Source organism: Anneissia japonica, unplaced genomic scaffold (assembly GCF_011630105.1).
Source record: "Anneissia japonica isolate Jap-2015-1 unplaced genomic scaffold, ASM1163010v1 scaffold287960_len3192837_cov198, whole genome shotgun sequence".
Classification (NCBI taxonomy): Eukaryota; Metazoa; Echinodermata; class Crinoidea; order Comatulida; family Comatulidae; genus Anneissia; species Anneissia japonica.
The window spans coordinates 1843180-1915268 of record NW_022712725.1 but is presented as its reverse complement, the minus strand read 5'-3'; the positions used below and the strand labels follow the sequence as shown (position 1 = coordinate 1915268).

At 34.3% G+C, this 72089-nt stretch overlaps 4 protein-coding genes, 1 long non-coding RNA gene and 1 other non-coding gene across 7 annotated transcripts in view; 2 read left to right on the top strand and 4 right to left on the bottom strand.

Annotated features, from left to right (window-relative positions):
- LOC117108080 (methylcrotonoyl-CoA carboxylase beta chain, mitochondrial-like) overlaps nucleotides 1-9937 on the bottom strand; it is a 10091-nt gene extending 154 nt beyond the window's left edge. The window contains exons 1-15 of the mRNA XM_033249952.1: nucleotides 9741-9937; nucleotides 9208-9359; nucleotides 8326-8427; nucleotides 7723-7850; nucleotides 7169-7281; nucleotides 6211-6324; nucleotides 4766-4830; nucleotides 4539-4638; nucleotides 4113-4281; nucleotides 3506-3582; nucleotides 3168-3234; nucleotides 2655-2811; nucleotides 1247-1361; nucleotides 926-1011; nucleotides 1-507 (exon numbers count right to left, since the gene is read on the bottom strand). The exon at nucleotides 1-507 is cut by the window's left edge and continues 154 nt beyond it. Of these exons, the coding sequence (XP_033105843.1) occupies nucleotides 390-507; nucleotides 926-1011; nucleotides 1247-1361; nucleotides 2655-2811; nucleotides 3168-3234; nucleotides 3506-3582; nucleotides 4113-4281; nucleotides 4539-4638; nucleotides 4766-4830; nucleotides 6211-6324; nucleotides 7169-7281; nucleotides 7723-7850; nucleotides 8326-8427; nucleotides 9208-9359; nucleotides 9741-9866 (1689 nt within the window). The 5' untranslated portion in view covers nucleotides 9867-9937 and the 3' untranslated portion in view covers nucleotides 1-389. The remainder of the gene's footprint in view (nucleotides 508-925; nucleotides 1012-1246; nucleotides 1362-2654; nucleotides 2812-3167; nucleotides 3235-3505; nucleotides 3583-4112; nucleotides 4282-4538; nucleotides 4639-4765; nucleotides 4831-6210; nucleotides 6325-7168; nucleotides 7282-7722; nucleotides 7851-8325; nucleotides 8428-9207; nucleotides 9360-9740) is intronic.
- A 1435-nt stretch (nucleotides 9938-11372) lies between these two features.
- On the bottom strand, nucleotides 11373-30392 carry LOC117108055 (GA-binding protein subunit beta-2-like). Its single transcript, XM_033249902.1, has 10 exons — nucleotides 30245-30392; nucleotides 26612-26731; nucleotides 25984-26181; nucleotides 16723-16821; nucleotides 16538-16612; nucleotides 15596-15743; nucleotides 15001-15090; nucleotides 14582-14733; nucleotides 13955-14137; nucleotides 11373-13690 (listed from the first exon to the last, which is right to left on the bottom strand). Exons 2-10 carry the CDS (start codon nucleotides 26717-26719, stop codon nucleotides 13580-13582), a joined length of 1164 nt encoding a protein of 387 aa, XP_033105793.1. The 5' UTR covers nucleotides 26720-26731; nucleotides 30245-30392; the 3' UTR covers nucleotides 11373-13579.
- A 207-nt stretch (nucleotides 30393-30599) lies between these two features.
- On the top strand, nucleotides 30600-35055 carry LOC117107986. Its single transcript, XR_004445314.1, has 3 exons — nucleotides 30600-30737; nucleotides 34262-34389; nucleotides 34917-35055. It is a non-coding gene; the product is annotated as an uncharacterized LOC117107986 (long non-coding RNA).
- A 9936-nt stretch (nucleotides 35056-44991) lies between these two features.
- On the top strand, nucleotides 44992-57429 carry LOC117107983 (ubiquitin carboxyl-terminal hydrolase 8-like). 2 transcript variants are annotated; one of them, XM_033249797.1, is made up of 11 exons: nucleotides 44992-45324; nucleotides 45855-46008; nucleotides 48183-49446; nucleotides 49681-49753; nucleotides 50893-51023; nucleotides 51573-51789; nucleotides 52739-52972; nucleotides 53864-54006; nucleotides 54480-54640; nucleotides 55345-55433; nucleotides 56054-57429. In XM_033249797.1, the coding sequence occupies exons 1-11, from the start codon at nucleotides 45007-45009 to the stop codon at nucleotides 56099-56101; spliced, it is 2832 nt and encodes a 943-aa protein (XP_033105688.1). In that variant the 5' UTR covers nucleotides 44992-45006; the 3' UTR covers nucleotides 56102-57429. The 2 variants fall into 2 exon arrangements, with proteins under 2 accessions (XP_033105688.1, XP_033105687.1); XM_033249796.1 differs by having other exon boundaries at nucleotides 49678-49753.
- An 863-nt stretch (nucleotides 57430-58292) lies between these two features.
- On the bottom strand, nucleotides 58293-70285 carry LOC117107985 (carnitine O-palmitoyltransferase 1, liver isoform-like). Its single transcript, XM_033249798.1, has 17 exons — nucleotides 70154-70285; nucleotides 69009-69160; nucleotides 68444-68569; nucleotides 68055-68266; nucleotides 67625-67710; nucleotides 67339-67443; nucleotides 66387-66518; nucleotides 65994-66048; nucleotides 65528-65657; nucleotides 65129-65256; nucleotides 64821-65020; nucleotides 64292-64439; nucleotides 63825-63896; nucleotides 63094-63254; nucleotides 62443-62599; nucleotides 61652-61762; nucleotides 58293-60843 (listed from the first exon to the last, which is right to left on the bottom strand). The coding sequence occupies exons 1-17, from the start codon at nucleotides 70204-70206 to the stop codon at nucleotides 60655-60657; spliced, it is 2217 nt and encodes a 738-aa protein (XP_033105689.1). The 5' UTR covers nucleotides 70207-70285; the 3' UTR covers nucleotides 58293-60654.
- Nucleotides 61405-61512, bottom strand: Trnai-uau. Its single transcript has 2 exons — nucleotides 61475-61512; nucleotides 61405-61440 (listed from the first exon to the last, which is right to left on the bottom strand). It is a non-coding gene; the product is annotated as a tRNA-Ile (tRNA).
- Nucleotides 70286-72089: the final 1804 nt, after the last annotated feature.

The following is a 72089-nucleotide window of genomic DNA, read 5'->3' as shown; positions in this document are numbered from 1 at the left end:
GACTTAAGGGGAAAAAGGGTTTCAAATTAAATACCCTGTGAGTAGTTTCAGGATTCTTGAAGCTTCAAAGAAACTTCATTATTTCATCTATTTTAGAAACATTACCACACTTGTCATTCAAGATATGTTAGTAGAGCAACATTACATTTACTGTCTCTCTCAATTTATTTCAATGGATTGATATAATGTTAATATAATGCACAGAATGGTCAGGGACATGAGAATCCATTCTGGGTTACATTGTCATCTCAATCAAAAACTCCCTACTGTTTAAAATGACCATTGTCCATATTTCTTCAATAATTGAAGACTTCAAATCTGTTCAATGTCCATTGATAATGCAGATGCTATCTCTATATAGTCAATGTATTTCCTGTTGGTGGTGTTCACTACATGCGGAAGACTCCAAATCGTGTATCACTTATAGGGGCATTGAGAGCAGCACTCAGACTGAGACCAAGAACTGTTCTAGTATCAGCAGGGTCTATAACTCCATCGTCCCAAAGCCTGAAATAATTGAAGAGAAAATGTCAGTCATCAAGATTAAATAGTGTGTAGATAGATTGACATTTACACTGTAATATGGAAATATTTAAGAATTATTATTAGCTGGATCAATGCTTCTATTGGTCATTAGTTATGCCAATGCTATGCCAAGTTAATAATGGATATGTTGGGTTTTTAGATTACTAGCTGCCTTGTTGCTTGTTTGTATGATTACAATACAGTACATGGGTTAATGGCTGGATTTTTGCTACACACTTGGTGGTTCAATAGCTACAATTTAGGAAGAATATAATAAATTAGAAGTCATGTGATCCTAAAACAGATAAAGAGGTTAGCTGAGGTTCCAAGATGGGGAATTATACGTGTGTTTTTATTATTATCTAATGTTAGTATTAGAATTGATATCTTTATAACCCACCTTGCACTTGAATGATATGGGCTTCCTTCTTTGTCATACTTTTCTAGGATTGGTTTCATCAACTGTTCCTCTTCTTCTGCTGTGAACTAAACAATAAACACCACTAAACAATTTAGTTTATTTATATAGCGTCTTGCATCCTCATAATGCAAGACACTTTAAAGCCAGATATTATAATCAAAATTATGATTCTCAGGACAATATTATACATTTCCAATCAAAATAGCTGGCAATATTTAGCCACACATTCACATATTTAACAATGACAATAATGTTAAGTATCTAAAACTCTTAATATCATTAACAAAGTGTAATTTTTACCTCTTTTCCCTCCCGTTTACGCTGTGCTTTCATGACCTGTGATAGCACCAAGGCTGCTTGCTTTCCGCCCATTACCGAGATCCGTGCATTTGGCCACATGTATAGAAACCTTGGTCTAGAATAATATTAATAAAAGTAATATACATTGGTTTAGTCTCCTTGTCAAAATGATAACACTATGTATAAGACAAAACATTATTAATAAAATGGTAAAAATATTAACTGTAAATATTTGAAATGCTCAATACAATAATAATAAACAAGCACTGTAAACAGAATCGAAATATGAAAACATCAGCACTACTTAAAGTGTAAACAGTGAACAACATTTATTATTATAACAATATATATAGCATTTATAACAATTACAGTCATTTACAAACTAATAGTAATAAATTATTACACATGACCCAGCAGTCACTATGGCAACAACAATTTCATTTATTGTAAGAGAAAGATGAGTCATCAGTGAAGTGATTTATTCTTCCAAACAAGGTTAGCTCCGGTCATTGAAATAAATGCATAGAACATACTCAGTTCCCAGAGCATGGCATAATTATACAGGACAGAAATTAGGACACTGGCACAATAATCTAATTTAATCTAATCATATACTTAAAATACTTTAACATCACAGAAAGGGATTTAATTAATTAACTGACTATTTCGAATGATTTGACTGACTGAAAATCACTAATTTATAAATAACCTTGTAGTTTTTATTCTTAATTTCAAATTTATTGGCTACTGATGCCATATAGCAATAATATCTCTTAATAATACAGTACAAACGTGTATACATAAAATAATAAAACAAAACTAAATACATGTGCATGGACCATGTATTATGGGTAAGGTCATCCAAAGTTCCAAGACAAAAATTATATGCCCCATACCCAGTTATTGAGATTGTAATATACAATGTGATTTACTATAATTTAATATAGTATTATATTATATATATTATTGTATTTTATTATAGTATTAGTAGTAGTATTTATTAGTATAGTATTTAGTATAAACCGAAAGGTCCACTGATTAATCTCAGATAAGAAAGTATAATACATACTCCAAGTATTGAAATACACGCCAATATTTCGACATTAATTAATTATGTCATCATCAGGAATGATGATGACATAATTAATGTCGAAATATTGAATCCCAACACGATGGCGTGTATTTCAATACTTGGAGTATGTATTATACTTTCGTATTTAGTATAGTAGTATATTTTTGTGGAGTGTGAACTTGTAGCTACCACGAAGCACCTCTTTACGATTACTAGGTAGTCACGGACCACGCCCATATATGCAATTCAGCACAATGGCACTGCAAGTTACGGGTTATTCTCCTACCTTTACCTTTACCTATCACCTGTAATGTACTATATACTTTAAATCCTTACCCATAAGCTCTACCACACATTCCATAGTTACCAGCTCCAAATGATCCCCCTACAATCAGCGTAATCTTGGGTACTTTAGCACACGACACTGCTGTCACTAACTTAGCACCATTCTTGGCAATTCCCCCAGCTTCAGCCTCCTTCCCAACCATAAAACCTGTCAACATTCAAATAAAAATGTAACGCATATTAGTACAAGAATCTAATCTAGAAACACTGCCTACGTGTTAAGGTTTAAAATTCCCTCAGGAAAATAAAGTGTCGAGCAAGGAAAAGATGGATCAATGGGGAAAGCTTATAAATCACAATTTTTAAATAGGTAAAGCCATGTCCTGACTATCAAATTTTATTTGACAAAAACATGCAACATGTCTATATATGGTCAGGATGACATCACATCATAACCATATATAGACACATCATGACTATATATGGGCATACAACAGTTTCTTGTCAAAGAAAATTTTATAATCTGGACAGTTTAAGAAAAGATAAATAAATTACTACACACACCGGTAATGTTTTGCAAAAATAGAAGTGGAATATTGCGCTGACAGCAAAGTTCTATAAAATGAGCTGCCTGAAAATAAGGAAAAATAGAAGACATAGTATAGCCTAATTAACAAAATATTTGCATTTACTAACATGTAACAATTTTATATAATTATTATTTATCTTTATTATATTAAGTGAACCACGTAAAAATGAGAGGAAATTTAACACAACAATCAATGAGATTTTATTACTTTTGGGAGATTATCAGTCAATGTCCGGAAGATTCAGCTACTATCAAAGGACACTACTCGCAAAAAGATTTCTTTACTGAAGAATCTTGATTTGTTCTCACTTACTTTGAGTGATGAAGATGAATATAGTACACCATTATTTGCTAAAATTCCAACAGGGTAGCCAAATATACGAGCAAAACCTACGAGGCAAAGATAAAACTAATGATAATAATTGCTTGCTCTACATAATATAGGGAGCTTTCGATTTGCGCAACCACGTAAATGCTACGACGAACAATTCACTCATACATCACCATCCTACGTTCTCTGTATAAAATAGATTCAGGCCAAATTGCGTTCTATTCTTACATAGCAGCATTATTTCTTAGTAGTCGTTACATTCTAGGTCCTACCATTGTGCAATTGAAATCTCCCTAAAGCTGCATGCAGATCGGATAGGAACCAAAATTTGAGCCATATTTCTGAACGTCAGTGTTCCTATTCTTACACACTGATTCGATTTTCCGATCGATTTGGTAGGCCTTTCAACCATTAAATTCGGATTCGGTGTGAATGCAGCTTAATGCTACAAAGCATGTTGGTTAATTGGTTGATTTTGTCTGGTGTATGACACCATTGTTACCATGATTTCAAATATTGTTGTAAATAGAAAATTATTGATATTCGTTAATTTTGAGCATTTGTTTGTTAAAGAAATTTTTTCCCCTACCTGTAACTATTGTATCGCCATACATTTGTTTAAATTCATCAAACACGCTACCATCAACAATTCTGCTGATCACTTCTCGTATATCATAAACTTTGCTGAAGTCCGTTGACACAATACCATACAGTTCTTCTATAGGGAAAAGAGGTTCTTCTGGTTTCTGTATGCTTACCTGAAATTTAATTTGCATATTCTGACATTAGCACCTGTAAACAGGTTGCCAGTCAACAATTTGTGGAAACACGAATTAAATTGGAACTTGGTAGGATAGTGGAATCTTCATATATAATTGTAGCACAGCTGGAATACGTCCCAAAGGAGTGAAAATGGAAGCAGTGTGCATGCCATGAAACTAGTGACCAGGGGACTTAGGAAAGGGAAATTTCTATTGTTAAATTTATGGTACCAAGATAGCAGTACAGTACTCACATTGGATTTACTTTGTCTGTTTAGGTTTGCGACAATCCTTCTCGCCAAGTGCAATGCATGCTGGTCATTTTGGGCATAATGGTCTGTTACTCCAGATGTCCTATGAACAATAATCAAAATTTAATCAAATAGATGAAATAGGTATGAAAGCAGTATTCTTAACTGTTTGAAAAGTACGTTATTACAGACTTACCAGAAATATGTAAATTATATTTGATTAGTCTCACCTGCAATGCAAATCAGCCCCTCCAAGATCCTCTGCAGACACTTCCTCACCTGTGGCTGCTTTGACCTATGACCAACAAATAATAATTTTTAACAGTCAGTTTTCACAAGTTGAGGAGTACCGTCCCTACCCTAAGATGCATAGTTCAGTTAATAGACTGGGGTCATTAGGACCTTAGTAGATTAATGTCCCTACCCCAAGACCCATAGCCCAAAATGTTTTCAGTTTTATTGTTTCACACAATGAACATAAAAAATAAACAAGATATGAGAACATATTATAATAATTTAATGGTTTTGATTCATTAACTTAATATAACAATAGTGAGATTTAAATAGAATTTCATGGTATGGATAAAAATATATAATTAAATATTCGTTCAACAATAAGCCAGAAAGGCTTCAAGTCTGATCCTCCAAATAAAAATATACTGAATTAGTGAATGGCTAGTGATATAATATGTAATAAGAAAACAAACAAACAAACAATAATAACAAATAATAAGGGTAGTGAAATGTTTCTGGATATAACATACCAAATATATTAAGTGATAATCAGGAAGAAAAGAATAAAATGAAGAGGATGGTATTTTTAATAGTTATCCACTATTTAATAGAGGATAAACGAAAAACTGTGACACATACTTATCAATCAAATATTGTTTATATTTTCTTTTATAAGATTTTAAAGTGTGTGTTAATTTAAGTTTAAGAGGTAAACTGTTCCATAAGTATGGCCCATTATAAATAAAAGATGTCCTTCTTAGTAAAGTAGTGTGGCTTTCATAAATAAAATTCTTAACAGTAGAAGACCTGGTATCACATGAATGGTATTGGCAAAAGTTGAAAAGATGATAATGAGAGAGAAGTTGATTGTTATTTAAACTTTAGAGGTTTTGAGATTGACTGCTCATGAGGGGAACGGTGAAATCTTTTGCCCCAAGGTGATGTGGAGACTGTATTTCTTCTTCCTGAGGGCCCGAGGTAAGATAGGCTACGGTCTGCACATCACCGAGGGGCTATAGATTTCACCATTCCCCGAATCTAGAGAAGTCAATATTTGTTTTTTATACCTCATGCATAGATTCTATGAGACCTAAAAAAACTAATGAAAATAGTACACACCAAGTAGGTCTCAAAGGGCCAATCTCTCTCAGCGAGCATCTTGTAGAGGTCACGTCTCCTTTACCGTTCGTGCATGTTATAAATTACATAGCAAAACGCAGCCTACAGATTGCACATCGCGACAGGCAAAAAAGTACTATTTTTTAGGGGAATAGTACTTTCTATTGCCCACTCCTTAATAAATCAGATGCCTAGAATCTATGTATGAGGTATATAAAATGTAATATACTACGATGTAATATTTCAATTCAGTTTTTGTGTCACTTATCTATGATATTATTGTGTATATCATATCATGTAACATTGTATTATATTACAGTACCAATGGTGGCCCTGCTAGAAATATTGTGCCATGCTTCTTGACTATGATACTCTCATCTGCCATTGCTGGGACATAGGCACCACCCGCTGTACAGCTTCCCATCACAACCGCAATCTAAAAACAAACAATAAGAATTTAACATCATTGTTTTATTTAATCCAGAGATCAACTGGTATGTGCATTAACAATGTGTCTTTCCTTTTTGTTCCAAAGTGGACGTCATACAGTAGTTTCCATTTGTCAAGGAACATGAATAACATATTATTTCCCAGAAAACCCAATGTAGACAACAGCACAGTAAATATGATAGGTTAAAGAGAGCCTAATGTTAGGGGTACAGAGGTCCCAAAATGTGGGAAGCCACTTTTAGGAAGATCTGGACTAATGACCTTTCATTCATTCATTCATTTATTAGTATTTAGTGCCTTTCTTTCATTTGTTCTTTCTTCAAACATACAGTAACATCATAAACATTTCATTACATGTTAATAAACATTACAAATCAATATTAACATATTAAAATTTAAAATAAAAGAAATAAAGAAAAGGGGGAATTTCTGAAGCACAGCTTATTACCTGAAAAGCTCCCTGACACAAAAATAGTAATTTAATATAAATATACAGGCACTAAGGCACACAAAAATATAAACAGAGTATTTAAAAAAATAATTAAATTTCACTTTAAAAAAATCAAACATATTTATAATTTCTAATATATAATATTGGTTCCTTAACACCTCTTACTGTATTTTGCTACATGGAGTGGCACCCAAGACCAGCAGATTTGAGGGATGAAAATAAACAATAATACACTTGGAAACACTTGCAAACTTTCTGAATTTGGAGAGATGGGTTAGTTTGCAGAAAAAATAAATTTAATAGTGAGCACAGAGCATTATAGTTCAAAACCTTGTTAAAGCGATAGTGTCGATTTAAAAAAATACACATCTGTTCTTACCTGTGGTATTCCCATACTGGAGAGTGTTGCTTGGTTGAAGAAGATTCTGCCAAAGTTATCTCTATCTGGGAACACTTCATCCTGTCTAGGTAGATTAGCACCACCAGAATCAACTTGAAAATCAATTAAATTTAAAATCATTTAAATAATTTCATCTACATATTTTGAAATATTGACAGAAGAGGAAAAAAAAATCAAGAAAATTTGTTTTCTCATTTTGGACAATAGTTCTGCCAAAATCATTTAGTCATATGAAAAAATAAAATACCCTGTTATTAAATATGAAAAATGTATGCGATGTAAAAAAAACAGTAATAGCTCTTTAGATGCCATTGTGTGGTTGTAAAAAATGTGATGTGATGAACAGTTCAGTAATTGGATCGATAGATGCTTTATACTATTTAATTGTTAAGGAAGAAATAAAAAGCTTTCATCATTTCATATATATTATAAATAATATGTAGTAATACTAGCAAATATGAATAAAAAGTATTAGGTGAATTTTGTTAAATCATGAATAAAAAAAATTAATACAAATGAAGTTGATTACTTACCGAGGTATATACATGGTAAATTGTTTTCTCTTGCTATATCTTGTGCTCTTAGATGCTTTTTAACAGTGATAGGATAATAGGTCCCAGCCTTCACTGTAGCATCATTTGCCACTATCATACATTCAACCCTTCAATTTCAAAAATACAATTTTTAATATTATTTTGTAAATTATTGTTCAATAAAAAAAATAACTATTAGATAAATAGAAGTAGTGCAAAACTTGAATTAACAATAATAAACTAGTGATAATTCATTAATATACAAAATAATGAACAATTATAAATATAATATTTATAAAATAGCAAAAACAATATAACCAATAATGATAATAATTAAATTTCAATTATGCAATGTGTTAATGATAACAATAACAACAAATAATTAATTAAAAAATTCTGTTATGTAATGCATAAATGGTTTTTGTAGAAATAACTCTGTTGTCAGTAGAATTAAATTTATGTCTGACCTTAAATGGGGAAGATATAAAGTTGTTTATTATACAAGAAGACTGAGTCTATGATAAGGGATCACAGTAGTATGAGAGAAAATCATAATTTAATATTGATAATAATGACAATAATAATAGATATTGTATAACTTACCCGGAAACTCTGCCTATGCCAGTGATTATCCCTCCGGCTGGCACTTCCTCACTTCCATATAGTTGATAACCGGCAAGCTGAGAGAGCTCCAGAAAAGGAGAACTGAAGAAAAATATTATATATAAGGTAATCTGTTCTTAAATTTGCTGGTTAGGTACGACTTAGTTTGTCGGGTATGAGTGTAAACCTGATATTTCTTTTGTTTTACAGTATTTGCTATATGGATACCAGCATTAATTTAACCACTTAGAGAGTAGTGACTCAATTGGGCTTTGTGTCTTTTAGAAAACAGTGTAATGATGTTTGGTTTTTGGTTGGATGATTTTCTTTAGTTAGGTTACTTAAAGTTAGTAGTAAGGTGCAGTGGATTTAGATTCTATGATGTCTTTTATTACTATACAAAGGGTCACCTAGAGTGAACCCATTAAAAGCTATATAAATCCCTTTATGTATGGCTTTAATGAAGTAGCATATTGTTGTATGAACTTAAAAGAGTATGTGAGAGATCATAAACATTATTTTTTTTATTTGCATTTTGTTAAAATTTTTTTCTGCAGTATTACATTCTTTCCCTTATACAAATGATTACCTATGTGCAATACGATAACTGATGATAGTAAAAGTATTGCCGAAACGTGTCTTGTTGGGGCCGTTAAGGCCAGCACTACCCATAAATTAAATATAGGCTTTGCTACGATACAAACTGTTGTGTTGTTTTTGAAAATTATTAGCTGTCTGCTGTTAAATCATTCTTTTAGTGTTACACTTATTATAATTTGGATCAAGTATAAACAACTATGGATTAATATCTTTTTTAAATAAGTTTGTATATAAAGCATAGTGTCCGAGGTGTAAATATAAGTTTGACACTCAACAACTTACCCTGGATCCAATAAGTTTGTGATTCGATCCCTTGCCAGCATCTTCCCCTGGGAAATCTGTCTCTCAATATATTTTGCGCCGCCTCCTTGCGTAATCACGCTAACCTTCTGTTTTAATTCCTTTACTAGCTCTTGCATCTTTGCATAATTATCCTAAATGAAAACAAATCTTCTTATGAGCATAAACAATGACAGGGCACCAATTAATGAGGAGGAAATATCAAATAAATAATACCACCCTCCACTCTAAAAATTAATAAAATATTTTTAGAATGGAATATTTCAAACCAAAAATGAGCACCGATTGCACACAAGCTGCAAAACACATTGGGCGAAAAGTGCTGAATTTTCCATTAATGTCCAATTACCGCTTCTGATTCCAATCACCAAACGCCAAGCTCGCAGGCTTAGCTAACTCTTGTAAATTTGGTCATTCGGGGTGGGACTGGGACGTGCAAGCAACAATGCCAGGCTAATAATTAAAAAAGGTAGCCTACGGCCTAGGCCTAGCTAGGGAAAATTGTTGTTTCTTACCGTGTACTGTGTAGAATGTTTGTCGGGTGCAGACCCGACGGTTGCAATCCGTTCTCCATGATAATCTCTAATTGAAAATTTAAGGAATCTGATAGACGATCTACAAATTGAGCTGATTTTATTCATCTTATTTTTTTTTTCATTGATTGACACACACACACACGATACCAGTTATCCATACGGCCACCGTGTAAAGTTGCAGTAAGTATAGAGGGCGACAGACCAAAAATATTAAATGTCACAATTTTTTTTAATTTTTTTTTTTTTTTGTCCTTTGAGGAAATGATTTCCATTCCCGTGAATTTTCCTCCGTTTCTCAGAACAGTGCGAAGTGAGGGGCGCTAGCGTGTGAATGCAGTGATAGGTTGGGCAACACTCTCCCTAATAAAAAAAAAAATGCTTAATATAGTAATTAGATGCCCTGAGATATGGTCTTCTCAAATGTGACTGGGCAAAATCATGAACGAGTACATCAGCTGTCTCTTATACACATCTAGATGTCCCCTAGATAGGCCACTGGAGTACATACATACGGTAGGCCTCCTACATAATAATATAATGATGATAATGAATATTTATCTGTATAGCCTACTTTTTTTCGTATTGTTCAACACTCCAATCACATGCTCATAAATTTCTGCCTCGCATCAAACTTTTAAGCCTTTGGTCATTCATCTGTCATTTTATCTATTTTTTTGGTGATATTACCATTCTCATTAATCTATAAAACACCCACATAACAACGTCACGTTAGATCGTTCGGTGGGGATGCCGTGGTGACGCCAGTAGGGTCAATTTTCTTTGCAAAAAGAAAAAACAATTACGTTTTTACTCAGTTTTGGTCCGCAAAATACGTACCGCACTTGGAAAACTGAACAGGCAAAATTCATGTGTCATCGTAATTGTTATTCTTTCCATACACTTTTGAAAGTGGGGTTTTAATTATAGAAGATTAGTGAAAAGGGGGGGGGGGAGAGACAATCGATATGATGTCCCCCCCTACTTTGAAAAGTGGGGATGACGAGTCCCCCTGTCCCCCACCGATCGACGCCCATGCATACAGACATAATATCGGTACTGGTTTGAACGGCATGCTCGCTTGTGGTGGAACAAGTCTTCTCGGATAAGGACTTTAAAACGTAGGTCCAGTGTACAAAATTGGCTTGTGTACACTATAAAGAACCCAGTACATCATTCGAGAAGAGTAGGGGGTTACCCCGGTGTACTGGTCCATTTGCACTCCCCTGTCTGGCCACAGAAGGAGCGTGTCAGGTATCCATTCTACCTGTGAGTCCTTCTACCACACTACATAAGCAAGATCATACATACTAGTACGTAGTGACTCGATAAGAAGAAGCTCATTGTAACTAGTTCTGTGCAATGGTAGAGACATACAAGTTGAAGTTGCGTAAGTCGAATCCAAAATGCCATTGAAATATTGTTCTTACAGAAATTTGACTGTTAATTAATGGAAAACACAACAATTTGGCATGTAACATAAGATCGACTTAGGCACAGTTAAATTAGGCAAGTTTAACTGTATTTTATGGAAACAACTGAACTGCAATCTCTGCAGACCGCTCAAAACGGACTGTTAGTGATGTTTAAAAATAATTGACACATATGCATTTCTATGAATCCATATCCAACATGTTTAATTCACATGATCTGGTTCAATACATACATATTCCTATTCTTGGAAATTCAATACTTGGAATAAATATTATTTACAAACTTCATATTCGTCAACAAATCACCTTCCCTGAATTCTAAGCATCAGAATTCAGAGAACTTGTTACAGTATTTCAGAGACATTTATAGTGCCAACAAAACACTTAACCAAAAGGCATCCACCAAACGGCAAGAGAAAAACAAGGCAACATATGAAATACGGTTTGGTATGTAATAAATTTGTACAAAAGAATGGATCCAGCAAAACTGCTGTGCGGATACGAGCAGCAACTTGACACAGCAATATGACAAATGTGTGTGAAAAATTTGCTTTCTCACTTAAAGCCATAATTAAATTTTTAACTAGGTTTCTGATGGGAAACTGCTGCCTAGGTCCATACATTTGGATGACGTAATCTGTATAGGATGTGCCTGCTCTATTTCTATAACAAATTTATGTTATGAAGTAACGCCTCCAAAATGATAAAATAACATCAATTAAAATTTCATAAAAGCACAGAATCATATCAGGGGAATGGATAAAATCTATGAAAACAACTTATTTTATCATTCTCAGATACTGTATTACTGTACTGTAATACAAGTTACAGATACTAATACCAAGATGAGTTAAGTTTTTTACAATAGCGCCCTCACTTTTATTATGGTGTATTGTTTGTTTTGTTTATCAATCAATCAAACATTTCATTGTTAAATTGCCTTGTCTTTCTTACCAGTGGTCTTGATAACCTTACATTCATGCACATTTTTACATGGGAATTACTAATACTTTAGAAATATACATCATTTTATCTCCTCATGAATGTGTACATCCACATGTTTGGCTTCCACTTCATCTTGCAGGCGCTAATGCCTACAATTTTTTTTCTTCATCTTCATGTCTTTTTGCTTTGTAAATATTTTGCATCTTTGCCTTTTCAATAGCAGTTGGTATGACTAAGTTGTAAGTATAATTGATGCAAAACAAGCTTTAATATTAATAATGCATGTTTGGGATGAAAACACAAAAGTAAATGTCCATATCAATTAAGAACCCATAAAATTCAGGTCCAAAGAGGAGGGGGGGGGGGGAAAGCCATGTTTTACCAAATTTTCTTAGTAAACTACATTCCCCTGTTTCTTAGTTAAATACAATCCCCTCCCCTGTTCCCATATTTTTGAAAATCCTAGATACATCCCTGAAATGTACCATATATCTCTTACCATATTTATATGTATGGCATCATAAATTAACACTAAATTGCAATGAACTGCCAATCAATATAGGAGAAAGCACCAGTGATGTATATGACATCACTAAAGGAATAGACAGAAGCAATGTACATCATATTCATTAGGAAGAGATCAAGGTATTCATTAAAATTTCTTAATAGGATCTACATAATTGTATTACTTTATCAAATGACCGATTTGGTGATTCTACTAGGAAACAACACTGAGCTGCAATCAACTATCAGCCTCATGTGTAATGTTACTAAGTATTGTGATCAATGAATATTCAATCTTTTAAACAATGATACCGGTAAACCTTGATATTAAATATTCAGTTTTAAGCCTATAGCTGAAACGGAGTTGTATAACTAGCATTCATTTTAAGCGTAAAGTTCCATTAAATGTACAGTAGAATTTAAACATTTAGTTACAGTAATTTGTGGTATTAGCAGTGTCATCAGCAAAGATTTAGGTGTACTAGGTTGTGTGAAAAAACAATGATAGTATCGTCTCAATGAAATCAACGCCAGGTGGAATTGAACCACGCTACCTTTGTCATCCAGGTGTAATGTTACCATGCTACAACAGAAATCCAGGTGTAATGGTACCATGCTACTACCTGTACATGAATGCAGGTGTAATGTTACCATGGTACAACAGAAATCCAGGCGTAAAGGTACCATACTACCATGTGTAATGGTACCATTATGGCACCATGCTACCAGTCACACAAGTGAATTCAATGGTAGAGTCCAGTCACATGATTGAAAGTTAATGATTGTCATTCACCAACTAGAAGAAACAAACGCTTCTCCGGCACAGCTAAGCATCAAGCAGGATCCAGTTGTTTGCAATTGAGTCAAGCAACAGGTCTTCAACTGGCTCTACTTCAACATCTTTTGGCAAAGGCGGTTTATCATCATGAACTAACAAGGTCAAGTTGTCTCATTTGCTTTTTCCACCACTATTTGATTGTGTTGAATCTGTTGTTTCAGTTGTTCAGCTTGCTTTTGAACAGCTTCAATCATCGCTCGGTCGGCCTTTGACTACAAAGTAAAAATTCAAAATGCAATGTACTTATTAGATAGACAAATTAATTTAAAAAAAATTACATGTGAATGGAAAAAAACCAAGTTTACCAACCAAACTAAAGATGACACTATTCTTTTGTATAACAACCTCTGTTATTTTTCTATAAGTCTTTCAATAAATGAGGTTTCAAACTCTTTTATGTTATTGCCCTGGAAAATAGGTTCTTTAAAAATAATGCATTATTCATGCATTAATGCATAATGTGATAAAGTACATACCTGTGCATCTTGTGCTATAATTTTGATCCCCGTTCCCTGCGAGTCGTTTGGTAGGGCTAGTAGTATGGGGCTCGTACCAACACCAGCTGCTGCAGCTTTGATTGAAGATAGATCAGCAGCGGTCAACTCACTCGTTGGATCGGTCACTATTGTTATCACTTTTTGGGGGCTATTCCCCAGTAACTAAAAGACAATGTTATAGATCTGAACATCACCATACATGTTCACTTCAGCTTAAAGAGCAAATGTAAGTCATGTACCCTCAAACTGTTCCTACAAAATTAGTTATATAATTATTAATATAATTTAAAAATATTATATTATCATTATTTTTATTATTTATATTATATACTGTAATGATTACCATAAGATTAATTCATAATGATAAACAATACAATAATTATTATTAATTATTATATTATCATTACTATAACATAACACTAGTTCATAATTATTAATAAATACATTATCATTATACTAAGTCATATTAAGTTATAATCATTTTTAAAATAAATATTATTATTCTCATTTTTATTGTTATCATCATCATCATTACTATAAGTTGGTTATTGTTATTACTCAGTTAATGACAGCAAATGCAGTAATGTGCACTGGAGATGTGCTAACCTGGACATGCTGCACTGAGTTGTTGATGCTGTGTTGGTTGTCATTGGCCTTAGCCAGGTTCAAGGCCAGCTTCCCAGCCTCTGTGATAGAAAACCCCTGAGCACCATCCACTGCATTTGCTTCCAACCAGGCTAATGCATCACTAGGACTTACTACAATGAAATACATCCATCAACTTATTTAGTATTGTTACTTGTTTGATGTTATGTATTGTTATATATCTCCCTCTAGAGATGTGTTAAGATGATCTATTAATTTATCAAATCAAATTTACAGCAAAGTTTACTGTTCAATTGTAAGATACAGAAATTCTACATAAATAAAACTACTGATATATTTATTACAAAACAAACATTTACTTGTAGGTATTCAAATGTCATTGATGTAAATGCATGCTTTAATGGTTTAATCATAATCACCTGGTTTATCTAAGGGTGCCGAGGCCTCCGCTAAAGCAGCTAACGTTGCTAATACTGATGTTGAACTGGTAGAACCTCTGGAATAGCTTGCTGCACAAATTAATCAAACAAGTTCCAATTAATTTAATTATCACTAGTTTAAGGATAATTATTCTGACTACATTGGAATTTAATATTTTAATATGTTGGTCTTCATACCAAGGCATCCATGTTGTTAACATTTTTCTAGGTCGTTGAATCAAACATATATAGATTACATACTGAGCTCTCGGAGAGTATTTCATATTTTGCAGCTAGCAATCAGCATATCTAAATTTGAACCTGCAAGCTATCCATTTATACTTAAGGGTGGGGAGAGTAAACATTGATAAAATGCTTTGCCCAAGAACACAAACAAGTGTGCAGCTTCAGACTTCAACCTACAACTAAAAACTTTGCCACTGTACCACATGGTTCTGCATTTAAATATTATCATTATCATCTATTATCACTTTTATTCATTATATTAAAAGATAATAACTTGTCAACTAAATAAACAAAAATAAATCAATATAGAATTTCATATAATGAATCTTTCACATAGAATCGTACTTACATTTACAATTATTATATATTTGTGTTGATGTCGTTGGTAGGGAAGCAGCAGGCAGTTGTGTAAAGCCTGGTAGTGTGGTACAGGGGATGACAAACTGGTTAGTTTGACAGTCTTTCAACAAATTAGGACTGCAACTTCCATTCTGACCCTGTAAGATCACAAATAAATACCTTTTATTCATTACATTTTTGTATAAATTAACTAGAAATCTCAAGATATGCTACAGCTGTGGCAGATTGTTTTTTTTTTTTTTGGCACACATGTGCACCAAGTGCCAATAGTGAATACATCACTTTCTTTGTAGGTGACAATCCCTTAAACAAGAGAAACATACACACATGATGCTTTACACACACTAAATTCAGTGGCCTATCTAGGAGTCTTGAAGTGGTGGTGCTGATGGGGAGGGGGGCTTTGACTCACAAAAGGTGATTCTAGGTGTTTTTTAACAACTTGACCATGATTTTTGGGTGGTGCGAGTAATTTTTGGTAGGGACGTCCACCCCCCCCCCCAAAATACACCACTGACTAAATCTCAGTATGAGGCTTAGGAAGTGCAGTTGTTTTGGTCATGAGAAAAAATCTTGCAACACTGACAGGAATTGAACCTAGGACCCTGGGATTGGAAGGCAAGCATTTTACCCACCAAACTCCACTCCAATATGTTCAAATGAGAATATGTATAATGTAATTATAAAAATGATAATGTATCCAGAGAGAAAAGATGTACTTCATTGCCCAAGGTCTCAACACACACAGTTGCATCCTCATGTTTCATTTTTGTATGCTTTTGTTGATTAGTCTCCCTCATATTGAATGGCAATGAGGGTAGTTTCTGCCAATCTAACTTCATCAAGCTTGCATCATTTGGTCACTCCACTCATTCTAATACAGATTAAAGTATGAGTGAAAAATAAACTGATTGATTGGTTGATTACTTACTCCTGCTTGTGACAGTATTTGTATTATCTCCGTATTACAATTATCTGTTGCTATATCAATTGCAGATTTCTCAAACTATAAAAAACAAAACAAAAAACAAACAAAAAAAATTATTGAATATAGGATTACTCATTTCATTAACTGTATTTCCCCTCTTTATTTATGACTCACTATACAGTACTCACTTTGTTCAGTAACATTACATCTGCACCATGTTCAACCAACACTTTTACAACATCTTTGTAACCTCTTTCAACTGCCCAATGTAGTGGGGTCATTTTAAGCTGGAATGAAAAAAATAGTAAAGAGTATCATATATCAAAGGGTGATGAACAATGTCTGTCGTTGTAGCTGACGAAAGTATATTACATAAGTTATTTAAATAATATATAGCTTATTAAAATTTACACATAAAAAAAGATCTTTTATTTGAAAAATTGTGAATATCACATACAAAATGAATAAAGATTGATGAAAAATAGGTAAAAAGTGGATGATAGAGATTATTATTATAAAAATTTGAAAAATAGCTTGAAAACTAAAATAAAAATAAAAATAAAATGGAAAAAAAAATGTAAAATGAAGACAAAAATTATGACAAAAAAGGAAAAAAGGTCCCATATCAGCTCTTTTATGATGATGGGTACTATATGAAAAAACAAGATATCATTAAAATAGGTTCTCTTTGTAGAAATGCAACGATAGGGTATTCTTTTATAATACATTGAAAAGCATTAAAATAATATACTGTACATTGTATACATTTGGTACCCAAATGCGGACTGAGTTTCTTTTTCCACAGTTACTGTACATGTGCTGAGTTGCTAAACGCTAATTGTAATTGGCTTCTAATATCTGGCAGTAATGGTCCAAATAGGCCCCCAAGGACTATCACAGCTAACTTCCTTCTACTGAGTACCGTGACTGAAGGCAGCCCCTGAGTAACGCCAGAACACGGCCATGTACTTTCCTAGAGGTAGTATGTAATTAGACGCATATGCGACAGGGTCGAGGATCTTGAATTACTCATGACAATGCAATTGTCACACCGCTGACGTTTCCGCATGCGACGAACATATGTGTATCCAGTATCATCAATTCAAAATAGAAACATAATAGCGTGGAGCCGCTACGAGTGTTACGCTGTTTCGAAGTGCAATGAAACTGCCTGACTTTCAGAGTGATAGTTATGAGTCCAATAGGATAATCAAATTTAACCAATGTACTGAACATCTATTTTTATAAAATATAATTTTGAGAATAAGGATAACAGACTGCCAGTTATTTCAGTTACTGAGTCAATAGAGTACTTATGATGGAGGTAATTAGCTCAAGCTCTGAATACAGTATTATTGTCATTCTCATTTTACAATGGGAATCAGCTTACCATGCATATGGCACTGTAGACTACAAATTCTAATACTGCTATTATAAGTTCTATCATTTTGTTTATGTTAGACAGTGTTTATGTCTATTTGTCTAGAAAACATTTGTTATGATTAGTGAGGGCAAACCCAAACCTAAATTTAAGGATAGGCAAATCTGAGTTTTCGCCAGTAAGATATATACTTTCTTTATGTGATTTTTAGTAATTATTATAATTATGTATTATTTTTATTTTTATAAATTTCATTAGTATTTTTTTGTTGGAAAAGAGTTTCTCATTGTGTTTTTTATATTATCTCAAATGTAATAACAATTATTTATTGGTCCTCATTCTTAATTGGAAATCAGAAAGTTGGGCTGGGCATACGGATATAAACCTCCTTGTATATAAACATTTTAACTTGCCTAACTCTCAATATGAGGGTTATTCAAGACTCCAACTAAAACCTGATTCTGGCGAGGTTTAAACCGGGGCCTTTAGCACAAGAAGCAGGAACAATGTGGTAAAACAAAAATTCACATACCTGTATGGTAACCAGCAAATTTAAGAGTCTATGCAAAAGGCATTATTAATGGGTTTTTTAAGGAGGAAAACATTTTTCCGCTCAAATGTTCGAGAACTACTTATATTAATATACAAAGAACCACTTAAATATCTTGTATTTTATTTAATTTAAAGATCCAGATCTTTAAATTAAGTAGGACATTTTCATGAGAAATCCAATTAAAAGGCTTTGACTTTAGAGTAGACCTAGTTGATTAATACAATTCTACTTTCCATGAAAACCATACAAGCAGTAGAGGGCTATATGGACCAGTAAAAGAAAAGCAGATGAGAATGGTGATGATACAAGCTGTCATGGTTGAAATGATGGTTTGTATCCAGGGCAGTTATAGTTCTACTTTCCTATTTTGTAATCACGCCAACTCTTCAGTACTATTCAAAGGAAATGCTCCAATTTACTGAATTTTCATACAAATTGGTCACAAATAAATCTGTAACCTTGCCATAGTGACATGGACACTTCTCAAAACTTGCTTGAAAAAAAAATCAAATTTACCACTTTCCATTTCTATTAATATTTATAAACTGAATGCTATAATTTGTTATGATAATCCTACAATTACAACTCAAATGCTGAAAGGAAAAGTGGTTAAATTTGAAAGATATAATCTGGAGTAAAAACACCATAAAATATGTAATTAAAATGTTTAATTGCTCATTTACAAATGATCAACTTCTGTCTTATGGAATCAACCAAGTAGCATACGGTATCCCACTATGATAAATGGATTAAAAAACAAGAAACAAGATAATCCGAGATTACAAACCCTTGCCCTGTTGCGCCATATCTTCATATATTACCAGCTATACATATCAGGTGAAATGTAGCCAAGCAGCGAAAGTGTAAAGTTAATCGAATGTATGGGCTTCAAATCTCCCTCTTGTTTTTTGTTTTTTTTTAAATTTTTATTATTTGTCCATCTATAGAATACTTTTTTTTCATATTTTATTTTTTTTCACAATTATTATTATCTTTCTTTAATTGGGACAGCAGATTGTGAGATATACAGCCGGAAAATATTAAAAACAAAATCTGCATATCTTACTTCTCCAATCCAAAGATTTAAATCATGTTATACATTGGCTAATATCTAACCATTGGTAAACGCTATCTAAATTAGGCGTGATCGCCAAATTATTCTGCGTTCAGACGCGTTTTCTATTGTTCTACCAAAACGCGTCTGAAAACACCGTTTGAATAGCGCATTGTTTGGACGCCTATATTCCGCTTTGGCCTTTGCTCCTCCCCTTTAACTATAACCTATTGGATGCACCGTAAAACATATCCAGACGACTCTCTAAAATGAATCATAATACGCCTGACTGCACACCCCTATACCCAAGTACAGCCTTGTTTACCTGCTAGCGAACGTCTGTACGCTGCCTGTGCAAGAACTGACAGAAGTACGTAAACTTAGGGACGTCCCTGGTCGATGCTAAAAAAATAGTCGGTTGGGTACTGGGACGTCGTTCAGTAGGCCTAGTACTGTGCATGAAGAGACTATCATAATATTCAGTGATTTTACGAATCGATGAACAAATATAACGTTAAAAAAATCTGATTTTTTAGTTATTTCCGATGTAGTCGCAGGCCACCATCAGTTTTAAGAGGCGCGATCACCCTCCTGTGCAGCTGTGGTAACCTCTAGCACAGCAATTAATTGCTCTCCTTGCCCTTTGAAAGGGATCATGTGCTAAGACCTATGCCTCTGAAAACGTTGTCTATGATCTTTATCAACCCAGATGTTTACTTTACTTTACAATAATTTTATAGCAACAGATCAAATTTAGTTAATTGTATGTTTAAATATGATGAGAGCTAAAAAGTGTTACAATTATAGAGTATAAAGAGGGTCATTTATTAACATGTTGAGGTCTTACATTACAGTATAATGGCAAAAATGTTTAAGAATGTCAAATAAACATAAAAAAGCATAAAAACATAAGGCCAGTAGAAATTCTTAAGGCTTATCTGGAAAAAAAACCCATTTGAAAGTGAAAGAATACATTGCAATGTTCAGCACTAACTTTACTATGGAATTTAGATACACCGAGGACTAGCACTCAAAGAATGTAAATTAAATAACTATGGGAAACAGAGGCAAGTGGAAAAAAAAGAAGAAAAAAAGAAGAGATGGGATTTTAGAGTTGATGCTCCATAGGACATTGTCTTTAACACTAATACCATGACTTGATGTATATTTTTTCCTATCAAAATGAAGTTTCATCACAAGTCATACAAGAGCACCTGTTGATTGTCAGTCAGGACACTCATAAAAAAGCCCACTAGCAAAGGATACAACGATCATTTTTTTTATGATACAAGGTTTCACTCTCATGGGGTTCATGGTAGGAAATCCATCCGGAAAAATAAAATGAACGGAATTGATAATTAGATTAATGGAAAGCAGAAAAAATAATGTCCAACAATGTCTCAGACATAAATTCAAATGTTTCTTAAAACACAAAATTCTCATTTTTTTTCTCACAGACAATTAAATTTGAAGTTTCCCTCCTGAATGTAGGTCATAAATTATTTGCATTATTAATTAACATATAATTAGCATTAATAATTATTAATTGTACAAGCAAACCACTAATGTATTTTTATTGCATTAACAGTGTATAAGGCGAAACCTAGAATTTAATGTAGTAATTAACAAAGGACTTTTAACCGAATTAACCCTGTTAATTACAAAAAAAAAAAAAATTGAAATGAATGGAATCAAACAATAAACAGAGTATAGAAACGTCATAATTACCTCTACCTAACCTGTGAATCTATTATAGAGGGTGCACTATGCTTGACTCCTATTTTTGACCACATGGTCATTTGTCAATAGTAATAACAGTTCATAACCTGGAAGTTTGATGCCTGTTAAAGCTTTTCTATTAGTTAACGCTAAAATTTCAAAAATATATTTATTGGTACAAGGTACAAGGTAAACTAACTTCATCCAATGCAGGAAGTTCAAATAAGGTTTACCTTGTACCTTAAAATATTAGGATCACTGAGTAATTTTTGTATAGATCATAAAATTTGGCACCAACCTTATTGGGCCTAGACTAGTGACCTATACAATTGTCAAGAGCCATGGAAAATAAATATAACAAAAATAGGATTATTGTATTGTCAGCATTTAAAATTTTGTCCGATGCACATTTTCAATTTTTAAGACACATTTAAGCAAATTTGTTTAAAGTTTAAATTAAATTTTGAATTGAATTATTTCCTATCAGATTCCTGAGTTAAAATTATGAAACAAAAAAAAACAAAAAAAAAAACTAACCACATAAAAACTATGACTTATAATGAGAATTTATAGTGTATCATTCCATCCTGTTATTTTGCTGAAATGCGTTCACTGCTGGAAAAATATTACTGATGAATTCAAATTGTCTGCGTTATAATTTTATATCACAAAAAAGATAAAAAAAATTGTGGCACAGTAATTTGATTGAAAAGGACATTATATCATTGTCAAAAAAATGCATTCTATTACAGCCATTCCAGTTCGTCACCTTGACTTGTATACTTGCACCTTTCAAGTTCCAATCAAACTAAACTATGTAACCAATCAGAACGCATTATTTAGGAGGTGGGGCTTCTTGTAAATCAAATATTGCAAGTGACATCGAGTCATTGGTTTCTCTAACTTGATAGAAAAACTCCACGTGTTTGACATGCTTCTCGTAAAGAATCCAGATGTCTTATTTACATGAGGCATGTACGCGTGTCCGAGGAGATGAAAAACATGCGTAGAATAGATAGAGCACGTAAACACCATATGTGGCATCTGAAGTCATGCGTGACGGGACTGGCTAATGGAGAAGTCAGATGATGGGACACAGCTGACAGGAATTGGAGATACTGGACTATGGTAACCTAGAAAGTGCCGAATCAAAAACCAAATCAGAAATAATGAAAAACGTCAACATCAATGAATCAAACAAAATATAACAATACTGTTTGACTTTGTAGTAAGTTACTGAGCTGCACTTTACTTCATTCTAATTTGCATTAGTACTTAGTTAAAAAAGAGGTTCATAAAATATTGTTATAATGTTTTGTGAATTATTTGCTATTTATAAACAGGTGGGTTTTATTTTTTTAAATGTTTAAACAAAAATAAATAAAAATTTATGATAAAATTCCAAGTGAAATTAGGTCCTAAATGTAGTAAAGTTGAGGCCATGGCATAAAATATCGATTTTTCTCTACAAAATAAAAAAGTATTTTTCCTTTCTCTTGAAGACCACCTTTGGGACCTGAAAATTTGGGGTGGTCTTAAGGTTCTATCTCCAATTAGAGGGTTGGCTTTGTGTTAAATGATTTGAAAATTGTTGGTACTCAATAGATGGGTCTCACGTTGGAGAGAGAACTGTTAATAATCATATTTCATATTACACAGTACAGGATTATGGCTAGAATATTAAAATAATTAAAAAAAAAAATAATAATAATAATATAGACAACAAGGTCAATAGTTCAGATTCTTGCATGTAATAAGAATAAATATGGACTTGTGGATATCAAGGAATGTGGCATATCTAAAATTGTTAGTGAATGGATAGTAGAAAAAGGAAAATTTGAACTTGCCTTGAGGAGATATGAAAATAATAATCGTCTACGGTATATTTTCACTGATCTCTGTGTATGATCTCTATAGACTCTAAGACAGTTTTATGACATTCAGATATAAAGCAAACAAAAAGGGACATCCTAGGTCTGCCTCAATTAAGCTTAAAGAATGTTTACACTGACCACAATAAAATTAACACACACTTAAGGCGACGGGATACCCTTTTTCCTTTATCAGCTGCTACTTCACTGAAAGCACTAAAGAAATATAACACACTTATTTGCACAAAACTGCTCAACACCACTTCCTAAACTGCCTGTTAAAAGGAATAAACCAGAAAAATCCATTTAAGAAAAATAATACTGATATATGCAATGGAAAATATTTGTCAGGACAGGAACAGAGGTGCCGTAGATACGTTAGGCCAGCTAGAACAGGACGAACAACAGCCAAAATTAGCGCAAAAGCTGGTCAATGGAGGAGTAGATTGTCTGTTGAAAAAAGTAAAATGGAAGAAGATGACAGAAGTAAATTTATCTGCACCTGGTGAATGAGTGACAGTAAAGGAAATTCATTTGGTTGATGGGGGTAAGTCAGTGAAGGTTACTCAAATTTAAAAGCTAGATCGTGACTCATCAACATTCTGCCAATGTTTAATAATCACATTTTCAGACTGCACTATTGGTGTTGGTACTATTTATTACCACCATCATTATAATATTATATTAGATTCAGTAACACAAAAATATAAGTTAGTTTATATCTTATTTATTATGCTTTGATGAACTCTTTAATAGACTGGTCAGAATAAAATTAAACAATAAACTTTAAAATCATAAACTTTCTGTAATGTTTTTTGGAGTAAAACCACTGAAGTAATTGGCTGAAGTATAATTTTTTTTAGGATTATTAGAGGCTATACAAGAATGAATGACATCTAAATTGGCTGGTGTGGTAATACATTTGTAAGTATTTCCGTAGAAAAAAATCTGTAAATCATCATAAAATGTAATTATTTTGATCTGTATCTCACTGAAAGCTGATAACTTATTTGAACTTATCAACAAGCTAGTTAATATTCTACTTGAGTTTGTGAAGGTTTCCAGTTTTTACCACAAGACGTTTAAAGGCCAACTCAGACAGCGTTGGCCGACGCAGCCCGACGCGATTTGTTGTCGCGTCGGGTCTGTGCGAGTTGAACGCAGACGCGATGGTGAGCGTCGGGGGCAGAATATTAAACATGTTTAATATTTCCAAGATATTTCTCACGACGGCTTAAGACTGTCCCCGACGATAAATCGGGTCGGGCTGTGTCGGCCGACGCTGTCTGAGTTGGCCTTAAGGAAACCAAGGTTTTTAAGCAGTGAGAATAAGTTTTAAGCTAGATAACAGTGCATATATTGTACAGAAACATGTTAATGAGAATGAATGGGGGTGGGGGTTGGGAGGGAGGGCAGGAGAATGGGATGGTACTAGATTAAAATGTTCAGTTCAAGTACAACGTTTATAGACCTTTCTGTGTGTGTGTCTAATTTATCTCTCTGTCATTCAAATTTTCAAACTTGTCTCTTTAATCATGTTGAATGTAGATGAATTAAAAAGAGAGAATTGATGCACTCCACTCAACTGCTCCAAATGAACAGCTTTGATTAATCAATAAATCTCATTTCATATGGTAAAAAAAAAACTTCAACGCAATATTCTTTTCAAAAAGTATAGTTAAAACAATCATTCCCATTACAATTATACTTGATAGAGCTTGATGAAAATCTAATGCATGTACTGTAATATAGTGAGACCTTTCGTTTAATATTCGTTATCTACAGTTTTTGGCAGACATTTAAAAACCGACAATTCATTGACGAAATTCTCTGAAATTAAATATTCACAATACTTTTTTCCTTCCAAATCCGAGCGTAATTCAAACACAGTTTGTATTAATTCAGTTATAGTTTGTGGCTTCAGTCTTGGTGTCGTTCCAATAACAATGCTAGCCACATGTTGTACAAGACAGATAGGCTAGCTCATCCATACAGTATGTCTGCTTGCAAATGTCTACACATCTTGGCCGTGTTTCAAGAACGGAATATCTCTCCGATCAATCACATTTGGCCGCATGGAGCTTTCATCTCCCAGAGGATTCATGTCTACTACATTCATAGGTTAATTTTAATCCCGGGTATTTGGTTTAAACACATAGTATATGTATATTCAGAATATCAAATTTTAAGAATAATTGATTCAGCAAGTAAAGCAATAGGTTGGATTACCTTTACAGTTATAGTACTGTACCAAATATCTAGTGTTGAGAGTAACAAGTGTGGATTCAAACTTACTTCAGATAGGGAGTAGAAAGCAATACATGTTACTCTCCCCCCAAATCATAATGGGAGTACATGGTGTTCAAACAAGGATGTTTTGTCCCCATACCCTAAAAGTACATTTATTCCCATTAGACAATGCATACAGATTTTGATAACTTCGCAAGCAAATTTCTCAGTCCTTCCATTTAATTTTCAACTGATACTTTAAAATAAAATTTCCTTGTCAAATTGTTTGTATCTTTACCTAGCAGTTTTATAGATGTATTCATGTTTCCTGAGTCCGCATTATTTTATAATTTTGCTTTCAAAATGTTTATATAAAAATTGCATATATATCAAATCAAGTACCGTCAGTTCGATATAAACAAATAATAAATAATAACAACAGTGCTAAATAGGAACATGTTGTAATAATCGTATCAAGCATAGCTCAACAAAAAGTTCATTTATTTCAGTTGTATGAAGAAAGTGTCTGGTGGGATTTGAACCTGCAACCTCTCAGTATCAAGGCAAGTATCATACCCATAGAGATCTATAGGATAAAATACTGTAATTAAGTATGCAAAAAAAAATGTTAATAGAACTCACCATATCTTTTGCATCTAGATCTGCCCCTAGTCTAACAAGCAAGCTGACAATATCTGTATGACCTTCTTGTGAGGCCATGTGAAGGGGTGTTCTGTCCACTTTGGTTCTTGCATCCCTACTGACCCCAGCCCTTAATAACACCTCAGCTGTAGAGAGATGGCCATACTGGGCTGCTAGGTGTAATGGTGATGTTCCAAGCTGAATGAAAAATAAAATCAAATTTGTATGGAATAAAATAGCTGTTGTCAGATAAAGCAAGAACCATTTAGTTGTCCGTCGACATTGTTGCCTAAAAATATTGATTAATAGCCAATCCAAACATAGTTATTGATTGCGAGCATGGTCTGAAAGCACAAATTTGGGACATTCTAAGCCATAAAATGTCCCCACTTGAATCCCACCAGGGAAATTATTCCAGAACCTGACAAAGACCCTAGACGACGTCTTGGTTCCGACCATCAGACTTGTTGGACCCTCGGTCAGAAAGAACTTTTCGATCCACCACTGATTAGAATTTAAAAGGTAACATACATTATTGTAGATTTCAGATTATATTTTCCAATTCTGCGATCTGGAATTTAAGATTATTTTTATTGTCCAATACTGTATTGAGAGGATAATGACTTACCCAATCTGTTGTGAATGGTGCCCCATTGGTCATCAGCAATCGAACATCATCTTCTCGGCCATGTTTAGCTGCTTCTAATAACCTTTTGCCTAGGTCAACCAAGGACATTCTGCTACAAGCCTACAGAAAATTGTAAAAAACCCAGCATAATTACATAAAGTGTTATGTTGACAGCAGGTGCACTCATTCCATTCCATCATGGTCGCTTCTAATGCTAACAGAATCACTTACGATTTCATCACCAATGCTTTCAATTCTATAAGGATTGCTTCCGAATTCACCACAATTTCAGATTCCACTAGGATACAGGATTATGACACAAAATTAAAACCATACAAAATGCCAAACTTTTAATAAAATGACTAAGAAAGGAAATAGTACATTCACCCTGTTACTGTAACTAATGTCAGGCCATTGGCCGTTAGAGGGTGGGCAACTCAGGCACACAACAGAACTTGCTATTTTTGTTTATAATAATATAATATTAATTTGTCTCACAGTATAGTTATTTTTTTGATGAGTAACTTGTTGCTATGCAAATATCTGTTGTTATTTACACTTGGGAACAAATAAAAGTATTTCTGAAATACTTTTAAAAATGCTCGAAAATCTGTTAATTTTTAAATAGTATGTATTTTTAAAAAGTGTATATGCTATAAACATTAGTCTCATCAACAATTTGTTTTTCATTTAGAAAAGAAAGATCATGAATTGGTGGATAGTCCTGAAATTTAAAAGAAATATTTTTTTAATGAAATCAATCAAATTAAAAACACAAAATATATTAATTTTTTTGAAGGGTTTAATGAATAAAAATATTTTTTTAGATTTAGCAGTGACAGTTGCAAAAAAAATTCAACAGAGTTGAAGAGAATCATCTTTTTTTTTTTGTTGCAAGTTGTGTGAAAATGTTTGATTTGGTTGAATTGACAGGAAATTCAGGATGAATTAAGCTGACAGGTTGCATCGCTTGGTGTGATTGTAACCCGATACTCAATGCAAAACAAACAGCCAAATGTGCCATATCTTACTCATCATTTACACGCTATAAAAATGAAGGCAATTATAATCTATTACTTTATTAACGCATAAATTTGTATTTATTGAAAAAAAAAGTCTAGTCCAGGGTGGTCTGAGATTTACCAAGTGAATGTTCACGATTGCATCTTTTGTTCTTTATAGAAACTATTGTCTTGTTTTGTATTGTATTTTGCATCTTTTGCATCCTGTAGAAACTTTTGTCTTATTTTGTATTCAGACATCAACAGTGTAAACACAGAATATTTTTGTTGTGCTACACTTTAAAAGATTTTAAAAATGCCTCAAAAATTCAATTAAAACATTAAGTTGCTCAAATTTCAAGTTCCAGAAACATCAAACATACAGTGAAGTATTTTGCTGATTTGTGTTAATATGAAGAATCTTTATAACTGACAAACAGCAATTTTTTTATGCATATTGAAAAGAAAAATATTTTATTATTCTAATTTTCAATTTAAAATCAAAGTAAAGCAATACATAGGTTGACTATGAGTTTTCTGAGGTACAGAAAATAATATTAAATATTCTTATTAATTTGGAAGTGCATGATTAAAAAAATGCCTTGTAAAAATATATATAAAATATGAAAATAAATTAATAATTCTCACATTGATATTATGTCCACCAAGGAAACCATAATATGCTTATTATACTTCAATTAAGCCACTCCTGAGCAGTCTAAACAAATATTATATAGCAAATAAACAGGATTGACTGTTTTCTACTGTAAAAGTTGCCAATTATCTAAGACATGATCATACTTATAACTAGGTGAGCATTGAGATCATGATGCAATCCATATGTCTCTAAGTGTACTATATTTTTAGTAAGATAATTTGATAATACGATAGGGAGAATAAAAATCAGCGGCTGGGTTCACCACAATAGCGTAATATTTATAAAGTATCTTTCTGTTTTGTATCATAGTTTGTAGCACCTTGCCTCTCCCATGGGTTGTTTTTCCCTTTGGATACAGAATCAATCATGTATAATGTGCAATCCCCTGTGTATAGTGTATGCATATAATTCAGCACACAGCAATTTCATAGCAAATCATTCACATCCTACAGTGGTAAGCATTATACCTCTGGGTGAAGAGAGACAAACTACTGTGCATAGTCAAGATGAAAGTGCTTTTCCCAAGGACACTTGCTGCAATACAATGTGATCATGTTAAACTCAAGCTAAAAAAAAACAAAAACACTGGGAATTATGAAACTGTACAGTTCATCCTCCAATTCTAGACTACCTTTGGAAACAGAGTGAGGTGATCTGGGTTTCGGTCTCCAGGGGGACAGCTTTTGATTGAAAATTGTTATTTTGTAAGTGGTCTCGAATTATAGGGCTTTCGGAATTAGAACCAAAGGGGTCTCAAATAGGGTGAAATGTATTATCATTTACTAAAATAGTAGAAGATAGAAAACAATTTTCAAAAGACTGAGAATTATGGTCAGTGCTGCCTCAAAGTTAAATCCATCAACCATATTTGAATAAGCCATGTTTTCTTTGAAATTTTACTTTACAAAAACAAATTTCATAAAATGATAAGCGTGATACATCATCCAATTGACAGAGAAGGAGCTGGGCACATGTTTTTTCTTCTCCCATTTACTGTTTTGGCTTAAGTCTTTCAGGGCCCAGTATTCTGCTGTTTCGTATTAATAATGCAGTTTTATTCAAGGTGCAAAGCCAAGGACTAACCTCATCACTTTTTATGTGTTTTTAATGCGTATGAAAAATCATACATTTTAATACACATTTCAATTTAGACTTCAAACATCAAGAAAAATTTGTAAAGCATACAATTTTAAAAAATAAATAAATGAAAAATTTGTAGTTTGTCAACCCATTTTTCTTTTTTATTTACTGTTTACCCTATGGATTTTAATGGTTACTTAATACAACACTGGTTTGGTGGCGTCGAACAGCAGGCTTACTTTTGTTCAGTGCGGCTGTTTATGCCGAGATATTCACATTTTTTATTTGATTTGCTTAAAAAAAACATGTGGATACAAAAATACTCATATGATAGCTTAGCCTATCTTGTAACTTTTACAGCAATGACCAATGTTTGCATAAGGGAGATACAGTATCAGTAGCACTAGGAAGGAGCCTAGGCTTTGGCAGAGATACTTTTCATGGTATTGTATTGTGTAACATGCCGAGTTTTGATGCTCGAGATCCCCGGGCTCTTCCTGCATAGCATTACCTGAGGAGCCTAGGGATTCATTCATGGCTCGATCATGATGGATAGTGATAGGGAAATTGAACATCACACACAGAACTTTGTTAACAGGCCTACATTGAGTGCGATGTACAACTGAACAATGGACATTAAAACTAAACTCGAAAGTATTCAACGTTGTTGCTACATTAAATATTATATTTGGTAAACTTCTATTTTCAATTAAATGTTTTGTCAACAACTAACATCTGCCAGAAACGTGAATTCTCTCGCTGTATACAAAATAATACTCTCAGCCAGATAAACAGCAAAATACTGCCCTTGCGTTGTGCTCCGGAAGCAAAACGTTTCACCGTCTAATCTAATTTTCAACAAATAAATAAGAAAAATAACATAAAGTAACTTACCAAATACAGTATATTAGCGTCTACTCAAACATGCACAAAGCAACCTGCTCTCTGAGGACAAAATGTAGCAATAAATTAGATGAAATGCGTATGTTCGTAAAGATAGCTCACGACGGAAGTTAGAAAATGTCTTCCGGAAATACATGTCATCACCGGATCACAGGATGATAATTTTAATATCAATAACCTGATTTTTTTAAAATCATCATCATTTGTGCAAATTACTCTATTTGATAAATATTTCAAGTTTGATCATTATAAATTTTATTTCAAGTTTTTGCAACATTTAGTAGAAAGAAACCAATTTTGGCTATTCTTAAAAGGGTAGAACTATATTACTTGAGCGAATTTCGGATTGGTGTGCATAGGACGCTCAGAGAGGTCAACTCAAGCAACAACAACAATTGACCACTATCATCACAAAAAGTAACAAGAGTTTGGGTGATTTTACAATTCAATTTTCAAGGATTTAAGGTTTCTTGTTTAGCAGAAGGTAAGCATTATATACTATGTTAATTTCTTAGTTCGTCATATTTTTTTTTTGTTGACCATAAATGTGATTTTGTATGTGGAATACAGCTAGAGTTGGGTTCCTCCCATACAAGACCCATGACATGGTTGAATGTTAAATAATACTGTATTATAAATAGGCCTGCCTAACTTCGTTTGCCAAACTTCGACGACTGCCTGGCCTAGGTCCTAGCCCGGGCCTATTTAGGCCCTATGCATACATATATAGCCAAGAATATTGGAAATCTTCGTAAACATATTCAGCATTAAGATTTAGGCCTACCGTAAATTAGATCAGAATGTATATGATACAGTGTGTGTACAGTAGGCCAAAATTATTTATTTATACAAATTAAAGTAAACATTAAAACACTTAACCTAACCAGTTGTTATAGTGACTAGAGATCCAACAAACTCAGGGCTCCTTTGTACCATGTTACAGACCGGCACATAGCTAGGGCAATCATTAAGCTAATTGATTTGCACGTTGAATTCTCGTTTACATTAGGCCACGAGAATGAAAGTTGTAGGTTGTAGGTTTGCGTCCGAAAAATTTTGAAAACACATGAGGCATTTTTTCATTTTTCATTATTCATTATTTTTTTTATAAATGCTGTCCACAAGCCGCGGCATTGGTAATTTTACATTTATTCCTAAGAAACAATGCTTACTTACAGTCATAAATGTACACTAGCCTATAAAACAAGTCCTTTTCTACATTTAAGACCCCTTTATTACGAGATTTCCTATTGGTCAGAAAGATCGATTTGACCCGTAAATGACCTCAGCAGTGATCGGCGATCATGGTGCGATGTGGCCAGGCCTGCCTTCGCTCGGTGTTCGCGACGAGTGATCAGTGATGAATAGATCGTTTTTCTGTCTGTTTTACGACTTGGAAAGTCCATTTTTTAAAAACGAAGTATATTTTTTTTCAAAATAATGAACTTTTCAAAATAATGAAAATTTTCGTGCGGTAGCTTTTATAGGCATGCGGGCGGTGGACGCAAACCTACAACTTTCGTTCCCGTGGCCTTATTACTTTGGAAGGAAGAGGCTATTTGCACGGTAGACCGTGCGAATAAGACATACGTTCTTATTCACATGGTAGACCTAGCCAATCAGCATCTAAAGATCATGCAATGACGCAATCTTGAAAAAGCGCCGATAGTCTTATTATATTCACCCAATGATTGTCAATGGGCTAAATAGCGCGCATTGATCAGATAAGTGTAAATGCGATTGCTGTGGCATAACAACCCCTGTTTCGTTTCATGGTCATGGATTTTTTTTTTTTTAGTTTTATTTTCTTTTATTTATTTGAATTTATTGTTTTTTTTTTTATTTTATTAATTTCATTACCCTATTTTAATAGATAAGTGAATATAAATAAAAGAATAAGAATTATAATAAATAATTTGTGATTAAAATAAACCCATGCTGCTAATGATCATTGATATTACTATTAATACTATTGTTTTTTGGGGTTTTTTTTCAATTTACTATTTTTTTTAACCATTACTGCATTTAAAAAAATTATATTATATTATTAACAACAATATAGAATCAGACTTCTGAAATGGTTCTATTTGCAATGTGTGTTAATATACTTATTTGTCTAGTATTTTTATGCTTTGTGATTATTTCACAGGCTTATTATTTTGTTTCAATTTAGCCCTAAATAATAAAGAATTATCTTATCCTTATTACTAGAGTAATCCCTAAACCTAACTATGACCATTTGAATATATATACCATGCAAATAAGCTTATTTTTTTGCAATTCGTATCATACCATGCGGATAACCTCTTACTATTACTTTTAGTTGTACCGTTACCAACTAAATGATGTAATCCTCGTCATTCCTTATTCCACTTTGAATTTTGGTACTCCTAATAATTCGGCTGAAAATAATAAAATAAAATATTAAAACTCATTATTAATATAGGCTTAGGCACATTTTTATGCACCTATAACACCAGGTGTCATCGTTAGGAATCTTTAGGAAAGTGTTATAATTTCTTGCTTAAAAATCCTCAAAAATTATAGACACTATAAATGATAGCAATACATTCATAATGAGTACGGACAATTAAAAAATTATTAAATTTTTTTGCTTTTCTCGCTGACATATAAGCCGCGAAATCCCAATCAACAGAGCATCCAAAGAACAAAGGTTCAACTATGAAGTTTGAACTGTGCATAGGGTTTTACTATTGGAGCAACCTCGGACTCTTGGTTTGTTATTTCCTCGCCTCCCACTGCGGTGCTGCGCTGTGAAAGCCGGTCTGTATGATAGTACATCAAAGACCTCGTTATCGCTTGTAAACGGTCTTCGTAATTGGCATTTCGTTTGTTCTTAATGGGCTTATTGTGCCTTTAGGCTATGGTTGCGGTTTAGAGGACAGCGTTGGATCTCCAGTCATTATAACGACCCCTGTCCTAACTACTGTAAGCTAGGCCCTAGGCCTACATACAGTAGGGCCAATATTTTATAAAGACTGTATATTTTCACATATATTTCATAAACAGTAGACCTCATCTAGCCTAACTAGTCTATGCCTAATAGTAATAAATGCAGCAATACTAAAAATGTTATGGTTCATTGATGTACAGTTGGATCGATGAAAGAAATTGCACTTGTTCGTGTCAAAATGTGTCACAAAGTGTCACAAAAACAGATTGATATTGTCATGAATGATAAGCTATTCTTTAGTTTATAAACCTAAGAAATAAATGTGAAGAGTTTTTGTGCTGTGACCCCATGCCCTGTTGTTGATTTTTTGTTGGCCGATGATACACAACCTGTATAATTGGTGTATTTACGTCAACCTTGACTTATTTGTAAGTGGTTGGTCTCATCATAGATTTTCCATGGAAACAAACCTGACTAAATATTTTTTCCTTTGCAGTTCACACTGGAATGATATGATAACTGTGTTATTAATATAATATTTCTATGGACCCAAATATTGGATGTTGCTGTATTAAAGATATAACTCATCTGTCCACATGTGTTTAATTATAAGTTGAAAGAATCGATAATCAACACTTACCGTATAAAACATAGAATCCGTTGTTAGTGAAACAGTGTTTTTCTTCATATTTTTTGAAAAGCTTATTTTGTAATCATATTTCTTGGTTATGTAGTTCATGTACATAAATTAAGATTTATTTTGTGTATAATTATAAGTTTATACCGGGACCTCATTACAAGTTGTTTTTTTTTTTTTTTTTGCTTTCTTGGTATCCAGTACTTTCATGCTTTTCTTGTTAGTGAATAAATAATTATCATCATTATCAATTTAAATCAATCTGCATTGAACTTGCATTCTGGTACTTTTGACCAAAATAAGTCCAATGCAAATAGAGTGAAAACTATTTTGAATCCTCTTGGTACTAAATTGCTGTTTTTTGCTAGTTCTCAGTTGGTTGTACCCTACCTTTTGTTACGAAATGTTATCAATATATGGATAAGGAATATACCGAATATGTTCTATTTTTTTGTAGATGTTGTAACCTGAAGTGTGCAAGATGCCTGGTGAGATAAAATTGAAGGCTTTGTACATTGCCAACAGTCTTGAACAACTCAATGAGAAAGGAGAATGTAACATCAATGACATCAAATCAATCAAAGGGTAAAGAACAAAAAGAGAAATATCTCATATTAATATTTATAAAATTTTTTGACATGAATATTGTGTGAGTTAATGTTCTGAAAAATGTAATATGAAAACAGATGATGACATAATTGTGTTGGCTTATTAAATTTTTTTTTTGTGAATATCATAATTGTTTAATTCCATTTTTTTTTTAAATATGAATTTCTTGAATTGAAAAGAAATAAGAGACCTATAAATGTACATTTTACAATTTTGAACTATGAAGCGTACTGAAAATGTTGTATTATTTCATTAGATCAAATAGAAAGTGGTTTGTGATATTTGATAATTGTGGCTCACATGGTGATAACATTTCCATTCTTTGTGCAGAAGTAACACTCAGCATTTTCATTCTTAATCACCTTGTTCCCACTTTAATAAAATTTACAAACATGTAAATAATTTCTTTTAAATGAAAAGTAAATAGAAATAATATCAAATTCCAAAAGCAAACTGCAAGGTAGTTTTTAACTGATTTTCATCTTATTTCTGATGTACTGCAGGCTATGTAATACTGCTGAGAAAGCTTATCGTGAAGCAGTTAAAGCCAGCAACAACAGCGATGAGGAGCGTGCGTACGTCCTTTTTGTCAAATACATGAATATGTGTACGGGGCTTAAGAAGCGTAAAGAGTACAGCAAAGACAAAGTGAGTGAAAATGTTGCTGATAATTAACAATTCCAGCAGTTTTATTTTTAATACTATTGATGATTTTTGAATCAAATCAACTTTATTTTTCTATCCAATGCTATTATAACAAGATAGGCCTACAGTATAATATTGAAATAATAGATTTCATGTAAGGGGGCTACAATGTAAGAACTCACAGAGCTTTAGGACGTAACCCCCCCCCCCCCCCCCCCCGGCATTCTTATAATTGTTTTTTCTTACTTTAATCATAACACCTGTTCAGTACCAGGTAGCCATTTTTTATTTAACACATTGACTGTCAGACCTTGTTTTTAGGTTCCTTCCCATGTGCAAGACAAGTTTACATGTACAAACATACTTTTTTGGAAATTTTATCTAGTCATATATCATCAAAATGTTGTGTCTAAGGCAGGAAAATATTAGGGGGTGAGTAAACTTATCACCGGCACTGGAACAGCATTCAGGGACCCCCTCCCCCAGTTCTCCCTTTTGGAAAGCAAAAAAAAAGTAAAGAAAGAAAGAAAAAGAAAAAAAAATTATTGCCCAAGGCGCCTCAGAGATTATTTTCGGGGACGCCTAGATACCAAATGCCCCTGAACCCCTAGTGTAGTGTTATCTGGATATCGACCCCACTTTCGGGCCCCCCACCCTTTATTGGACATCCCTGGATTCTGCCCCTGGAATTTTTTTTTCTGCCAAGTGCAAGTTTCCTTGTCCACTTTTTACATGGGTTGGTATATGTTTAGAGGGCACCCCCACTCGTGCAATCGAGTGTACTGCCAGCAACATAACATAACCAACATTTATACGTTATTTGTACGTTATCAACTAGGTGTATCTTCCCCGAACTACCAGCCGTTAAGTCTGTGGTTCTACAATGTATAACAAAGAAGTAATGAATGCTAGAATGTTACTCCGATTTTGACTAGTATAGTCGTCCCTGGCGCTCTCAGTAACACCCTGTGGGACGAGTATACTCGTCTCTGGCAGCGAACGTGTTAAAGAGAAATACATATTTTCATACAGCTGTCAGGAATACTGAGACACACTAATTTTTTTGATGACAATAATTATAAATAATAATAATACTATGTTTTCATAATAATCATAGATAATTATTAATTAAGAAATTATAATCTAATTCAGCTTTGATGAAGTGTAAGGATTAATAATCGTAAAAATAATAATGATTAGTAGTAAATATCTAAAGTTGATAAGTAGCAAATACTGTATCTAAAGTAACATTCATGGCATTCTGTTCTTTATTTCCAAGATATGAAGATAAAAAGCAGGAAAACGAGATCAAGGAAAGATTTGCTAACGAGGAGGAGAAAAATGAGAAGAGTAAAACAGAAAAGGAGAGTGAAGAAAGCAGCAAAGAGGAACTCCCAGCAGTAGATGTGTGTGACAACAATATTGGTATGATATTCAATCTTTTTGACATTACAGGAAACTATAATCTAAGTCTAATAGACATGGGCCAGTCAGTGCTCCTCGCAACATTGATGACAATGTGTGCGTGCACCGTATTGTACTCTGCAGCTGAATGGTCAGAACATAACACATGCACTCAACACATGGTTTCAATCCATCACTGTAATTGGTTGGACACGCACAATCTGTCACTGACAGAAGTAGTTGCTTTTTTTTTTTGGTGTGTTTTTTTTTCCCTGTCTGCCTGTGAACTTAAGACTTTTATGTTAAAATACAATTTGTTTTGTCTGTTTAGTTAATCATTTCTGTCATGTCTATTTTATTTTGACATTTAATTTTGTAATGTTTGAAGATTTTTTAACAACTGGTAATAGTTTATCAACTAATGTAGTTTACCTATGTAACTTGTAACTATTTTTTTAACTTTAGTTGTTTTTATATTTGGTTCTCTATACAGGTCATACCGTATTGTCTCTAATAAACGACCCTCTTCTAATAAACGCCCCCTCTGAGTTTTTTTCATTTTGCAATGAGTGCTCAATCAATTAACATGGGTATGTAGTCCATAAAAAGGTTGACAAACAAGGAGTAATACCGTACTGTGTGCTGCTTTCTTTGATATGAAATGAAATAAATACTACTCAAAAAAGCTTTCCCTAAACGTTTAATGTTTACTGACTTCACGATCACTAGGCCTAGGCCTATTTTGTGTTTCTCTCGTGGTATTTCGTTAGCCTTGTAAAAACAGGGTAAGCTGCAAACTGACGGCAAACGACGGGTAATCGTGTATTGTTAGTGTGTCGCGTGTTCGACACTGATTTGATTCAAGGTGTCTGGTCAATGAAGTCTATACTGTAGTGAGAATGTTTCTTCAAGTTGAGGGCAGATGTTTTGTGTGCGGTGGTGCGGTGCTAGTTCATGAGGCCAACAATGTTTTTGACAAGCATGCGATGGCTGTTGTGAAAGGAGAAGCACCGCACTGCATCGTCGGACATTTACCCCAAGAGAACGCGAAGATATTTCATTTCTTTTTGGAACACAAGGAGTTATTGATGTTTAAATAACCAGCAACAAACAAAGGAACAGCAAAATAGCAGGAGGCCTGGAGATACCCTGCACATTAACTTGTTCCTCTACAAATAAACAACTTATTGACCGTTTAAAGCAGCTTGTTTAGGTAATTTTTGATTTTACAATTCACCGCTAATAAACGCCCCCCCCCCCATTTGAAAAAATGCAACGCCCCCGGGGGGCGTTTATTAGAGACAATACGGTATTTAATTACGATCATTCAAATTTCTGTTTCAAGAAAGGGTGTGAATATAGTTGGCAGAATCTTAACACAATTATGCACTTCTATGACAAAGTATTGTGTTTGGGGACTTCACAGTATGTTGCATTGTTTCATATTAAAATCAAAATTTAAAACTTAGAACATTATTGGGATACTAATTTTAAACGTTGTTTTCATTTAATAATAAAAGTATAAATTTTTTTTTTTAAAGTAACACAGACCTGTTATAGATGTAAACTGCAATTTCATGCTGCCATCAAAAAGGAACAACTAAAACAACAAATTTTAACTCGATATTAAGAAGTTTGCATATAATATACTTCATATAAGGCATTCATAAATATTCACCATGTTCTCTTAACTCATATAAAAGCTTTATTCAGCTGTGATCCTTTGTCCTGTTAATGGCATTAGAATTGTGATTGTCTATTTGGTATGCATGTTCACCTGTTTGGCCTAGATATACAGATGTTTTGGGGGACATTTCAGGCCATCACCTGGCAATTACTTCATTCATTTCTATATCTAGTGTCATCTCTCATTATTGACCCCAGCTTCTTCTTAAACAGGACTCGTTTGTCAGAATACATCCAATCTGTGCCCCTCATGTTTGTTAATTTGCTCCTTTGATGCGGACAGATTGTCTTCAATAATTTGATTCATGTTTTGGATTATGTCATCAAAATACATGCGATAGTGATAACATTCAAATTTCTGATGTAGTTAAAAAAAATCAGATGATGTACATTGCCAAATTGAGATAAATGTAAAAATATGATTAAAATTCAATAACTTATACCTGTACGATAGTATTACACCTGTCTCTTATACACATCTAGATGTGTATAAGAGACAGACACTGGAGAATGTATATTATTTAGTTATGCCCATAAATACATTGACTGTCGCAGCAGGGCTGGAAATTAACTTTTTTTCTTGATAGCACTGCCAAAATTTTCTGGCACCCCCCTAAAAAATTTGGTAGCACAAGTAATTTTTTTGTCCCCATGGATTATTATGCAAGAAAGAAGACATGAAAAAAAAAAGAGAAGATATTTTAAAAATTGGGGAAAAAAAAGATTTTAAAAATTGAAAAAAAAATACAAGAAAAATAATAAATAAGAAATAACAAAAGGACGGAAAGCAAAAAAAGAAAGAAGTAAAGTGGTGGAAAGAAAATGACAATGAAAAAACTAAAAGAAAGGTAAGTATCAAAAACGAAATAGGAAAAAGGATGAAACAATATTAAAAAGAAAATAGATATTAAAGGGATAATAAAGAAAAAAGGTACAAGGTTAAAAATTCAACCTAACTAACTTGAAGGAAAGGGAAAGTATTTCAAGGAAAGTTTCAATTGTTAGGAATATTTCTAAGAAAATTACAAATTTCTGTTAATTATTAACAGATATACACAATATAAAAAAGAAAAACATGAGCAGCTGAACTGTCTAGTCAATTGAGTGCAAAAATCTACAGTTAAGTGGATTGATATATTGATTATAAAATTATTAATTATTATTACTGAAACATTAATTATATTTTCTTTACACTTCCTTTAAGTTTTTCAGTATTTTTCTTCATTTGTGCAGAAAATTTCCAGAAAATAGGTCCGCAGAATCGCATTAACACTGCGAATGCCTTAGCCTGGGTTCCAGGCCCTAATTTTAGGTTACTCACTCTTTATTGCACTTAGTGTGCGCCATACCTAATTTAATTGGCGTCCCATACTCGATTTCTTTTTTTTTAGAATTAGGGCCTGGGCAAACGATTCATGCGTACGATTTCCCACATCAAATTTGATGTGGGATATCGTATGCATGACTGATTTTGTAAATCACATGATTGGCTAACTTCATGCATATTAATCAGTCTTGGTAAATTTTCAAAATTTAAGATGCGGATGTCTCGACTAGAACAAACAAGCTAACCAGCTCCCTTTTGGCTACCTATACTTGAATTAAAACAGTTAGTATATAGTTCTGGCCTGCTGAGAAGGACATGGACTGAAAACCGTAGGCTATACTTAGGAACCTTGCTCACCGCTAGCTGCTAGCTACAGGTTTCAAAATTTGCTGCGAGACCTACGTTTGTTTGTTTGTTTTTTATAACTTTCAAGATGTTGCTCATTGAGATGCATGTTGTTAAACTATATCTGCTCCATGAAGTCTGGCTGAGGTTATCATCAGCCATGTGATTGAAGGAGTGTAATCTTATTTCATAATCTATGAGGTTTAGGTAATTCGTTTAGTTTTCAAAAAAAGATGTCTGCCTTAATAGTACTTTGAATATAATCATCCAGATGATGCCTAAATGTATTTATTTACAATCTATTTAGTGTTAAATTTTGATTATTGCTTGATGCTGTCCCGTTTACATTGTATGAGTCAATATACGATTGTTTGAAATTTCGGTACATATTCTATTTTATGAACAAATATGTTAAGGAAACGTTCACAATTACGAGGAGGTACTGGTAAGAGTAACACTCAATAAAATAGTAAAAAATCTTGCAGTCCGATTTTTACCAGCCTCCTTCGCTTTGATGGAGATCGCTTATTTACCAAGAATGAAGATGAGCGCACATCGACACAGTTTTAGTGTACGACATCACACTTTAACAGTCTAGGTCGTGCTGATTGGTTGATACAGTACTGTTCATGTAAAATGAATGATAGCATGATTTGCGTACTGCCTGACTGAAAATAATCGGCTGTACAAGTTGTAAATAATTGGGATTTGGAGGAAAACCATCTTCCTACCGCTTACACAATCTACTCGCGCTATCAAATGTCGCACTGAGCGCAACAAATTTGAATTCCTTGTCGCACCTTAAAAAATCAGATCGCAAATGCGATCAAATAACCCTAATTTCCATGTGATAGACCTACCGAACTACAGGAATACGTGTGATAGGTAACATGGGAACGGGCATGCAAAGCGCCACGCCAATATTTTTTAATAAGCGCTACACTCGAATAGGTGCCCCTCTACAATAAGTGCCACACTGAAGCCTCTAAAAAGTTTTATAAGCACCACGGCGCTTATTCAAGGATTTATGGTACATCAACTTTTTTTAGTGATTGTATGGTACAGGAAATATGGTACTTGTTAGCAGTTGGTAGTATCTTTTGGTATTTGTTGTTTTAACTTTATGTAGTTGTTTGATACTGTCCATTTAACTGTGTAGTTCACGAAGGGATGTTTCTAGGGTATGCATATCAACGAGAGTTGGTTTAGTACCATTTTACTTTTTATGTGGTGGTATGACATTATGAAGTTCCAAAGCTATGTTTTTTTGCTTTTTTTTGTAGCATCTCTTCTAAAGCTAGTTTTCCACTAGGCGAATTTATTCGCGCGAATCAAAGCATCAGTTTGCTTCCTGAGCTCTGATTGGTTGCGCATGTTTTCGCTTCGCAAAAACTCTGATAGGAATGGGAATGTGCGTGCGTACGAACCAACACTTTCGATTTGCGCGAATAAATTTGCCTAGTGGAAAATAGGCTTTAGCAAAGTAATTGGTTTTGTACCATTTAATGTAACCATTAACTTAACTTCAGTTGTGGTCTGGTACAGTCCCAGGAAAGTATCTGATATTCACCTGTTGGCCTAGATACATGTTCATAGATGTTTTGGGGACATTTCAGGACATCACCTGGCTTTTACTTAATTAAATCCTATATTTAGTGTCATCTCTCATTTGATTGACCCCCAGTCTTTTCTTACATAAGTCTGACTCATCCATCAGCTTTAGTATTGACAGTATTCACCTTAATTAAATTATGTTGACAGTTTTTTTTTTTAATCAATAATTGTATTCCAGTTTTGATGTTTTTTCTCCAAATATATTATAAACACAATATATCATATAACTTAATTTAGAAATTTATAAACAGAAGACCAAATAGAACTCAACATCAACTACAGTACACATTGTGGACATAAATATTTTTTTATTTAATATTTATTAATATACAAACATATTTAACAAAGCTTGAAATTGTTCGCCATGCAACCATCGAGTTGTTCCCATGCAACTTTCAAGAGTTTCTGTTATTTAATCAGTGAGGTTGGTCCTGGCGCCCCCCCCTCCCTATTTGGAAAGTTTAAAAAAAGAAAGAAAAAGAAAAATATTATCGCCTCAGGGGTTATTTTCGGGTGTCCAGAAAAAAAAAAATTTCAAGAGGGCATGCCTCGGGCCCCTAGGGTAGTGTTGTCCAAATCTGCCCCACTTTCGGCCCCCTTTTGGACATCTCTGGATCCGCCCCTGGATCCTCCCCTGGGTCCCCCATGCAACCACTGAGAGTTATCCCCCATGCAACTATGAAGAGTTTCCGTTATTCAACCATCCTGAGTTTTTTGACATGCAACCATCCTGAGTTTTTTGACATGCAACCATCAAGAGTTGTCCCCCATGCAACCATCAAGAGTCAACCATCCTGAGTTTTTTGACATGCAACCATCAAGAGTTGTCCCCCATGCAACCATCAAGAGTTTCTGTTATTCAACCAGTGAAGGTTGTCCCCCATGCAAATATCAAAAGTTTCTGTTATTCAACCATCGAGAGTTGTTTGCCATGCTACCACTGAGGGTTGTCCTCCATGCAACCATCAAAAGCTTCCGTTATTCAACCATCGAGAGTTGTTTGCCATGCTACCACCGAGAGTTGTCCCCCATGCCATCAAGAGTTTCCGTTATTCAACCATTGAGATTTGTCCACCATTCAATCACCAAGAGTTGTTCGCCATGCAACCATCGCGAGTTGTTCCGCATGCAACCATCAAGATTTTCCGTTATTTAATCATCAAGAGTTGTCCACCATGACACCATCAACAGTTGCTATATATATGACACCAGGCTACTTACATTATATGGAGGTCGATTCCTACCTGAATCACTTGCAAATTTTTTTTGTACTGAGTATGCGGTGTGATAACCCATCAGGTAGGGCAAAACAACACTTTAAATAAAAGTTGTGCATCATTTATTATCATGAGTTGTAGGCCATGCAACCATGGACATTTGTCCACCATGCAACTATCAAGAGTTGTCCACCATACAATAATGGGTAGTTGTCAACCATGCAACCATTAAGAGTTGTCCATCTTTAACTATCAAAAGTTGTTTAACCTTGCATCCACTGATTGAAAGTTGTCCATCATGTGACTATTCAGAGATGTAACATACTGTAGTATAATATTGAAGTGGTGTAGATTTCTTTGTCTAGTAAAGGAAGTAAACAATCATTTTATTTTGCTTGGATATTTTTTGAAAATAAGTCAGATAAATGATGTCTTACTGAAACTGTCTCCAGGAAATCCAATTTATATTGAATGGCATTTACCCAGTCAGATAGGTCTACATTGTGGGCCCTGGATGTTGCTGGGATAGAATGACGTTTAATGCTTTGTCATGGATTGTACTTTACGTTGACATTTTTTACAAATTAAAAAAAGATGGTTTTATTTTACGTAAGTCATGGTAGTTACTCATCCTTCCTATTGTCCCTGGTCAGTTTTTAGTAGTTTTTGAGATTTTTTTTGTCTGATGTGATATTTTGAAATGTAGCAAACTTTATCTGTCTTTGTGGTAATGTACTGCATGACTGGTCCTCATATTCTTACCTCCTTATTTTTTTAGGAACATTTTTTTAAACATTTTATCCATGGTCAAGTGTTTTTATCAATATTATTGTCATGCTAATATTTTAATTTCCAACCAACTCTGATTTCAAACCATGTATTTTACTGCTATGAGTGAATAAACCATCATTCCCATTATTTGCAAGAATAATATGCTTCCAACCAGAATTACAATATGAAAATCTTTCAGTTTCAAGTACAGACATATTACATACGGATCAGATATTCCCCCTTTAAATAGCAGTTTTTAAGCACGCAAACCTTTTGCAAATGAAAATATAAGCATAATATAAAGAGCATTGGCAAGAATATATAGATATTGTCTTAAAATGGCGATAACCACTGTGTCATTCCATTTCACCACCAGGGAAGAGTAGGTTCACACTGCAGCTGCCCCAGGGGTCATCCTAACTGGCCTACTTTCACAACTACCAAAAGACCATTGAATTACATTACTGTACTTAATATTGTCCATTCTGATTTTTATTTTGAAATAATATGAAGCTGGATGTTGCTGTACATTTCCCACATGACAGTTACGTGACGTGACATACGGTATTTGAGGACTTGAGGTCATGTGATCCCATTCAAAGAACCCTGACATCTTGATATTATTCAGCACATAAAGAGTACCTTCTTAACAGACTCAATGTAGCTATTAATACATGTTAATCTTATGCACAGCTTTTATTAATTATTTCCTTTTCAAATACCTGTATTTGTACACCATTATGACATAATGTTAACATAGATTTTATTAACTGAAAAATATTTTATATTTAAATTGAGAAAACATGTTCATTCTCAATCATCTGTATTGCCTTCATTGCATTTATTCCATCACTCTAAAAAATTCAATGAAAACAGATTTGTCACACAAAGCAAGGCAGAAATGTCTTTAGAAAGTGGGTTGTATTGCCATTAGCGAATATAATCACTTTTTAACCTCCTTTTAAAAATGAAATATAGTTCTATATATTAATCCTGATATGCTTTGAATTAGTCCTGAATGAAGCTTGCGAGTAGCAATTGAACCTAATTTTTTATTTGTAAGAATGTAAGTCCTGGCATAGGCAACTATTTAAACCTAGGTTCCAAGTAAAAACTAAAATATACAAGAACAATGTATACCTATAGTTCAGAATATTTTCATATACATGTTTTACATTACAATGATAACTTGTTGTGCTGTAAAAACACAGTGAACATTAGAAATAATAATCACTTGGTCAATTGGGAAATAATTTTACAATATTTTTAGCCTAAAACTATCTCAGAGTTTATGACTACTATAACCATCACTCATGTATGAGTAAAGCCAATATGATTTTAATATATCTGTTTATGTTTATACTGTACCCATAATGAATGGCCAAGCAGTTCAGGAAGGGTTGCCACGTCCTATAGGTATTTTTCTGGTCGTGGAACAAGTCTTCCCAAGTAAGGGCTATAAACAGTTGCCATGTACACAATTGTCTCATAAAAACACTACATATATAGATAACCAAGTACCTCTTTCGAGATGAGTAAGGGGTTACCCCGGTGTACCAGTATAAACAGCCCTGTTGTTGGCAGATGAGAGTATCTGACTCCAGACCTTTAGGGGTGAAGGAATTTGCTGTATCAGCTACTGTAGTGCACTCATCAAGTGCTTTGGTATATAAATCTAATTACATTACATTGCTCATAAATGAAGTAAATGACATAATATGTAATGTTATGATACTTTCCATTTTTGAATTTAGGTGCACTGTTGCTGTCATTGAGAATGGTCTACCACCAGAGAGCAGACACCTATGGAGCAAGAGGGGATCTGTGGATTATATCATTCTATTAAACTGGGATGAAGCACCAAAGTCCTCTTTAGACTCCCTTAAGGATGCTCTATATAAGGTATAATACATTATATAATACAAAATGATATCTTTTCATTTATTTTCATTCTCTAAATTATTCAACTAATAACAAATCCAAAGTAGTCCCCTCCTCCACCACCTTGCTTATCTTCCTTTTACTAATTTTACTCCCCTCACATCACCCTATTTCCTCATTACTAATTTATTCAATCTTTTCTCATCTCGTCCCATTTTGTCCCTTTTTCTTCTCCATCTTTTCTCCTTGCCACCTTTCCTTTCCATTTTTCTCTTTTTTCCTTTTATTTCATCTTCTTACCCTCTTTCCTCCTTTTTTTCTGTTTTCCATTTTGATTTCTCTTCTCTTGCTCCTTTTCCTCTCTCTTATCCACTCCTTCTTTTTACTCTTCTCCCTCTCTTTACCATATTATCTTCCATGCCTTCCATATTATTGTTAAACTGTTACAGATGATATAAATATTTATTATCCTCATTGTATTGTTTTTATTGTTGGTGCTACTATCATTATTACTGTTACTATGTGTATATATATATATATCTGATTTCCAGTGGGATTCAACCGTAACACTTAAACGTGAACCGTTAAAACTAGAAGGTGGCTACGATGATTGGTTGCTCCGCTATCCAATGTTTACAACAAATGCTAAAGTCACTGCTCCAGTCATGGATGGAAGCAGCTCTCTCAAGTCCACTGCAAACCTATGTAAGATATTATTTAGTATTTTGTATTCCATGATAACTTCACTTCCCTCAGATTGGAAGAAGGACAAACTACTAAATTACCTGATATAGACATTTGAAATGAGAGATTGGGGGTGTCTGTTGTATTGGGTGGTATTTTTTCTTTTGTTGTTTTTGTATTACTGCTTTGTTTGCAGGCTGCCAAATATTTATAATATTTTATGTCAAACTCATCAGATAATGAAATACAAATTTATTTGATGCCTCTGTAGAATATGCATAAATTAATACACCGCCACTCCACAGAAGGGCATCATGCCCCCCCCCCCCATTAAAAACAATATTGGCTTAAATTATTATTATTAGGATAATACTAAAGTTGAATTCAAGCAATATCAGTATCTTGGTATTTTAAAAATATCTGATTGACTGCAGGCCTTTTGAAGCAGATAATTGTCGAATGTTTCTCAATACAGTGATTCAGCACTCTGTGTGGGGTTTGGTAACTGATTCCATATTAGTGGGAGAGCTTGACCTAGGAGTGCTCTGTCACCAAATATCTGTGTCTTTGGATCCCACACTCTAGGTTCAAGGAGATATTGACATGTTTATGATGGATGGGTCCAGCTAGTCTAGAAATGTCATCTTTGAAAATGTACATTTATCTCAATCATGAGATTATTATGGAGTGATCTGTTCCTCCAAATGGTCACAAGACAATTAGATTAATAGAGTGAAAACTCTATTATGGGAACACCCTTGAATTGAAAAAAAGTGGAATACTCTCATAACAGAGTTTAGAAATAGTGTTAAAGGAAAGGATTTTCGCTAGCAGGCACGAGAAGTGATAATTCTTTAAGGGAGGTGATTAATAGAAGTTATAGAAATTCCACGATAATCTTTTAATCATATTAATGGTCAGTATTGCATAACTTAAGTAGTGCTTACTTTTTAATATAGTATATATATTTCAAAATTTGCTCACCTCAATCTAGCCCCTATGTAAATTTCATCTCTGCTCCTAAAATATTTCATGCTATCAAGTTTCTGTACAAATATACAGTATATAAAGGTGTGATATGACATCATCATGCCAATTATATGGGTAAAACATAGATATTTGTCACAGAAAACATGATACAGTAGGTGGAAAAAGCATTAGACTAAAAGTTATGTTCTGTTCTGTAAAATTTAACTGCAAGTATATTTGACTTTGTGAAAGAAATATTATTTATTTATTTTTTTATTCAAAACACAAAAATTATAAAGTTAGCCAGCATTCGCCTGACAATATTTATTCTTATGTATTTTTTACCTATCAGCCCTTTGAAGCTTTCTTGAATTAAGGGCTATATTAATGTATTTCCTTTTTATATGTTTATCATTTACAAATTTATTTTATTTCATTTATTTTGTCTACATATATTAAAATTCACAAAAAGCAATGACAGTGTGAAACAGTTGGATTCAAACAGTGAAACCACAAAAAAGAATGAACTGTATCACTTTACATCACCTTTGATTTGATCGTCAGTACAGTATGAACAAATATTGGCACAGACGTTAATATCTATTTATTCAATAAAATCATAACAAAGATTAAGAAAAAACCTTTTGCAAAGGGTAATGTCTCAATGGTATTTAAATCAAAACCAACAGAATCATCATTGTAATATGAATCTCTTCTGCATTTTCATTTCCTTATGCTTTAAAAAATATTGGATTTTTTCTTCTTTTTCTTTAATTTTTTTTTATTTTTCCCTTTTCTTTTTTTTTTTTTTAAGCATTTGCTTGTATGAATGAAGAAAATATGATTTTTTTTCATTGTAATGATGTAAGCAATAAAACATCTTTAGTTTAGGTGTCATTCTTTCCAGTTCTTTGACATCCTTGACAAAAGTAAATACATAATTGACTGGTCATAGCATCCTACTACATTCTGACCCTTCAAAATGCAGCACTTTTTAAAGTAGGAATTAAGGCAACTTTCAGAACCACTTCAAAATCAATCAATCTTAGTTTTTTTTATTGACGGACTAAATAATCTCATCTTTTAATGTGCGAGTTAATGTCTACATGACAGTTTGATTGACAGCACAGATGTAAATATTAGGGCAGCGTTGACATTTTCCATCATTTTTTTGTTCACTAACAACTCTATTTATACTTTTATTTCTAAAAAAAATTCTTTTTCAGTGAATTTTGATTTTCCATCCCTGGAAGATGAAGAACCAAAACAACCACAGCCTTCTGTAAATGGTCAATCACACATGAATGGAGTTGATACAGTGAACAATGGACTGAACGACAGGCCTATCCCTGCTTTTGACAGGTCATCAAAGCCTAAGCCAACAAACAAATCAAAAGTAAATGGCAGTGAGCCACCTAAGCCTATTGTTAGCAGTACAGAGAGTAAACCATTACAACCCATATCGTCAAATGGAACTACAAGGTTTGATGGAAATCTACCACCTGTCTCAGGTGCCGGAGATGTTCTGGAAGGTAGTGCAGCTGAGGTCAAGAAGACAGAGTCTGCTTCCTCTCAAGAAACAAAGTCCTCCATGCCGCAATTTAATCGAGCTTTAAAGCCAAGTCTGGGAACTACAGAACCCATAGAGGATAAAAAACCAATAAGCAACTTAACAGTAGATATCACTGACATCAAACCACCAGAATACAAGGAACCTGAAACCATAGATAGAAAACCAGAGGTGGCTGAAGTTGATGAAGTAATGCAAACACAGGAAGACAAATTGAAATTGCACAAGGATAAGGAAAAGCGGGCTAGGATGGACCTTGAAAAACTACGGAATTCAAAGATAAGCTCTGAAAATATTGAGCAGAAAAAGAAATTGGAAGCCATGGAAGAGCAATTAAATGCAATGTTACAACAAATGGAGAAAGACAGAATACAGATGGAGGCCGAACGGAAACAAATTGAAGAAAAATCTAAGGCACTGGAGAATGAAAGAAAAATGTTGAAAGAAAACGAACGAAAACTACTCGAGGAAATGAAAGCCAAAGAAAATGCACAAAGGTTTATAAACCCACAACTACCACCAAATTGGGAAAAAAGATATGATGAAAAATCTAAGAAATACTATTATATTAACCATAACACTAAAACAACATGCTGGGAGCCCCCAGGCACAAAACTTAAACCAAGCAGTGTCCCTCAATATATTCCTGCAAAAGTTTCCTCTCTTGAAAAGCCTACCCCCAAAAAACCAAATGTTCAAGACCAGTTTTCCCCTAGTAAAGCACCCCTTCAGGACAAGCCCACTCTTAGTAGTTTGCCCCAGCAGGACAAACCTACTTCCACTAAAGCGCCTCTTAAAGACCAACCTAAGCCTAAACTGAGTCAATCCATGTCATCTCCAAATATTGCTCAAATGGTTCTCAATGAAGAAAGCAAATCTGTGGATGTACCAGCCTTTGATCGAAGTATAAAACCATTAAGGTAAGTGCAAAGGTTTTATTTGTAAAAGTTCAAAGTATTTAATCTGGTTTTGTTGTTTTTGTATTCTATGGTGGTTATTACCTTTGGGAAAGAGGTATTTTTGACTGATAGAAAAGCACTCCCTAGAAATGGTATTCCTTAAATATCTAATGCTATATTTTTTATTATTGCTATCTTAATTTTATTTGATTATGTAAAAAATTTCGAAAATTGTCTTTCATATAATCACAGCAGTACAACTCGTATTCAAGACTCCAATAAAATTATGAAAAGTAATCGTAACTTAGCAGCTACCTATGGGGGAATGGTAAGTAAATTTTTATTATAGAATTCAATCAAAAAGCAAGATGAAATATAGCAGTCTGTCTCAGTATACCCATTTAAATTTCAACTCAGGTTGTTCAACCCTATTTGAAAGTGAGACAACCTTAGATGTTTCTATGAAGCTGATCTATGATAGAGGGCGCTGAACACAATTACAAATCTATAATTCACTAAATTAACTCTGGGAGTAGACATTGTATAATCATAATTTGTTTACGTACTGTGCATTAAAATTCTGAAGAAAAAAATGTTTCAGAATTCAGTGACCCATTGTTAAAGCTTGGTTCTAAATGGCTTATTACAAAATTACTTGGAGGAACAGGCAAAATGTTTAATTGAACAAAGGTGAATAGGATTTGGGGGAAACAACCTTATATCCAGAATAATGGTTGAAGGTTATGTAATACTGTGCAAAATACTAGGGTCTGAATAACATCTAGAGAATAAAGTGCTTATAGACCTGCTGTACACCTTATCATCTGATGTTAATCCTGGGGCAGATGAAGGATTTGGTGGTAGGGGGTGCATGAGAGTGCACACCACCTCACCTACACCATGGTTGGGGCTGAGAAAATTTTGAGAATATGGACCTCAAGTTGTTTGGAAATTGCACTCTCATAAAATCTTACTGGTGCTATGCTCATAATAATAAAAATAATGTATCAACAATATAATACAATAATTTTTCTTAATACAATTTAGGGGGCTGTTAGATACATTGAACTGACATACAGTAATACAAAGAGTTGCTAGGTTTCACGTAATAATAGGTTTTGTTTACTAACAGAAAATTTCTTTCTTTGCACACAAACGTCAATACGTTTGGTTGACATTAGTCCTGTCTTTGGGTCTGTAAAACTAGCTAATATGAATTTGTACAGCCAATGTACCCAAACACAAATGGCCTGTTGTGTGACGCACTAGTTGAATATTAAGTGTTGAGAGTTCTACTGCAGAGCGCCCGTGCCAAAGTATAAATATACTTGCTGCACATATTGACATAATAATCTACATAAGCAAGGAGACTATACTATGGAAAAGTTTGTAGCACCACAATACATTGGTTCAATTTATTACACTAGAAGATGTTTTAATATTTACTTTGGTTTTAATTTCTTTCAGGGACCTGGCTTAACTGGTTTACGTAATCTTGGTAACACATGCTTTATGAATAGTGTCGTGCAGTGTTTGAGTAATACCAAGTACCTGACGGACTATTTTGTCTCAAATATCTATCAAAGAGACATTAATAGGTTAGTAATTTACAGTAAAAGTATACAGTAAAAGGTACATTACTGGGATGGATCAAGGGAAAGATCTGGGTAGAAACACAGAGGGGGTTAGGTGGGTGGTAATGGTGTGTGTAAGGGATGCTTCAACATAGATACATGGTACATGGAATCTAAACAGATAATTAGCTTGTTTTAGAATACCATGCTCCCTGTCTCTTTCTGTTTTTTTTTTGTTTTTTTTTTTGGGGGGGGGGAAGCTATTCAATGTATAGCTTAACTTGCTTAACTTTGTAGTATACGAGGCATGTTATCCCACAACTAGCATTCTTGTGCATGTTATATTATTGTAATATGTTTGTGAGTGTAGATGTTTATAATAATTTAGAATTCTTCTATTATTGTGTCTTTTTATGAATCCTGAGCGTGTGGTCGAAGTGGAACTTTTGTTTAAATTATTAAAACCCAGTACCATGGAATTGGAATGCAAACACCATAGCCACCAAGCTATAGCTCTGTTTTACGTATTGTCACACAGCTTATGCATTTTTATCCTGTTTATTTTTTCACTAGGGAGAATGTCTTGGGACGGAAGGGAGAAGTGGCAGAGGATTATGCAGTGGTGGTGCGGGCTCTGTGGTGTGGTCAGTACCGAGCTATTTCTCCACGGGATCTTTCCAACACGGTCATTAAGTATGTCCCACAATTCAACCAGAATATAGGCCATCACCATGACTCACAGGAGTTTCTAATCTTCTTGATGGATGGATTGCATGAAGATTTAAACCGAGTAAGTTAACATGTGGTTTACATGATTTAGCACGGTGGACTGCCAAGCCTTTTTTTAGATTATTACTTCCGGGTTCTTCCCCTGAACATCCCGGGTGAGAGGTCGTGTTCTGGAGACCAATGCCAGCAAGTTTACGTGCCATACAAAAGTGGTATGTTTGGACAGGTGTGGATGTGAACTCACATCCTTGGCGCTGAGTGAATCCTGTTGGACATGAACTCACTTCCCTAGCAGGGAACATGTTAATTTATTGTAGTTTTCAATAGATCCGTGTTATTGTTATTTATTTCTTTGGGTAACAGATCAAAAGATATAACAATAATGAACAGAAATTGGTGGTCCCTTTTCAAAAACATATATCAATTTATCTTTATTTCAGAAAATCAAAATATCATGGTAGCACAGAGCTAAATTGAAATAAAATGTACAAAGACTAAGTCAAAAATGAATAAAATAGTCTTAAATTTACAGGGGGAAAAAAAACAGATTTAACCACAGTATCCACAAAATCACACACAAACATATACAGAAGATGCTCTTCATGAACTAATTGTAATTAGTGAAATGCAGACTGAAACAATTTAATTACTGCTGATTTACAAACCTTAAATTAATTACCATCTGTGCAAAGAAAATTAGCATAATATTATTTAGGCATTTGTGTGTTAAGGAGGAAAAGATTTATTTTTGTCCTATTCTTCAAATGAATACTAATTTAGGCCCTGTACAGACTATCAATTTTTATATGATAAAAGCATGTGATGTGCCTAAATATGGTCATGATGACATCACGTCGTGACTATATATGGGCATACAACAGGATATGGGCATACAACAGGTTGGTTTTTTTTTTTCAACAAAAATTTGATGACCTGGACACAGCTTTATATTTTTATTATGCAAATATTTAGTAAATTTGTTCATTACGAACACTTTATTAATTAATAAGGTGAAGAAGAGGGAGTATATTGAAGAGAAGGACAATAAGTTACCGGATAATAAGGCTGCTCAGATAGCCTGGGACAACTACAAGCGCCTCAACCAGTCTATCTGCGTGGAACTTTTCCAGGGACAGTACAAGTCCACAGTGCAATGCGAAACATGCTTGAACATAATGGTCAAGTTTGATACGTTCATGTACCTGTCACTACCTATACCTAAGAGTAACAAGTGCTCATTAACAGTAAGATGTTATATTTTTTATTTTATTTCCCTCACATCCAACAGCAAGTACACTCGCCACTTACAGGATGGAATGATGCTTTATAAACTATTATTGAGGCCTAGGGAGTGGAGTTGATTGTGGTCATAAGAAAGAGGAAATGAACCCAGGACCCTGGGATAAAAGTTAACCATCTTAACCACTAAGCTATTTAACTCTACTCCTTAATATATGCTCCAACAACACTTAATAATGAGCACACAGCCACCTGTAATATACTGTGACTACAAGCATAGAGTGTATTGCTGTAACAAGTATACTTAAAGATCATTAAACAGTTTTATCCCGGCGGCAGTTACAGCGCTCAATGACCATTACGTGTGATTAAAGCAATTTGGAAAGCGGGGTCACCTTTGTTATGTAAAATATTTTATTGTTTATCGTTTTTCCATATGCATGTATTTGTATGCATGTATACTGGACAGAATAAAGTATTGATTTTTTTGAAAATATGGTATTGTAAACATCTGCCCTATAGTCTACACAACAATCACTCCTCTGGGAGTACAGACAAGATGTATAAGTAGATCTCTATATTATCCTGCTTTTAAGCTGCAAGTTTATAGGATAGGTTTATACACTGTAATCAATTTACATTGAAATTATAGACCTCTAGGCCCATTTAAAACTAACGTCTACACTAGGCGCATCTTGTTGGGAGATCAGGGAGTGTCAACAAATACACAAACACTGACACTTGGCTGACTCACTCAAAACAATTTTGTATGGTATTCAATTATCATGAACAGAGTAATTAAAAACAAAAATGTAACAACTTTATGGTACTCTGTTCATATTGTAGTTCCTTGACCTTTATTTGTTTTTTTGGTTTTTTTTTTCATATTTTCTTAGGATTGCCTAGATCATTTCTCCAAGCCTGAGAAGTTGACTGGTGACAATGCGGTAAAGTGTACTCGTTGCAGGGTGAAACGTAACTCAATTAAAACTATAACAATTTGGAGGACACCCCCAGTCCTTATTATCCACCTAAAGAGGTAAGTATGATATCTCCCTTGTGAGTATTCCAAATCGTAACACAGAGACTGATATTATACCTTTTTTTGGGGGTGGGGGTCGGGGTGAGTGGAGTGGTGGTGTTTTCGTGATTAATTAAATATATTGTTAAGTGTGCAGGAACTGTTGATCATTTTTTTGTGGTGAAAGTGCTCTGAGCAATTTTTTTCTGTAAGGGCCCGGCACTGTAAAGTTCCTCATATTCATTCAACATAAAAACATTCAAGTCTTACTGTACCGTTTATACTCTAATACCTTGCCTAAGGAAACAACAAACTTTTTACCAGCTTTGGATTAAGAACCACAACCCATTGATTTTGTCAATTTATCCCATAAATAGAAAAATTCTGTGTTTATATACCTAAAAGCACTCAGATTTTTTTTCCTCTCAACAACATTTTCTTTTGGGACAAATCAAGGTAATGCAATTCTCTTTCTATTCTGTCTTCTGCAGGTTTTACTTTGAAGGACGTTGGCGGCAAAAGCTTCAAACCAACATAGATTTCCCATTAACAGGCTTGGACCTTATACCTCACACTGTGGGACCCAAAGTAAATTGTAGCTATTTCTTGTACGGAGTGTCCAGCCACACCGGAGGCTTAGATGGCGGACATTGTGAGTACATTAAGCAAATTCTGATTAAAGACCATTCCCTTTAAAAAGGATTACAACTTGTCCATTGATCTTAATAATCTGTGATGAATCAAGCCATGATTAAACTTTAGATACCAATCTGTGTGGCAAAGACAAGCCAAACCAGTTACTCCTAGCAAATCGTGTTTCAGAGATAAAGGCCAAAAAATTTTGGAATGTCAACCTTTTTGAAATCTGTTTTATTGCACTAAACTAAACTTGATATATCTATACATCATGCTATGATGTTATTTTTTCCATTTCCAACATTAAAACAACATTTTTGGAACAGTTTAGTGATGGTGTCTTCCATGAGAAATGTCTGAAATTGTAAAATTCAAAGACTGATTTCTCAAATACAGTTCTTCAAACAGCTTTTGTAACTTTATAACGAAATTTCGGATTTATATGATTCTTTTACAATTTTTACGTTCATCTTAAAATACATTTTTTGCAAGCAGTGACTGGTTTGGCTTGTCTTTGCTACATATGATAGGCAAATATTAGTAATAAACTTCAAAATGTTTATATGCTGTATGTGTATGTAATAACTAGATATAAGACTATAATTCATGTATCCTCTTGGCTAGCAATAACCAGTCTATTTTAACTTTTAATATAGTGTATTTTTTCTGTTGTCAAATTCTTCACAAATATCTGATATTTTGCACATGTTTCTGTTACAGACACAGCCATGTGTAAAAATCCAAGGACGAAGAAATGGTATAAATATGATGATCATGAGGTATATGACATCTCCTCCAGTAGAGCCAAGGTAAGCCTCTCAGTAAATGATAAATTAGGAGCAGAGGTGTAACTTAGTGGTTAGAATGAACACCACCAAGCTCATGGTTCAAAATATGCCATCACTACCTCTCCTTGATAGTACTCAATCAGTCATATTAATTAGTATTGACTTAAAGAGCTGATTGGGTGAGCAATTAAATAGAAAGGAAAATTTAGCTTGGGGAATTAAATGGTTTTTATATTACTTCTGTACAGGTTTCTTACTCAGCAATATTTAGTAGGGGTGCATCCCTACACCCCCTCTCCCCTTCTGAGACATGCTGCTGTGCAGCAGAGGCAGTATTAAATCCAAATCATTGGTATCCTATTAGTACCTATTATTACTCTTGGGTAAATATAGATAAATGTAGATAATGTGGTATTTCCAAGAAACTTTAGAAACAGTATGACCACCCATGGATTTGAACCTATGATTTTTTTATTGTATGCCAAATGCTTTACATTTCTGTCACTTGCTTCCTTTGTATTTCCATATGAACAGTTCAGAGGAAGAAATAGGGTTGAGAAAAAAAAAATGTAGTTATTAATAAAAACATTAATGAAAAATAATAATAATAATAAGTTAATAATTTCAATTTGTTTTTCCAGCAAGGATCAGCGGCTTACATCTTGTTCTATTCATCCAAAAACTGGTAAAACTGGAAATCTTTCCTGACAGCTTGTCATTCAGTTTGATTGACAGTTGATCAGTTACACCAGCCAAGTGAAGCACTTTGAATCAGTCAGCATAATCATTCCTGTTCCAAGACCACCTGGTTGTACATATTGTCACATGACCCAATGTTGCGTATCCTACTTTCCGCTGGACTGTTTGATTGATTGACAGCAATGTGATTGACAGAACCTGCTCATAACTTCCTGTTATAAAGACCAGTGCTACCAAGCTTTAAAAAAAATCATATGATAATGGTGTGTCTGCTTTTCTAGTCAAATAGTGCGGTACTTTAGATCATCATGTCCACCTTGGTCACTTCTTGTCCAATGAACTGACCACATCAAGTAAACTTGATGTGTATGTGTGTTGGCATTGTTGTACCTGTGCATTACCTAGTAGACTACTGTATTTGTTGGCTTTTTTGCTGCATGTATATCTTTTACTAATAATCACAAATATTTATATTGTACCTACGTTAACACCTCAAAGTGCTTAACAACATAAATGTAAAAATAAAGTAAGTAGAAACAACAATTATAAAATACAACCCTAAATGTGGGTTTCAGTAAGCAGCAGTGCTGGAGATGGTGACATTCAAATAGTTACACCTGTCAATGTCAAAATAACGTCACTGTCTGAATTTGACAATATATATTGTATACGCAGATAATCCACTAAAGAAAAAATTCTGAGCTTTTTCACTTTCCACCACAGGATAAGCCTATGGCTCCACTACCATTACAGTGACGCTACCTAGGAAAAAAGTGATTTTGAGCAATGCCAGTGTACACCCACTTTGCTATCGTCAGGAACATTGCGCCCTCCCCCCTTCCGTCAGGCCATTGACACTAAATCCTGGTGCCACCCCTGGTTTTAAGAAGTGTTTGTAATGATACAACAGAATTGGCCTGTCTGATATGGTCTGCAAGTTGACCTGCCACACTATCTTGGTCAATACTGGAAGGCAGAATTCTTCTTTCTTTCGTCTAGTGTTGAAAACACTGTTAACACGAAAATAAAAATGAAAAGCTCCTATATGCCAAGCCAGGTACAATGTGTCTGATAGCACGTTTTACGCAAACTTCACTGTTGTACTTTAAAAAGCAACCAAGGTGCAGTATCATTTGCGCTATGGGTATTTTTGTTGAGCAATTTTTTTTAAATATTAAGCAAGAGAGGAATAAAATTGATTGTCTGTAAGGATCGAAATCCTAAGGGTTCGGCTGAAAGGAAAAAGATGTATGCTATAGTTATAGGCTGTGGGGTACAGAAAGTCAAAAATTGTCCAATAAATCAATCAATCAATAGATATATTTTATTGTGCCAATATCAGTGGTGGAATACACCAGTGGCTTCGTCCGAGAACATAACATTGGGCTTGTTCAACTGGTTCATTTCGTTGACTACGATTTTCCGTTGAGTATTGTTTTCATTCGACTGGTTCGTAAAATAGACTTTGTTGACAACTTAACCAGAGTGCATTAATCATCGTTAAGTTATCCACTTGACCAAAACAAGCATAGCCGATTGGTCAGTTTAGCAACAAAATTTGCGTTAATATAATTTAGATCAAATTTCAGAAAGTAGAAATTATAATATTTATCCACATGATTCCAAAAACTGGATGAAAACATTTTTTTTAATGAAAAACCCATACTGCCACAATCTGAAGAAACCTTGACGACGCAGGTCGTCTTCGTGAAATAGGATTTTACCACTGCGCAGGTGGGCGTGGTTTTACGGCCATTATCTTGGGTTTTGTTCAGTGAAGCCCTCAGATAACAGGCTAAAATGTGAGAGCAATGGCTTGTGAATGTTGAAAATATAAGGAGCAATAGTAAATCTGTGTCCACACTATCAAATTGTATATGACAAAAAATGTGATACGGTCATATTTGGGTGTAATATGACATCATCATGCCCATATATGGGTGCATTGCACAAAATATATTTGATGGTGTAAACAGAGCTTAACACAGTTTTTTTTAGTTATAAATCTTGTCCGAACTTACAGACCAATGATTTTTTTTAACTACCGGAAACTGTATGTTTAACTGAAAATCTAAATCTTCTCAATGAGCATGCTCTTATTAATTAACATTTAACATGTTAAAAGTAGAAATTACTTTGATATAATTATTTAGCAAAATATTTCATAATTTTTTACGAGAATTTTTCCCTATTTATAATACAGTATATTAATTTTTTTTTGGCAGGGAAGTATATTGATGAGGTTCATTTCCATTGGGGTGGGAAAATATAACAATTCAAGTTTTATGAGATTGCATTTTCAAGTATGGAAAGAAAAACAAATACATTGTTTTATATTGTTTATTTTGGTAGTATATATCACCAATAGCTTTAAGTTCAAGGGTATAGTATTGGTGTTATAATGATGGGCTCATCCACATCACATTGTAACCTATACACAGGCCAACTTATTTTAAAGAGGGCTACTAATATTATACTATCTATAAGATTAAATATTGTATATATTTGAAAAAAAGTGGTGTAAATTTAAGTTTAATGTAAAATGCAATATAAATATATGTCTGGGCTATAATTTAAATATATATACCAGTATTTAATAAGCAATTAAATTAATAATACCCTGTAGATGTTGGTATTTTATTTAGAATGTTTTTCGTGTGTGATAAATTTTATCAAATTGAAAGTTTTCTGATATCTTTAATCTTACAAGTTGGAAGTATTCTAGCCCGTGTCACAGGCCTAATTTTGGGTTACTCACTCTTTATTGCGCTTAGTGCGCGCCATACCTAATTTGATTGTCGTCCCATACTCGATTTCTTTTCTTTTTTTTCGGATTAGGATTCTGTAAGTTAAACTTTGTCGTTGGTAGTGCTGTCCAGAACGAGAAAAAATAAGTTACTTGTGGCAAGTCTAGAAGTAATCATGCAATAATCATTTGATGTAGAAGCGGTAATATAAGAGCAGCTAAGCTCAGTCGGCTAAACTGGTGGCAGCAAGTGTGTGTGTGTGTGTGTGTGTGCGCGCGCGCAGAACCCTGGAGATCCTTTGGTCCCTGGTCCAATTCTCATCGCTGCTCTCCTTGTATTTGAGCTAGAGGGCTGAAATGCAAGTTACGGTAGCATCTTTTAAATTACACGTTTAAAGCTGTTGGTCCCATGTGCACGTTGAAGAATGCGGTACACTCCTCAGAATAGAGTAGGGGATTCCATTGGAAATAAGTCTTCTTTAAACTTTCGTGGTTTGTCCTTGGTGTTTTCACCGAATATAGCCAATCCAATAAGCTGCAAAAAATGCAAAGATTCCTCTGTGTAATACATCAAATACAGTGTGCCAGAAATGCAACAACAGCAAAAATTAATCTGAATAATAATTTTGCGATTTTGCACTCAACATTCTCACAGATTCTGGTTCTGAAAATATATAGTGTTGAGTACAGTAGGCCCTCAAAAAGCGTGATTCTATAGTGTAGATAATTACCTAGTTTGGAATCAACACCTAAAATTGTGGTTCTATGAAGCCACGACACCCATTTTCGAATTGCAATTTTGTTCACCTAACAACAAAACACATCTTTGTCAGGAATGTCTCTATCGTGTAGATTCGTTGGATTGTCGGACAACATAGTAACATGCTACCAAAACTGTAATGCTGTACAATTTTTATTTATTTTGTTTTTACAAACTGTAAACAAAAAACGTTCACAAATACCACAGGCCCTAACAAGGAGGTAGCTAACGGTTTGGCTAAATACCCCTTTTGAGCGAACTACCTTTTCAAACGAAGCTAATGATGGTGAACCACACATCCATTTGCTTCAAACGACGTCAAAATGATGATGAAATTATTATTATTATTATTATATGCTATAATGCTTCAGCTCCAGTTGTTCGTTCACCCCCGTTCCCCTACTAACCATCAAAGCTAATTTGGACACCACCATGGTGTCTTAGCTCCCCAGCACCTATAGGTCTTATAGTTAATCCCCTATAAAATCTTGATTACGTGCCCAAAATGGAAGGCCTAGAGAATAATTGTAGTTAAATAAGAAGACTTGAAATTTCTTTGTTTTTCCTCAACCACATTTGTGGTAAAATTTTGAAAACCCTAAAAACATCAATGAAAACTGAATTGTTTGCTTAGTTGGAAGTATCATACAGGTTATCAACTTCCAATGAGTTTACGGCTAATCATAAAATGTAGGAATGGTATTATTTGTTTCTGATATTTTGTTTTCTTTCAAGAGTATAAGTAAACTTTTTAATATTAATTATTAAATTTGTTATATTTATATTTACAGTTACATTTCTAGTATTTACACACGGTACGAATTTAAAACACGCCTATATACAACAACAAAATATACAAAAATAGGCTACTTAAGACACTATCTTATGTGAAGCGGTGTTGATGCCTTTTTATAGTACTTCCAGTAAAACTTTGCACTCGTGTATGTGTTACTAAAACACGATATGTAATATCTGTATTTCTTTACAAATACTAAAATTACATTATTATGTAAGTAATTGAAATATATATTAGGAGTTTAGCCTTCTAGAAGGTGTCGCATATCTCGGAGCGCCGTGAATATACACTCCGAGAACTTGGTTGAGTCAGTGTCTGGACAAGATCTTTTTGATGACACGTGGAAAAAGAATCGCGAGTCTTCTGGACACATGTAAGAAATTCCATAACCTTGATCAGAGGTTGGCCCGAATCCTCCCCCTGGAGAAGCCTGAAAACAAAATTAAAAGTGGATGATAGATTCCTCAAAATATAGTTTTTAATTAAATTTGTATTAATTCATATTTAACCATAAGAAAAATTGCCTTTTTATAAATAAAATATGTCTCCTGTTTATCGCATGGATTCAACCCACGAGTATAGGCAAGGTAAGCACCCAATGTAATGAGTCAGATCACATCGCGCGCTGTAGTCGTAGTTTTTTTTTTTAATCCAAATTGTGTGTCTTGTGCTAGGAAATGGATGTTAATATCCATGCTGTCTCTATTTAACCAGGGATGTTGATGGGTACCTGGTTGTGTTTGAATCCAAAGAACTAATAGAGGAATACTCCCCCCCCCCCGAGTATGTGTGGCATGGGTGTATTAAGTGCACAGAGGCCTTTCCCGTTAAGTTCTTGACCATTACAATCGTATGTCGAATTAAAGGAATTAATAGCAAGTACGTCTACGTGTTGTTGAATTTCAATTAAATTAATTAAAGATATCTGTAGTTAAATAATTGTAAAACAAAATCAGGAACACTGAAATATTTTGAATCATAAAAATGGTAGTTCCCCAGGAGAGGATCGAACTCTCGACCTCCGCATTACCTAACCAGTAAGGACGAAGCCAAGTACTGTTTATAAGTACGGCGCGCTAACCGACTGAGCCACTGGGGACACCTACCAGCGTTAACAAAAAATTAACATTAGCTATTGAATGTCTTTCGTCAGAAGGTAGCTAGCTGTCTCTTATACACATCTAGATGTGTATAAGAGACAGGTCTTAACCCCATGACGTCAGTAGTGGGTACCTTACCTTATTCCTTGTTTCCATTGTGTATGGGGGTTTCTTTACTTGGTTCTGTGGCGTTTGACTAGTTGACAACGTAAATGGAAGTGAGAGTGCGTGCTTAAGGAATGGACTTTCCTAAAATAATAAATAAAACGCATTAATCATCCGAGTAACAGGAGAATAATCTATCAACAAAAACTGTCATAAAAAAGAGGAAATACAAACAAAACATTATTAATAATTGATGATGATAATAATAGGCCCCTTAATAATAATAATAATAATATTAATAATAATAATAATACTATAAAGGTTTTTAATTATATATTAGAATCATGCTTCAATGATTAATGTTCAAAGAATATAGATACAATTAATGGGGGAGGGGTTACATATTTTGAAGAGGTTTTCTAACGCCAAGTATTTGTTGTTCCCCTCCCCCACCACACCCCACTCCACACTGACTGACTGGCCGATGCGCGTTTTCTAAAGGCCAACTCAGACAGCGTCGGCCGACGCAGCCTGACCCGATTTATCGTCGGGGACAGCCTTAAGCCGTCGTGAGAAATATTAAACACGTTTAATATTCTACTACGCGACTGCCCCCGACGCACACTATCGCGTCTGCGTTCAACTCACACAGACCCGACGCGACAACAAATCGACGACGGCTCAAGACTGTCCCCGACGATAAATCGGGTCGGGCTGCGTCGGCCGACGCTGTCTGAGTTGGCCTTTATATGCATGGCGTAGCCAAAGCAATGGCATTTTTGATAGAGTTGCTTCTAATCTAAGAGTCACTCTTAATCACTTACTCTATGAAGTGCCTTGCACATGATGTATAGGGCAAACAGATGTCGATCGCAAGCCTTTCCCGTCATACTTTCCTTGTACTGTAAGCTATGTGTTTGTGCAGCTTTCTTCAGAAGTGATATTTTCTGTTCTCTTGAATGGTGGTTTTGGACCATTGCCCTATTAAATAAAAATATACACATGAACAAACAAGATGTAACGACCTCGGTTTTGACCAATGTATCATAAACGATTTTGTGAGTGATCTTGCTGGTTGGTCTAAGTCCACATTACGACAATCCTTCATTCTGAATCACCCAGAGTTGTCCTCTTGGTGTTTGTCGTATGATAATTTCCAAATATTGAAAACAAATGATACTTAATTATAAATTATTCGTTAAACCCAACATTATAAAGGCAGCACACGTCGCTCTGCTCTCGATGGTTGTCGGCCGACACAATTCCATGGAGAATTAACGCAACGCGACGAAGTGAGCGCAACGGATCGTTTTAATGACGATCCTTTCAGACTGCTATCGACGAACACATCATCGTTCAACGCTCACAGAGCTACAGAGCGATGTTGGGTTCGTCGGCCAACAGTCTACGACGCAAATGGCCAAATAAATAAAAACCGATTTTACATTTCGAAATTGCAAAGAAGTTAAGCTTACTTTACGAAAGCAACAGAAGCCGGTGTAGCTGAACGGATAGTCTCCGTCCTTCCGTGCAAAAACAAACGGGTCATAGAAGATTCGTAAGTGAGAGGTGTTTTGCCTGTGTTCTGGAAATACGCTAGTTGATATGCTAACTGGAGGTAGGCGTCCGGACTTATCTATAAAGAAAAAAAAATTATGAGGTTAAAGAGAAATAGTTTGGGGCGTAATTCCTCCATGGAATATCTCTATCAATGTATTGCAGTAAAAGTAGCAACACATTCGTTCATAATTCATTCATATTATTATGCTTATTTATTATTTTTTGTTTATTGGTTTATCCTTTTTTTTTATTTGTCTTAATTTTAGCATCAAATGTTTTTTTCAAAGGTTTGGTTTAGTGCAGTGTATACACTTATTATTTTATACTTTCTTGTTTTGTATGTATTTAAGGTCCCCTTTGTCTTGATTGACTAACCTCACAATAGGACTATTTTGTTAAATACACTAAGACAATAATGGGACACCGTCGGGAACCCACACCCCGCCAAAAAAAGGGAGGAAAAAACAATAAAAAACTTTATGAACACTGAAAGTTCCGATATTCATCAGGATAACCCTAATAAAAGTAATTGCACATGTGTATTTAAATTGTATTCTCAAAAGACTGCGTCCAAATACAGTTTGATGTGACGCAATATTGAAATATTTATATTGTCTTAACTCTGCACTGATTTTTTTAGGTATACCTTTTGTTTCTTGACGAATCCTTTGCCATATTCATCAAAGTTCGTCACGACCACATCACAATCTTCGTTATTCTGTGAAATAGGGAAAAAAAGAGTTATGTATTATAGGCCTAAGTCATTCCAATTCGGAGTGTTTGCGCCCGCCGCGATAGTGGTTCTGCGTACCGTATTACACGAAGAAAAAACAAAAGGAAAAAAAATAAAGAATCCGGACATCAGAAGTTATGCGTACAGGGCAGAACTTCGATTTTGGAATTGTTGATTACAAATTATGCTAATCGTCAGGTTGAAATGGTTTAGGCCGAAAGTTCTCTGATTTTGTAGTTTTGCACCGGGCTCCATCCGCCATTGGGAGAGGGAAGGTTGAGTTTAGAGTTATAATCAAAATCTGTTTTACCAAGAATATTGATAATGTAACCTAGAGTATCTTTCTGGACCCCAGCTGTTTGTATCGCTGTTGTACCTACCGTGCGTAGAAAGTTGAAGGCGCGTTTAATGTGCCAATTTAGATCATCATTAACCTGCCATTGCAAGATTGTTGGCTTAGACACTGTTGAGAGTTTGGCATTTTCTGGAGGTTTGCAGTTACCACTTTCATCGTAAACATTATCTAACCTGTTTGAAAAAAAAGTATTTGATTGAAAAATGATTTGGCAACAACTGACATGGAGAGGGCTGAAGGGGCCGACGGCGCAAAGGTTACTACATCGGGAGCTCGATTAAGTGAGCGGGCAAAACAAAATGATTTTCAACTATGAGCGAATTTTATTTGTTCAGCAAATTTCCAGTGTGCAACGGATAGGTGTTGGCGCCTGGGGGTCGCAATCCTTTATGGGGCGTGCTCCCAATCCCCACACCCACGTAGATAAGCCACTGCTTAGCAAACACTATCTATATAATCCAGTCATTTTGAATGAATAACCGTATCATGATATAGATATAGCCTAGATCGACTATTTACAGTAAAACATTATAGCTTAATTTCGAAGAACTTACTCCTGGACCATTGCCCACTCTGAGACATGGGCGGCCACTAGCGCATCACCCCACGTATGTTCCACGTTCATACTGTATCTGCCATTCCCGAAGAAGATCAAAGATTGAGATTTGTCAAACCAGCACGTTTTGCAGTCTCCACACATTGAAAACTGGGCTTGTTCATTCGAATCTTGCGGGCAACGTTCATCAAGTGTTATCTGAGAGTTTAAAAAAAGTCTTAATTTTTGAAATTCTGAATAGGTTTAACTTTATTTAATTAAATTTGATTGTTTCTTAAAAGAGAGAAAAAATTAAGTATAACTTACATATATCGCCGCATTTTCTACTGTACGAAGGATTTCTTCATTTGCCCCGGTTGCTAGATATTGCTTGCGTACTTGTGCCCAATCAGAACGTTGCAGTCCCGTGAGTGAAGCCATTGATGTCGCAGCATCTTTTTTTTTGTGGAAAATCAACAATTGAGTAATTTATTCAACTATTTAAATTTTGGTTGATCTAAAATTTTGCCATTAATCTATATCAATTAGTCAATCAGTCAGCCAGTCAGTCATACATACAACCCATCTATCTACCAACCAGTCACACCACCCAACTGACCACCGACTGACTGATGACAGACCGACCAATCACTGACTGATTAATCGAATGATCTTTGATTCATACTGATTAAAATCTGATACGGTAAACCAACATTCGGGTCTTACATTGGTGGCGCTCTGCGTCATCAATTATCCACTCCAATTGGTCCTGTATAGACTTGGGCGAGAGCAGCTCTCCGTTACTATCAAACATGTCAACCTTATACATCACGCCTTTCCTATTTACCACGAAAAACTATAAAAAGGAAAGACAAATGCGATTTGAAATGTATTCGTTGTAGACCAAGGAATGTCATTTGATAAAGGATTTTGTATTTGCTAGTGAAAGTTAAAACATACTATCAAATAAAATTAAAGCAGCCGTAATGTCATTCGTCAGAAGGTAGCTAGCGATTTAGATAAAAACGTGTTGTTGATTTCAATACAATAGATGGTAATATAAAATGTTGTAATTCTGAATTTATGTATTGGACAACGTTGTTTTTGTATCGGGCTATGGATATTCAGCTATTATGGAGCAAAATTTAAGGAAACTCCGAGTCAAAAGAAGGAAATATATTCATAGACTTACCTTAGATTCAGATATATCTACATGAATAATTTCATCAATTTCTTCACCTGGAACTCTATAGCATAAAGAAAATTATTTCGTTTATATTGCAGAAAATTGCGGCGTAATGATTGCGTAAAAATTGTTCGCGCCTTTGAATAGATCAACTGCATGGGCTCCAAGTATACTGCAGATAGTGGTTTGTATGGATTAAAGTGATAATAATGATCATTATGGCTATTGTCATTTGCATGTGGTTTATTATCATTATCACTATCATCACCCTCATCAAATCATCATTATCGTCATCGTCATTACCACCATAATTACTCATTACAGATATCATTGAAAATGTTTAAGTGTATCAATATACATTCGGACAATATTAAAATAGATAAGAAAAATCAGACTGACCTAGCTGAACTGAAGCAGCGTTTGTATTGATTCATACACAATGGAATTGCGTTTTGAATCATGGTTGCAGGTATCTGACCATTCTCCAACATCAGCATGAAGAGCAAATAAAAATGTACTATCGCACCGGCCCTAAAAAGGTAGCAATCAATCAATTAATACACAGCAAATTAAAGTCCATTTACAGTGGTTCTAAAAGTGCTAGGAAGAAAACGATAAAGATGAGAACGTTATTTGACTGACAAAGGTAATCACACTAGCTAGTGTAAGTTGACATGAGCAGCTTAGCTCAGTCGGATACTATGTGTGCGCTGAACCGTAGAGATCTCTAGGTCTCCGGTTCTATTGCCATCGCTGTTCTATTTGTGTTTAAGCTGGAGGGCTGAAATGCAAGTTTCGATAGCGCACCGTTTTTCGAATGAGACGTTTAAGCCTTTGGTCCCATGTGCATTATGGCCCGTGTGCAGGTTTCGGAAAAGAGTAGGGGATTGTCTCTCGGTGTACTGCCCAATCACCACCAGAAGGACCAAACTGGAAATAAGTCTTCTTCAGACTTTTGTGGGATGATCCTTGGTGTTTACACCGAACTTAAATCCATCAATCCATCCAAATTTACCAGGGTTCCGGTACTGCAGAATGGTTATCCAAACGCATGCTCCCCTTGTGTTTCAGTTGGCGGCTTGAAATACAGGTTTCAATAGCCCATCGTTTTTCGGATGACACTTTGAAGCCGTTTTTCCTATATGACTAAGGTGCACTCTAAGGAACACAGTGCATTCTTTGGAAAATAGAAGTACCACAGGGGATTGTGCCCGGTGTGCCGCCAAATTTACCAGCCTGAATGACATTATGAAAATACGTTTTCAGACTTCAGTGTGTTTCAAATCAAATACTGCTATCCTATCTATAGTCAACTAGTTTCGTTCTTTAGGTTACGTCGGTAATATCTTACCTTGCTGTTTGGATTCCAGTCGCATGGACAGAGAAATTATCAAGACCATAAAAGTTGCTATTGATTGGAAGAGGTGAACGCGAAGCCAAATATGCGTATTTTTCCCTGTAAAAGAATGATATGAGAAATTTTACATTAATTTGTACTTAGATTATAGTCAAAAAGTTTGAACTAAAGCATTATAAAGGCCATTATCATAGTATGAAAACATGTGTGTATTTTTCGACCGATAATTGCCTACAAATTATCATTGCATTGTTGATTGGCTAAGGGTGTTTTTACTTACCACCAATCGGATACGTAGCTGGGTGACCACCACGCCTTTAAATTCAACATGAATTGTAAGCTCGTTCCTTGGGATTTTGTAAATTCCTTTAACAATAAGTAAACACATTTTTGTTAATTGCATTCCTGGAGGCCTATATAAATAAAAATGAACATTTTTATTGAATCGATTTTTTTTTAAAGACACTGATCGGACATTATGTAGAACGATAGTTATTCATATGAAAGAGCATGATCGTTTTGTTTTATTTCAAATGTTTTAACGTTTAATAATTAAAGGAAGAGCTTTGTCGTGAACAACCCGAACGGCCATGAGTGAACAATTTGAAGTAAGGTTACGCAAAGTACTCAGGAGAGATCAGAGAAATGGATGAACTAAGGAAGAATAGCGCCACCTAGTGAGGAAAATAATCAACAACATAACGTTTTACCTTTCCTTCTTTTTTTATTTGCTCGTATTCATCTTTGCTTAAGACTGGTTTCACTGACTTCATAAACTTCCTAATTGTAGAACTCAAGAGTGGTACGTGCATGCGCGGAAGGCTCGATTGGCAAGAATATGTGGACGGCTTCCAACCTCCTAAAACTCGAATGGACAACATCCAGGCAATGGTCCATTTTGAGGTATTCTTTGGTGGCTCGTCTAACAATAAGAATAAAAAAGATGAAAACGAATTTGTAATGAATACGGTGACGACGACAACGACGACGTAGTGGTGGTGGTGGTGGTGGTCATAGGATAATGTCGATAACGATAAATGCTGATGAAAATTTTATCAATAATAATAGTATACCAGAGTAACCCCGCAAGCCTACTTACATAGCCATCCCCTGTAAGCCAGTAATATTCTAAGAAGCACCTTTCGGATGTAAACGAGGCCGGCGAAGATCAAAGTTCCCAATACAACCGACAGCTTTAGCTGATTTTCGATGTTTGTTCGGTCATCTTATAATAAATAAATATAATAATTATCATTTTCATTATTAATTCGATCGCAATTCTTCATAACTATAATAATCAAAAACATTAATACCATTAAACTGCACATATACTCAACACTAAAAGATAAAGGCCTACTTTGTTTTGTTTTTTTTCTGAACTGTACAATGTACAAGCAATTTAAATACTGGATTATACTGTTTAAAGGGTTGAACACAGACTTATATCTTTAACAGAGGCGTGTCCAGAATTTGAGAAATATGGAACTCAGTCTTAAAAGGGCGTGGCCAAAAATTCAAAACCTGACGAACTATTTTTCTAATCTTTTGAATTGTGCCTTTGAGGCCATGCATTGTGTTGACGTTTACATATCTACTACATAATAAACAATGCATTATTCACTGAAAATGAATGTTTCATTTTCATATCATTTTTTGTAACGTACCTTGTATATAAATATAATCGCCAATGCCCCAGAGTAGCATTCGACAACTCTCAAAGATTGACAGTTTCGTTACAGTGATGAAAGCAACTGTCAGTATGGACCCTACCAGATCCAACAAGGATGATGGCCATAGAAAGTTACGAATAGGAGTCCTAAACAAAAAATTAATACAAAATATCGATCGACAAATTATGCCTTTAAGTACAACATTTTATGTTGAACTGTTGAGGTCAAACCCGGGACCAGAATTGCTTTCACTTTTGTTTAACATTGAATGCGACACTCTACTAGGCCTATTAAAAATACTGCCGTATAATGATGGTAGATTGATATATAGATAAATTTCGTTCAATATCATATGTAAACATTTCATACGACTATTAAAAAAAGATCACAAATAGAACAGATAAAAAATCTATAAGCGAACAGCTTAAACATCTATAAGACAATAAGTCTTAGTAAATTTATTTTAAAAAATATGTATATATGGCCTAATTAAATATGCATTTTACATTGCTTTCACTAACACAACATGAAACATACATTGTATACCAGGATATGTTGGCCTACAATCATGGATAGGATAAATGTAGCCTACGTTGATAAATAAATTAACTATTTATTTGTAGTGAATTTTAAGTGGCCCAACCAATATTTTGGTGGTTAAGATATCTTCAAATTTCAGATTCTGGGTTCAAAACCTATGACACGCAATAATGTTATTGTTCTAACGATTAAGATATTCCAACCCACTCCCGAAGCACCATAAGACAATTTTTTTCAGAGTTCATAGTTAAAATATGTACTCGATGGTGTCATATAATATATATGCTCCGTTAGTACAAACATCTAAATATTTATACAATAACATTGGCTTTTTTTCTCGTGATCATCATTACGAGAGTGAAACCCAACCAGTGCACTCTCAGACACTGCTTTCTAACACAAGACAAATAAAGTACATACGTATGATTTTTTTACATAAATTAAGTCTCCTTATATTTTCATGAGACTCAGGGGTGAAGTTGTTTTTGATCTTGCGAAAAATGCCTACTTCGACAGGAATTGAACCCAGGACCCTGAGATTAATGGAAGGAAGCATCTTAACATCTAAGCTACACCCGCGCTACTGTAGGCCTACTTACAATATACGTTTCCTAATTGGTAGTAGACTTCTATGTTTTGCTGGTCTCAGCATATTGTTGAAGGGTCCACTCTATATTTTCTTGAAGCTGTATTCAACACTTAGATAGATGTTATCACCTGTGCTTCAACCAACTGTGAAAGGAAATTTCCGAAGTTTCAGTGTAGGCGTATTTATATGCTATTATCGAGACCAATCATATGATGCACGTTTGAAGGCGGAGCATCAGATTAACTATTGCGGGTTTAAAAATAAATTTAGTTACTAAAAATATACCTAGGTTTAGATAAAAGTAACCAAAATAGACAACGAGATTAATTATTAATAAAGTTGTCTTTGTAGGTACTATGTAAATAGGCTTATGAGGTCAACTGCTATTGATACGGATATGGTATTGGGATGGACAGAAGGGACAGATAACGCAGCCCTATATATAATTTATGTGATATTATTAACTTACTAATAGTAATAGTCTCGTATCCATAATATGGTTACACTAAAACAGGTTATCGAAACATCATTGCATACTGATAGGCAAAAGATCAAAATATCTCGATGTGGAGTTCATCCTATGTTATTTTTGTCTTATTTTGTTAGAAGCAGATTTTTCATTTTCTATTAATATATCCTGGTACTAACCAAGGTACCTAAAGCTCCGATCCAAAACAATAAAGAAGAAATGAACGATTTTGTTCAGAAAGGTGTTTTTTTCGCGAGTCCCTCTCAATTGTGACGGACCATTCAGTTTCATAAGACATTAAGAGACACTAAATTATTTTCTGGCACAAAGAAAAAGACATCATCGCTGTATTGAGAGTAGGTCATGAAAAAGCAATTTTTACTCAATACAAAATCAAACCACAACAAATTTCTGAACAAAAAAATTAATTCGCCAGAAGAGGATCCAACTCTCGACCTCCGCATTACCTAACCAGTAAAGACGGATCCAAGTACTGTTTATAAGTACGGCGCGATAACCGACTGAGCCGCTAGGAACACCTGAAAAACTTTTTATAACTAATTTACTTATTAGGTCATATTATTTTCAAAAATCATTCTCATCATCACTATTCTTTTTATAATAAATACTATTTATTATTGGCTTTTCCTAGTAGTAGCATTACCTAAAGACGGATCCAAGTACTGTTTGTAAGTACGGCGCGCTAACCGACTGAGCCACTTGGAACACCTTAACATTTTTTTTAACTAATTTACTTATTGGGTCATATTATTTTCAAAACTCATTCTCATCATCACTATTCTTTTGATAATGAATACTATTTATTATTGGCTTTGCCTAGCAGTAGCTGGAAAAGCCATTGTTTTTTTTATATGATTTTGGTTCCTTCCATACCTTTTCCCCATCTTTTTGCACTGGGTTTTTCTACCCGGTACTTTGGTCACTTTCCATGCTTGTTGGATCATCTTCAAACTTTGTCCAAGCATAGGTCATAATATCAAGGATGTGGCACCTAAAGTTTAGTGACAATTCGGTGTGGGTGTGAATGTAAGGACCATTTTAAAAAGGATCTATAGGAAACACCCCACTAGATATTTCGAAACGGGGTCAATTATTTTTCGTGTTTTACGTTACATTTTTTTTAATTAGTTTTTACTTTTTAAATTTCAACATCACTTCTCATTATGGCAATGAGGAAAAGCCCTATGTTCTGTCAGACATAAATAAATAAATGTTTGATGATCAACAGAGGGGGTGTCACAAATATTTATTCAATATTTGTCACTATGTTGTTAGCACTATTTATAATGGTTGGAATAAAAAAACATATAATGATGAAGCATTTAAGCTTTGTTTCATGATTAATGTTCGCGCACCAGTACATCAGTTGGTGGTCTGGTGGTCGTCACGTGCGTTCTTTTGGGTTATTGCTTCTTCTCTGTAAATATGGATCATAATCGTAACATCACACACTAAC

What these genes read in the sequence shown, in the direction of transcription:
- LOC117108055 (XM_033249902.1), bottom strand. Translation starts at nt 26,719, where the DNA reads ATGTCCTTGGTTGACCTAGGCAAAAGGTTATTAGAAGCAGCTAAACAT. An exon ending in AAATACTGTCACAAGCAGGA is followed by an intron (nt 15,744 to 16,537) that starts GTAAGTAATCAA and finishes GTGATCTTACAG; the next exon opens with GGTCAGAATGGAAGTTGCAG. An exon ending in TTATAGCACAAGATGCACAG is followed by an intron (nt 13,691 to 13,954) that starts GTATGTACTTTA and finishes TTTACTTTGTAG; the next exon opens with TCAAAGGCCGACCGAGCGAT.
- LOC117107983 (XM_033249796.1), top strand. Translation starts at nt 45,007, where the DNA reads ATGAGAGTATCTGACTCCAGACCTTTAGGGGTGAAGGAATTTGCTGTA. An exon ending in CAAGTCCACTGCAAACCTAT is followed by an intron (nt 46,009 to 48,182) that starts GTAAGATATTAT and finishes ATTCTTTTTCAG; the next exon opens with TGAATTTTGATTTTCCATCC. An exon ending in GTAACAAGTGCTCATTAACA is followed by an intron (nt 52,973 to 53,863) that starts GTAAGATGTTAT and finishes ATATTTTCTTAG; the next exon opens with GATTGCCTAGATCATTTCTC.
- LOC117107985 (XM_033249798.1), bottom strand. Translation starts at nt 70,206, where the DNA reads ATGCTGAGACCAGCAAAACATAGAAGTCTACTACCAATTAGGAAACGT. An exon ending in TGACGCAGAGCGCCACCAAT is followed by an intron (nt 65,257 to 65,527) that starts GTAAGACCCGAA and finishes ACAAAAAAAAAG; the next exon opens with ATGCTGCGACATCAATGGCT. An exon ending in GATTCGTCAAGAAACAAAAG is followed by an intron (nt 63,255 to 63,824) that starts GTATACCTAAAA and finishes TTTTCTTTATAG; the next exon opens with ATAAGTCCGGACGCCTACCT.